At 45.5% G+C, this 72089-nt stretch overlaps 1 protein-coding gene across 1 annotated transcript; it reads right to left on the reverse strand.

Moving 5' to 3' along the window:
• Positions 1–25330: 25330 nt before the first annotated feature.
• On the reverse strand, positions 25331–34545 carry LOC147689354 (glutamine amidotransferase-like class 1 domain-containing protein 3, mitochondrial). The gene is made up of 4 exons (XM_086942160.1): positions 34285–34545; positions 29477–29648; positions 28626–28827; positions 25331–26058 (listed from the first exon to the last, which is right to left on the reverse strand). The coding sequence occupies exons 1-4, from the start codon at positions 34390–34392 to the stop codon at positions 25866–25868; spliced, it is 675 nt and encodes a 224-aa protein (XP_086798286.1). The 5' UTR covers positions 34393–34545; the 3' UTR covers positions 25331–25865.
• Between the last annotated feature and the right edge of the window lie 37544 nt (positions 34546–72089).

Consider the following 72089-nt stretch of genomic DNA (forward strand, 5'->3'; position numbering starts at 1 on the left):
GTCTGGTCCTGCCTTTTTCCATTATGGGTATCCCGAATATTATAGCATGATGGTCAGACCAGTCGCATGGGGTTATGGAGAGGATAGTTGTATCTTTGTTCCTAGAGATAATCCAGTCTAATGTCGCTCCTTTCGAGTGTGTGGGTTGTGTGCATATTTGGGTGAGGTTTAGTTCGACGAGGAAATCTTTAAGCGTGTTGACCAGTTTATCGTTGTCGTCCTCCCAGTGTAGGTTGAAATCGCCTAGGAATATGTTTTTGGTTTCTTTGTTAGAGTTGGCCGTTATGATCTCCATTAATTCCTCTGTGAACTTTGCATTGTCCCCTGGTGGGTGGTAAAACGTATGTATGTTGCATCTTTGATTGTTAGTATATTTTATCTTAAGACCCAGGTATTCGCTTGCTTCTAGAGGGTCTGCTTGAATTTGTTTGACCTCCATATCAGATCGATAAATGCAAGCTATACCTCCCCCTATCTTTATAGGTCTATCCAGTCTCAAGATGTTATATTGAGGTGGTACTAAGAGGTCCAAGGTTGGGGATGAAGATTCCGTAAGCCATGTTTCTGTGAGGACTGCTAGATCAATGTCCTTGTTAATGATGAGGTCTGCTAAGTCCGATGCATGTTTGGTAGCCGACCGACAATTGAGTAGAAGACATGTCAGCGGGTTTTCTTTGTTACTAACGTTCATATTTTCGGATTCAGTTGTTGTTAGCTGTATGTGTTGTAAATTGTGAGGGTTAGATGCTCTATCCTTCTTTCTTGATGTTCTGTTGTTGTCGAGTGGTACTGTTTCAATTCTTTCTTCGTCCATGTGGTTCAGTGGTTCATATGTTCGGATTAACGCCAGCGTTTCCTCCTTTGACAAAGATTTTGTCCTGTCTGGACGGTTATCTCTATTTTTTGCAAGCATGTTAGTCTCATTACTGATTCTTTGTGAGGAGAGTCCGAGGTTTTGAATATGCTCGATCTTTGAGAGAATGCTCTCCGTCATTGTCCCTATTTTTTCAATCACCTGTAAGGTATTAATAGTGACTTGTGTGAGCTTGCTCATTTGTTTCTGAAGGTCCTTTATATCTCTCTTGTTCTGGATAGATTTCTTAGGTGTGTTTGATCTGTTTATCCTGCCTTTGTATCCTGTTCGTCTTTGTTTTGGATCTGTTCGGATTTCCGCAGCCCTTTTCTTTGAATCCTTTGTTTGATTAACGGTTTTCATTCTATTGGAGGTGTCGTCTGTGCTAGCTGTGTTACGTGTTGTCGGGAGCGCGTTTGCGGAAGAGGATCCGTTCACCGCTAGTATTGTACTAGAGAGAGGTATAGGACGATTGGTATCTTCTGCCTCCTCCAATTTCTGGTTATCATAGGGTATTATATTCGTGGCCGGTGTAAGCACTACGTTGGAAGTCTCATGTACCTACAGCATGGCCCTATATGAGAGTCAAATAATACCAAAGCCAACTTGAGGACTAGAAAAGGCTCTTTTAAAGAGGTCAGTGATAGTAGCCCTCCATGGCAACTCTCTACCAGGCCTCTCCAAAAACGCAAGTAAGCAGAGGGCTTTGACATTTTTTGCCTGCCTGTCTCTTTAAGGAAAACATCGACGCCAAGGATTCCACAGTGACTCTGAACGGTGCCACCTAGTGTGTGCTGGTGCTGTAAGGCCTCAAGTGTGAATCTACACCTTCATCTCCCCTATAAGGATGTCAGTGATCCTGAGGCCTCAAGTGTGGCTCTATACCTCCCCTCCCTATAAGGATGTCAGTGATCCTGAGGCCTCAAGTGTGACTCTATACCTGCCCCTCCCCTATAAGGATGTCAGTGATCCTGAGGCCTTAAGTGTGACTCTATACCTGCCCCTCCCCTATAAGGATGTCAGTGATCCTGAGGCCTTAAGTGTGACTCTATACCTGCCCCTCCCCTATAAGGATGTCAGTGATCCTGAGGCCTCAAGTGTGACTCTATACCTCCCCTCCCTATAAGGATGTCAGTGATCCTGAGGCCTCCAGTGTGACTCTATACCTGCCCCTCCCCTATAAGGATGTCAGTGATCCTGAGGCCTTAAGTGTGCCTCTATACCTCTCCCTCCCCTTAAGGATGTCAGTGATCCTGAGGCCTCTAGTGTGACTCTATACCTGCCTCTCCCTATAAGGATGTCAGTGACCCTGAGGCCTCCAGTGTGACTCTATACCTGCCCCTCCCTATAAGGATGTCAGTGATCCTGAGGCCTCAAGTGTGACTCTATACCTGCCCCTCCCCTATAGGGATGTCAGTGATCGTGAGGCCTCCATGACGACTCTATACCTGCCCCTCCCCTATAAGGATGTCAGTGACCCTGAGGCCTCCATGATGACTCTATACCTGCCCCTCCTTATAAGGATGTCAGTGATCCTGAGGCCTCAAGTGTGACTCTATACCTCTCCCTCCCTTATAAGGATGTCAGTGATCCTGAGGCCTCAAGTGTGACGCTATACCTGCCCCTCCCTATAAGGATGTCAGTGATCCTGAGGCCGCCATGATGACTCTATACCTGCCCCTCACCTATAAGGATGTCAGTGACCCTGAGGCCTCCAGTGTGACTCTATACCTGCCCATACCCTATAAGAATGTCAGTGATCCTGAGGCCTCAAGTGTGACTCTGTACCTGTCCCTCCCCTATAAGGATGTCAGTGATCCTGAGGCCTCAAGTGTGACTCTATACCTGCCCCTCCCCTATAAGGATGTCAGTGATCCTGAGGCCTCCATGATGACTCTATACCTGCCCCTCCCTATAAGGATGTCAGTGATCCTAAGGCCTCAAGTGTGACTCTGTACCTGTCCCTCCCCTATAAGGATGTCAGTGATCCTGAGGCCTCAAGTGGGACTCTATACCTGCCCCTCCCCTATAAGGATGTCAGTGATCCTGAGGCCTCAAGTGTGACTCTATACCTGCCCCTCCCTATAAGGATGTCAGTGATCCTGAGGCCTCAAGTGTGACTCTATACCTGCCCCTCCCTATAAGGATGTCAGTGATCCTGAGGCCTCAAGTGTGACTCTATACCTGCCCCTCCCTATAAGGATGTCAGTGATCCTGAGGCCTCAAGTGTGACTCTTTACCTGCCCCTCCCTATAAGGATGTCAGTGATCCTGAGGCCTCAAGTGTGACTCTATACCTGCCCCTCCCTATAAGGATGTCAGTGATCCTGCGGCCTCCATGATGACTCTATACCTGCCCCTCCCTATAAGGATGTCAGTGATCCTGAGGCCTCCATGATGACTCTATACCTGCCCCTCCCTATAAGGATGTCAGTGATCCTGAGGCCTCAAGTGTGACTCTATACCTGCCCCTCCCCTATAAGGATGTCAGTGATCCTGAGGCCGCCATGATGACTCTATACCTGCCCCTCCCCTATAAGGATGTCAGTGACCCTGAGGCCTCCAGTGTGACTCTATACCTGCCCCTCCCTATAAGGATGTCAGTGATCCTGAGGCCTCAAGTGTGACTCTATACCTGCCCCTCCCCTATAAGGATGTCAGTGATCCTGAGGCCTCAAGTGTGACTCTATACCTGCCCCTCCCTATAAGGATGTCAGTGATCCTGAGGCCTCCATGATGACTCTATACCTGCCCCTCCCTATAAGGATGTCAGTGATCCTGAGGCCTCAAGTGTGACTCTATACCTGCCCCTCCCTATAAGGATGTCAGTGATCCTGAGGCCTCAAGTGTGACTCTATACCTGCCCCTCCCTATAAGGATGTCAGTGATCCTGAGGCCTCAAGTGTGACTCTATACCTGCCCCTCCCTATAAGGATGCCAGTGATACTGAGGCCTCAAGTGTGACTCTATACCTGCCCCTCCCCTATAAGGATGTCAGTGATCCTGAGGCCGCCATGATGACTCTATACCTGCCCCTCCCCTATAAGGATGTTGTAGTAAATGAAGATGCACAGTCCACTGTGTATGTAGGATTCTTTATTAGTATGTTCCTTCCAAGATATTAAAGTACAGAAGTAGATAAGTAGAACCCCACCAGGAGCTAGCTCTCATCAGCTCAGCCTGAGTAGATCAACTGACGTTAAGAGCCAGAGAGTCACCCCAGGCATTCTATGATGTCATCAACATTCTAATCAGTAGAGCACCACAGAGAAGTAGTTTACTACACATCCTCTCTCCTTAGTGAATGAGGAAAGAAAGAAGAAAACACAGACAAAGATACCTCAAGTGTGACATTTGCATAAAAGTACAAGTGAAGTACGCCAATAAATAAAGTACAACAAGTACTACATGAGGTATGATTAGCATGAACAGAAATACTATAATCATAAGTATGAGCAGGAATAGAACAACATGCTAAATTCTAGATGGAAAGAAACTACTAAATGCTACTATGTGCCACATTCCCTTCCCTTAGAGTAAAAACATGGCATGGATGAATAAAGAGCAGAGTAGCAAAGAAAAATGGTCACGCTGCCAACTGGATACACCAGAGAGAAAACCCCCTGAAAAAAACAAAGGCAAGCGTAGACACAGACCCTTTACAAGCTCCCCTAACAAAACAATCTGACAGAGAAAAATGAAACTTCTCACCCAAAGCCCCACCGACATGAAACCCTTGGCCACGAATCTCAGGCAGGTAGACTTTGACGAAAGCAGAGTGTCAAAAAACAACGATGTTAAACAATCTCCACCAAAAATAGGGAACACAGGGCACTAATACTTAAAAATCACAACCTCCCCAAAGTAGGGTACACCACAGGAAAGACAACCTGGAACTGAAATAGGGCATTGACTACCCACAAATCAACAACCTCCCCTCAAAAGGGTACTCCGCAGGGTAGAAAACCTGGGAACTGAAATGGGCATTGACTACCCTAAAATCCACAACATCCCCCGCAGGGTAGAAACCTGGGAACTGAAATGGGCATTGACTACCCTAAAATCCACAACATCCCCTAAGTAGGGTACACCGCAGGGTAGAAAACCTGGGAACTGAAATGGGCATTGACTACCCTAAAATCCACAACATCCCCTAGGTAGGGCATGGACGCACAGACCACTACCTCAACAAACTAAAATAAATGGGCATTGGCTACCCTAAAATCCACAACATCCCCTAAGTAGGGTACACCGCAGGGTAGAAAACCAGGGAACTGAAATGGGCATTGACTACCCTAAAATTCACAACCTCCCCTAAGACACAGACCCCTAAAATAACACCTAGACTAATAAAAAAAACAGCTTCACTGACCTCCCTCACAAGTGTCAACAACAAAACGACCACCCGCACACACCACTACATCAGAAAACTAAAAGAAATGGGCATTGACTACCTCCCACAACCTCCCAAAATTAACGGGTACACACTGTAAGTGAAGACAAAATAAGGACACAAACCAATTGACAGTACACTGCAGGCACGAGCAGAGCAGAACACTCACTGTCACTCAACCCACATGGATTAAAAGGGAGAGAGTACACACCCACAACTTCACAAAAGTGTACATTAAGTTAACTGCTGTGCCAGCACACAAAATTAAACACTGAGGTCCTTTCTGTGTGTAAGCTCACCCACAACATGCACTGAGAAGCTAAACATTTTGATGAATAAATCAACAAACAAAAGACTTTAGCTCCGGTGAGCGGTCTCTCACCCGGGTATCCCGCACACAGCTCCTCGAAGTCAGGGCTGAAACTTGCCACCAAAAGTAAAGCGTGAGGCAGACTGAAATGTCCGAAGTGAAGACAAAAGTTGTGGTGCTGCGCTTCTTGTCCAACCAAAACATCTCGTGACCGATGAGTTGCCCTAACTCACAGCAACTTGAAAACGTGGCACCGAACATGCAGGCAAAAAGTTCTAATAGTTCGGGAAGCAAAACGAAACACCACGTCTTGCGCGACATTCGCCACACTGAGGTACAAAAGAACATAAGCCACAGCACCAAACACGCTTGTAGACATTACCGGAACAGCACTGAGACAATCCAAGATGGCGGCCCGCTGTTACGCTTGCGCCGGATGGCTCACGGCGAAGACGTCCAGAGCAAAGCGTCCACCAGGAAGAGGCAGCGTGATGACGCGCTTAACGCATCTTTGCCGGAAAACGTCACAAGAAGGAATTGGAACATGAAGATCGTCGCTTACTCCCTTGAGCATAGCAAAGACGTCATCATTAGGATGGCAGCAGAGGGAGGCAGAAGAACACAGCGGACCAACGGTCAGCCAACGGTCAACGGCGTACACTGAGGTAGGAAAGTGAACGCCGCAACTGCGCTGCAAACACGACAAACCAGCGCAATAGGCAGTCCACCACAGAAAGCCAGCCAACCTCTGCACACCACAGAACAGCCCACAAGGGGAGCGTGTCAGAGATGCCACAACAGTGAGCTCACCTTCAGAGCGATATGCTGAAAGACGTGGCAAATACCAGAGATGATTCCTATAGAAGGTTGAAAAGACGTAGAGAGGCAGCAAGGTGATCAGGCTAGCTGGAACTCCGACGCCTTTATGCTGGAAGCAGTCAAACACTTTTGTGCCTTGAAGCTGTCCAAAACACAGTAGAAGACACCTCATTACTTCGCAGCTCCTTGACAAATAAACGCAGGTTGCAGGCTGTTCAGAGTCCCTTTAAGCACAGACGATTGAACACTGTGACAGGCACTTTCCTCAGAAGACTTGCTGATGGGCTAAGACAATTCCCACACAGGTTGAAGTATGTTGCATTAACCCTCACAACATTCACCAGATACAGCAGAGTATTGGAAAATGAAACCACAAACGCCCTAGATGCAGGCTCAACAGGTAACATGCACCCAGATTGCAGGCTGTCCAGTTGGTGGAACGGACACTGGTGGGGTTGGCTGGGGTGTTACCTTTGGGTTTCAATTTGAGTTTGAGAGTCCATAAAGTCTTTAGTTCCTTGTCTTTAAGTTCCTTAGTTGTCCTTTGTCCTTAGTTCACGCGTAGGTTCATCCTTTCAAGAAACGTCGCCAAACTGTAGTAAATGAAGATGCACAGTCCACTGTGTATGTAGGATTCTTTATTAGTATGTTCCTTCCAAGATATTAAAGTACAGAAGTAGATAAGTAGAACCCCACCAGGAGCTAGCTCTCATCAGCTCAGCCTGAGTAGATCAACTGGCGTTAAGAGCCAGAGAGTCACCCCAGGCATTCTATGATGTCATCAACATTCTAATCAGTAGAGCACCACAGAGAAGTAGTTTACTACAGATGTCAGTGACCCTGAGGCCTCCATGATGACTCTATACCTGCCCCTCCCCTATAGGGATGTCAGTGATCCTGAGGCCTCAAGTGTGACTCTATACCTGCCCCTCCCCTATAGGGATGTCAGTGATCCTGAGGCCTCCATGTTGACTCTGGACAAGGATATTCTATCAAATGCAGTTGTTGGAAGTTGTCAATCATGAGCCTGAACCAGCCCCTCCACAATTATTGTATTAGGCTCAAAGGTAAAGAAGGCTGGACTGACAACTCTGGACTAGACTTACCCTAGGGATGCTGGGTACTGGAGGGCCATTCATAGGTTACAAACTATTATTAACGGTACGGCTTTCAACCACCACAAAACGTATCTTTTAATGCAGCTGAAGAAGAGCTGCAGACCTGAAGCAGCTCAGTCATGGATGCTATTTCAGGCAGCCAGGGCTGGAACTTGCCATCACTGGCTTGTCCTTTAGACCCTTTGGCACTGCCCTTGGTACCCCTGGTCTCTCTCAAACAAGGGCATTGAGGTTAGTGGCACAAATCAATAAAGTAAACAGGGCTCTTAGAATCACGGATACTGAGTCGTTTTCAACTGAATATCTTGGTCCTACTCCCTTGCAGCACATTGGATGCTGCTGAGGGCCTAAGGGTGGGGCAAGAAGTCAATCTTCTTGGGACCTGGGTTTAACATCCCTAGGTGGCATCTTCTGGCCTCGTAAATGTTAGGTCACAGTTGGCAAATCCCTTTATGACTATTGGTTGTGTCTACATTCCATTTGTGGTGATAACACCAATTCTTTCCTTTTGTATATTCCTTCTTCCTTCTTCCTTCGATGACAGTTCTTTGTAGGAAGAGGTGTCCTGTCATGACCAAATGTTGTCTTTACTACTTCCCTGGACGCAGAGAGGCTTGTTTTATTTGCCTTTAACCATTGACTTGTGACCCCATTGATGGATCTGCACATAATGTGGCATTCATTTGATGTAGCCAGCTAAGGTCTGGCATGCCAACTTTCTCGCAGATCCATGCCGGAGAAAAAAGTTAAAAGTGGGGTGGACCCTTCCATGCTCATGACGAACTGAGCTCGTCATGACCACACCCGTTTCTAGTGACCTTCAGCACAGCAGTCCAATATCCAAAGCAGTCAAGCTGTTAAGGAAGATATGTTTTCCCATTTTAGCTTCTATGGGACATTTTGCTGCCCCTACAGCTAAAACTGCTGAACAGATTTACACCAAACTTGGCATTACAGAATAACTTTTTTCAGAAACCGTGCTTTCCTTGGCTTGCTGCAAATTCATCCAGTCGCTTTTTTTTTTTACATATAAGCATTTAAAAAAGGTGATGGTTGTTTTCTTAAAGGGGTAGCACTTTTTTTTACATATCTGCCATTTAAAATGATGTTTTAGTGCTACGCAACCTCTGTCAATCACATTTGAATCTTTTGACAAATGTGATTGGCTGCACAGGGGTTCTGTAGATTTGTTTTCCTTCTACCTTGAATTTGATTCCTGATGTTTGTGCTGTAGAAATAAAGGGAGGTCTGGGGGGAACCCCGAGGCATGGAAATGACCACATCAGTCAAATCAAGCATTGCCAAAGCCAATAGGTCTTACCTCTGGGAGAGCTATTGGCTTTGTCAATTTCTTTTAGCTATGTTGAACAGCAGCGTGGATGCTGTGCAGCAGGGTTAAAAGTTAGAAAAAGAGGGGTGTGATGTGGTCAGCTTGGAACGTGAGGGGTTGTGATCCATTTTCTTAGTGTGCTCAGAATTCTCTGCCTTCACAAAATAAAAACTGTTCAATTATCTTACTTCTAAGAAGACATTCACAGTGATGGTCCGCATGAGGACAGCGGCAAAAGAGCACAGGGACAAAGGTGACTTGAGGTTTTGGGGTGGGTAGAGGTAAAAGGAGGTAACTTGAGGGTTCAGGCATCGGTAGAGGTAAATGGAAGTGAGGGTGACCTGAGGGTTCAAGGGTGGGCAGTCGAAAAGGGTGGCGAGAGTGGCTGGTGAGGGTGACATGAGGGTTCGAGGGTGGGCAGAGGAAAAGGGAGGTGAGAGTGGCTGGTGAGAGTGACTTAAGGGTTCAAGGGTGGGCAGAGTAAAAGGGTGGTGAGAGTGGCTGGTGAGGGTGACGTGAGGGTTCGAGGGCGGCTAGAAGTACATGGATGTGTGGGTGACTTGAGAGTTTGATGTGGGTAGAGGTAAATGGAGGTGGAGTTGAATTGAGGACTCAGGGGTGGGTTGAGGTAAAAGGAGGAAGAGGTTCAGGGGTGCCTAGAGATAAAAAAAAAAAGTGAGGGTGACTTGAGGGTAGAGTTAAAGTGAGGTCTTGATGAAATTCTGGTTTATTTATTTATTTAGTTAATGCAGTTTTATATAGCACAAACTTTACCCAAAGGTGTCAGAGCGCTTTACAAAAGAACCAGGTATGTTACAAAAGGTACACAAGGTAGACCAAACATGCTAACAAGTTACATATATACAGTTACCAGACCACAAGATAGGCTGTTCACGCTAAAAAATGACATATATGCAGGTACAACGCAACAAGTTGCATATTTATATTGTAAAAATATAAAATGTGTCAGGTTTAGGTTAGAACAGGATTAAAATACATAATGACAAAGTTGACCTCATATGAGCGCCAGGTATATTACAAAACGTACACAAGATAGACTAAAAACGCAAAAAATGTATATTTATATATATATATACAGTTACAGGTACACAAGATAGGCTGATCACGCTAACAAGTGACATATATGCAGATACAACGCAGACAGGTTGTTGGAAAAAATATGAAAGGTGGCAGTGTTATGTTGAAACAGAAGTAAAATACATATTTACAAAGTTGACCTCATGTGAGTTCTAGATGGTCGTAATGGACAAGAAATAGGGTGGGTTATTCCAGGAAGTGTCTTTGGAGGAAGAGAGTTTTAAGGTCTGTTTTGAAGGTCCGGAAAGAGGTGGTGGTTCAGAGGACTGGAAGAAGTGAGTTCCAGATCCTGGTCACATTACTAGAGAAGGATTGAGCCATACATCCTTCCCTTTTGAAGGTAGGAAGTTTGAGCAGTAAGTTTTCTGCATTGCGTGAAGGTCTAGAGTCTCCTGAGATTTTGAGTTTATTAGCCAGATAGCATGGGTGGAGGTGTGCAAGGCTTTTTGGGTGATACAGGCAGTCTTCTAAATAGACCGTGCTTCGATAGGAAGCCAGCGAAGAGACAGCGGTATGGGTGTGAGGAGATTATTTTTTTTAGCCCCATTTCTTTTAGTCCCATATACGAAACAAGCTGCTGAGTGAAGGATGGATAGGTTCAGGTGTTGGTAGAGGAAGGTAAAGGTGACTTTGGCGATTAAGGGTCAGTAGAGGTATAGGGAGCTATGGGTGAATTTATGGTTCAGGGGTGGGTATAGGTAAAGCGAGGTAAATTTGACTTCAGTGCTTGCAGGTGGGTAGAGGTAAAGGGAGGTAAGGATTAATTTAGGGTTCAGAGGTGAGTAGAGTAAAAGGAAGGTAAGGGTGAAATTATGGTTAAGGGGTTGGTAGCTACAACAGGAGGTAAGTATTCATTTAGGGGTGAGGAGTGGCTAGAGGTAAAGGTGAAACATAAATCTTTTGAAATTACTGCACGTTTGAAAATAAATAAAAGAACCAATAAATAATTAAATGTGACAGAAATACAGAGCTAGAGAAAGAAAGAGGCAGAGAAAAAAGACAGGGAGGGACATGCCAGAGCCTGTGGAAAGTAGAAAGTGTGTGCTCTGGTTGGGGTGCAGGGCCTGGCCAGTTAAAGGCTGTGCATATTTGGGGTTGGGTGGTTTAGAGCATTAGATGAAGCCAAGAACTGGATGCAGAGGTGGCTTCTTCTTTTCCAGATGTGACTGCCAGAAGAAAGGGCAACTCCTTCCAGTAACGACAATGGCGGTGACACTTAGCGCCAGACAAAAAGTGCGTCCATGAATAAATGACAAAACTCCTCCAAGGTGGTGATGATAAACACGGACAGTTCCTTGGAAGTGAGCTGATTAAGGGCTAAAGCAGGCGATATCCAGAAATCCTAGAAGAAAAACATCTAAAGAAGAATTGGATGAGACAAAAATGAGCACAAGGTATCAATGCATATGAGGAAAAGTACTTTGTAAGATGCACTGAGGCACAGAGAAGATCCAGCTGAAATCTCTTTGTAAAGGTAATTAAATCAGTAGTTATCCTGGCATTCCCTGAATTCTCCATCTCAGATTGGGATTAGCAGATCAAGAATTACTTGAAATCAGCCTCGGATTGGGAAAGGTATATAGAAGCTCCTCCCCCAATACTGGCGTCCTGTGACGTACTCTAGGAAGAAGAAGAGAGTGGCTGCCGAGGAATCAGGGCAGATCCTCATTGTAAATGATGCCACTTGAAGTAATTGCGCCACAAAGAATCCGAAATCCACAGCAGTCGGTTAACAATCCATGTCACCGCTGCACACATCATGAAAAGGCAAGTGACACCAGACCGAGGCGTTGGCTGGTGCAGAGAGAAAGGCATCCTGCTGCTGCCATGCCCAAGACCTCTGAGGCATAAACTGTACGCAACTGGAGCTGCATGCTTGGGAGCAATCTCAACCATTCCGGTCTAACAGATGCAGGGCCTGACTGTTGCCAATCCCTCCCGTGCACAGCCGAAGACCGTGTGTGGTGGGAGTTGTCACCGTCAGCCAGCGGTGGGTCAGATGCAGGGCCTGCCTGTTGCCAATCCCTCCCGTGCACAGCCAAAGGCCATGTTTGGTTGGAGTTGTGTGCCAACGGTGGGTCAGATGCAGGGCCTGACTGTTGCCAATCCCTCCCGTGCACAGCCAAAGGCCATGTTTGGTTGGAGTTGTGTGCCAACGGTGGGTCAGATGCAGGGCCTGGCTGTTGCCAATCCCTCCCGTGCACAGCCAAAGGCCATGTTTGGTTGGAGTTGTGTGCCAACGGTGGGTCAGATGCAGGGCCTGGCTGTTGCCAATCCCTCCCGTGCACAGCCGAAGACCGTGTGTGGTGGGAGTTGTGTGCCAACGGTGGATCAGAAGCAGGGCCTGGCTGCAGCAAGCTGTAGTAATAAATTGCATTATAAAAAGTCCTTGAAATGCAGTGAATAACCACAGCTTAAAACTGGCTTAATCTCGTGAAATCATTGAAATTCACCACAATGCCCCCCATAACTAACATCGCCCACCATGCTCAGCACAACCATTTGTGAATGGCACTAACAACAAATGCAGTCTATTAAGATGAAGACATGTGGGCAGCATTAGTTATGGCATTGCTAGTGTGCACCCTCAACCTTATTGATTGCCACCCATCTGTTTCCTTCACTCTGATTGCCTCCACACTCTTTCACTCTGCTTGCCTCCACTCTCTTTCACTCTGATTGCCTCCACACTCTTTCACTCTGACTGCCTCCACTCTCTTTCACTCTGCTTCCCTCCACTCTCTTTCACTCTGACTGCCTCCACTCTCTTTCACTCTGACTGCCTCCACTCTCTTTCACTCTGTTTGCCTCCACTCTCTTTCACTCTGCTTGCCTCCACACTCTTTCACTCTGACTGCCTCCACTCTCTTTCACTCTGACTGCCTCCACTCTCTTTCACTCTGTTTGCCTCCACTCTCTTTCACTCTGCTTGCCTCCACTCTCTTTCACTCTGCTTGCCTCCACTCTCTTTCACTCTGCTTGCCTCCACTCTCTTTCACTCTGCTTGCCTCCACTCTCTTTCACTCTGCTTGCCTCCACTCTCTTTCTCTCTGATTGCCTCCACTCTCTTTCACTCTGATTGTGCCACTCTCTTTCACTCTGATTGCCTCCACTCTTTCACTCTGCTTGCCTCCACTCTCTTTCACTCTGATTGCATCCACTCTTTCACTCTGCTTGCCTCCACTCTCTTTCACTCTGATTGCCTCCACTCTCTTTCACTCTGCTTGCCTCCACTCTCTTTCACTCTGACGGCCTCCACTCTCTTTCACTCTGATTGCCTCCACTCTCTTTCACTCTGCTTGCCTCCACTCTCTTTCACTCTGATTGCCTCCACTCTCTTTCACTCTGACTGCATCCACTCTCTTTCACTCTGACTGCCTCCACTCTCTATCACTCTGACTGCCTCCACTCTTTGACTCTGCTTGCCTCCACTCTTTCACTCTGCTTGCCTCCACTCTCCTTCACTCTGATTGCCTCCACTCTCTTTCACTCTGATTGCGCCACTCTCTTTCACTCTGATTGCCTCCACTCTCTTTCACTCTGCTTGCCTCCACTCTCTTTCACTCTGCTTGCCTCCACTCTCTTTCACTCTGATTGCCTCCACTCTCTTTCACTCTGACTGTCTCCACTCTCTTTCACTCTGCTTGCCTCCACTCTCTTTCATTCTGCTTGCCTCCACTCTCTTTCATTCTGACTGCCTCCACTCTCTTTCACTCTGCTTGCACCCTCTCTTCATTCTTGCCTGTCTCAGGCATTTGTTGTTGATGTGTTTTGATAACACACAAAGGCAGGGTCAGACTGGGACGATAATAGGTATATTTATGATATGGGAAGTAAATTAAAGTAACCCATATTTGTAAATCAAGCAAAAGTGTGCTTTTTAAGACATGCTGTCTGGGTAGTCTCTGAAGGAACTGTACGGATTTGTGCTGTGGGCAATGTGTGTGGTAATTTCGAGAAATACAGCAGTGAATTCCACTATGATCCTTCCCAATCAATTTTTTTTTAAATGACCCATCTCTGCTCTTCTACCCACAAAATGCGATTGGTCCATCAAGCCATAAATTAACACCATCCACAATGCTGCTTGCCACTGCAGCCTGTTCACTAACCAAGGATGTTAACAAGACCAGCCCACACACAGCCACAAGACTGGCCCACCTCAGCACAGAACCGGCCACACACAGCCACAAAACCATCTGGCACCCCCGGAGTGCCCTGTGAGCCAGTCAGACCCGCACAAATGCATGACATACAGAGATGGCTTTACCTATGATCACAGATTCCATCCAATGCAAGCAATACTGATTAAAAGATGTGCAACTGAAAATAAAGGGCCTGAACCACAATGTACTTTCTATTTATTTCATTCTATTTGTCTGTCTCTTTTTTATTCTAACTTTCTCTTTGTCTCTTCAGTGCTACTGGCCTCCTGTGCTCCTCTTTCACCCCACTTACCTCCAGGCTCCATCCTCTGTTTGCCTCAGTCCATCTCTTTCACTCTGCCTGCCCAGTGTTTTGTTTGGGCCGGTGGTTGCCGGTGCGGCCACTTGCACTGATTTTGGGGGACCCGGCACTTATTTTTCCACATCAGACCTTTACCGAGAACAAGACAGGAAAAAACACACAAAGTTGAAATCTCACAAAGGGTGAAAGTAGGAAGCTGCAAGAGTGAGACAAAGGGCAGGGAGTGTCTGGTAGTACAAACAGGAACATGATGTCCTGATATTTGGCGTGCCAACATTTAAAAAGTACTAGCCCTGGGCTTCGAGGTACATCTGTGGCCTCCGGCACTTAATCTTTTATAAATCAAGCACTGTAAGCTCACCACCTGGGTCACTCATCCATTCTACTTGCCTCAGTCTGCCTCTTTCACTCTGTTTACAGGACCGTAATACAGCTGCACATGCGGACTCTGGGGTCGGATACTAGGTCTTGGGCCAGGTGAAGACCCATGACGACTGTGTGACTACTGGGCACCCTATCCAAATCAACAGAAGAGTGACTAAAAACGAAAAAACACACATAAGAAGGTGGAGGTAAAGACATTCAATTACTGCCACCGAAACATGAGTTCAAGAAAAAGAAAGAGCAACAAGGTAGGTTTTGCAGACTCAGTGCAGAAAAAGAACCCTCAGGCACCAACTGAAAGTCGGTTGCCAGTTGTCTTCATTGGGTTCTTGTTTTGAATACGTGAAGTAGTACCCAACAGTGGTGAAAAGTGAGTCAAAAGGAGTGTGGACTACTCCCCAAACTAGAATGATTCATTTAATAAAGGGGTAGTTCTAACTCCATTAAAAACATAAGTGAGAGGCGGACATAAAATTGGTTGTGTTAATTTGAACCAAAAAGTCCTATACATAAAAATACAAAGGTCGACATGTTTCTGCTATGGTGAGCCACTAGTCAGCTCAGCATTCGTCAGGACCATACAAATCCTCGCCTCGTGGGTAGCGCACGCTAAGGCGCCAAATCCACCTGGGGCGGGAAGGACATAAAGATTACAAACTTGTGTGTAACCAGTGCACAGGAACTTCCTCGTGCAACCCCTCCAGTGCGTGAGGGATGATGAATTCAAAAGTATCAGGAGCAGTTCCCCATGGGGTCGTGGCAGGGGAAAATCTTCACGCCCTGAACATTTCTTTCCCGGCGACTGCCCTCCAAGGAACCTAATCTGTTTCCATCTACGGCCCGGAAATTGGGCACCCTACCCTCCAGAGACCCCTATAGGCATCAGGCATCTTATAAATAAGTGGACCTACTTCTATGAACTGTTTTACAGTAGGGTGGGTGGGTGTGTGTGTATGTATGTGTGTGTGTGTCATGGTATGAATGATAACTAGATAACCAGCCACCCCTTCCCAAAGGGTATTAATGGGAACTTATAGATCCTGATGAAAACCTTTGTATTTGGGCTAGGTGGCAGACATCAGTTAATCAAATTTAGGGCTAAGGGGTGATAGTTACTCCATTTAACCCCTCCTCAGTTCTTAATCTTGCCAGACAGTCCCCGGATTAAACACTGACGTGGGCACCACCTAGACAATTTTAATCATCACTTCAGATAGATGCCACACAATTTTTCCTTAAAAAGTGCTCCTTTGCAAGGAAAAAGTTTGTACCGTGCCCTGATCCTCAGTGGATCGGGAAGAACTTGATGATGAAGCATGTCACTGAATGACATATAGTGAGTGATAGTTCATTTTCAGAAAAAGGTGTTTTCCCTAGAACGAGTGGCCCCTTCACATGATCCTAGGTTGACACTTGATTGCTACGTTGTATCGTGGCTACCAAATGCGGCGTTGGATGGATTAAAAATAGCTGAATATGCCCGTATTGTTGTAATCAGTCCTTATTTAATATGAGGTTCGTAGACACGACAGAAGTCTAGGTTTGCAGATCAGTTGCAATCTACTGAGTCGTAGTCAAAGGATCAACGCCGCATCGTTTCACGCTCTGGGAATTGTGAAACACCAAAGAGCATTAAACGATGCGGCGTTGATCCTTTGACATTTAATAATAAGGTTATTGAGCCTTCTATTGATTACAACAATACGGGCATATTCAGCTATTTTTAATCCATCCAACGCCGCATTTGGTAGCCACTTATAGCAAATACAGTCACTATTAAGACTATACCATTTTCTCCACACTAATCCTCTGGGCACAATGGTTCCTTGCAATTGAAGGCTATTAGGTTTACAACAGACATGCGAATGTGTCCTGCATTAAAGCGCCCGGCGTCTTATGTGCTCTGACTACTGCGCCCTTCGAATTTAATCGATAGGTCATTACAAATAAAATTGTCATCAGTCCTGAAGATGGTCTCAAAGATTAACACTTAGGAGACCGAAACGTCGACCAGCGCCTTTCTCCTTTTTCATCCATCCAATTGATAATCAGGAGAGGTGTCATCTGGACCTGCAGAGTCATATTTGCTTATGATTATTGTACCTGTAGTCTGTTTTATATATATATATTTGTATCGTAAATTGATTACCTTTTAAATTGAAAGATAAATTCAACATTTTTCTATACACCTGCTTAGTGTAGGTTTGTTTCATGTTGTATAACTGTGTGTGTGCTCCACCTAATGAGTAGAAAGATCCATGCAGGATTTATTCCATTATAGGACCATTGAATTGTCCTTCTAATTCTATTTCAATTATTTTCAAAAGTTATTTTCTCAAGCAAATTCCCTTGAAGGCACCTCATACCTTTTCATATATTCACTCAAGCCCTCAAGGGTATTTTGGGTCGCTCACTGATAATAACCTAGCACCAATGGCGGTACTGTTGCGTCATGATGCAAAGGTGCCTGCGTTGTAGGCAGGATCGTTTTTGTGCTGGAAGGAAGACTTGAGAGTAAGCCTGGGCAGGCAGCTACGCTCCGTGCACGGAGTGTGCGTAGTGTCGGCTTCTACGCATTTTGCGTAGAATTCGGCACTACGCACGCTCCGCAGACGGTGCGTAGCTGGCCGCCACCCGCCTCCCTCCCGCCCTCCCTAAATACTTTAATTTAAATGTTAGAAAGCATTAAAAGGCACTTACCTTGCCCGCCGCGTCCCTGGGGCTCCCTCTCTTCATCGCTGCCGTCTTGGGTACTAATCCGCATGCGCGGCCGGCCGGGCATGCGCATTTCTCACGAGAAATGCGCATGCACAGCTGCCCGCGCATGCGCATTAGTACCCAAGACGGCAGCGATGAAGAGAGGGAGCCCCGGGGACGCGGCGGGCAAGGTAAGTGCCTTTCAATGCTTTCTAACATTTAAATTAAAGTATTTAGGGAGGGAGGGAGGCCTGCGGTGCGTAGTGGGGCTACGCGGAGTGCGGAGGTGGGCGTAGTTTCTCGCCCACTTCACGTAGCTCCGCGAAGCCCCACTACGCCCAGGGTTACTTGAGAGGCATTTTCCTCTTTCTATGTGTGTTGCCAAGCACCGCCCACCAGACCAGGATTATACTCTCAATCTGGCAGGAAGTGTGTGGACGACTTTGGCGGTCTTGCAGCAGGGTGCTGGCATCGCAGCCCGCTGCGAGACCACCAAAGACAATCATGCCCTAAATCAGTCCCAGAATATCAATCATGTTTGTGATGGAGTGCCCCATCCTCTGAACTATAAATCAGGCCCTTCGTTTTTATTTTTTTAAAGCTATTTGCCTTCTGTGTCATGGGAGAAGATTCCCGGAGTAAGACACTCTTCAAGCCACAGTTGCTAATGAGCTTTCCAATTCCCTCCCCTGGGGACAAGTAGCTTAACACATTAGGGATTACAAGTACACTGTGGATACAAGCACGTGCCATGGGTGTGTGGCTTGAGTGATTGAGATGAATGTGTGCTTCTCCCAACAAACTGTCATCCGTAGAAATATGAATACAAAATAAATCCTGCAAATAGGCAGCGAGTAGTAGGGAACTAACATCCTGAAGCCACTAACCTACTAAGGCTTAAAAGGTTAGCTGAAACATGTCGATGACTGAAGGATGCTGGAGAATTTGCAGCACGCTGCATCCGCCAAAAATTTGTATCCTTTCAGGAGATTAATCTCACAGACAAATTTAAATTTCTATTCCATTTCCCTAAGTAAATAAACCAGAGAATTTTAGCCCACCCTGGATTGCCATCACTGGGGTGAGATAAGACCCAGTGGTGGAGCATGCCACAAATTGTGTGCGAGGCACCTTTTATTTGAATAGAGGGATTTCTCTCCCCCTCTATGGCCTTCTTAATGACCCTCAAATTTGGAGTTTAAATCAGTCTGGTAGATTGGCTCGGGGAGAATATCTTTATGGACCTCCGTTCTCCTTTCATTCCGCGCGCAGCATCTCAGATTTACACCGTCCTTCCTCTCCCAATACTTGGAGCACCTCAAACTTACACCATCTGTCTTATGCTGATGTCTAGAACATTTCAGATTCACCCCATTCCTTTTACAATGATGCCTGAAGCATCTCAGCTTCAGACTCTGTCTCGTACCATACTCACCAACTCTAGGACTAGAGATACATGGAGCATCTCAGCTTCAGACTGTCTCGTACCAGACTCACCAACTCTAGGACTAGAGATACATGGAGCATCTCAGCTTCAGACTGTCTCGTACCATACTCACCAACTCTAGGACTAGAGATACATGGAGCGTCTCAGCTTCAGACTGTCTCGTACCAGACTCACCAACTCTAGGACTAGAGATACACGGAGCATCTCAGCTTCAGACTCTGTCTCGTACCATACTCACCAACTCTAGGACTAGAGATACATGGAGCATCTCAGCTTCAGACTCTGTCTCGTACCAGACTCACCAACTCTATGACTAGAGATACATGGAGCATCTCAGCTTCAGACTCTGTCTCGTACCATACTCACCAACTCTAGGACTAGAGATACATGGAGCGTCTCAGCTTCAGACTCTCTGTCTCGTACCAGACTCACCAACTCTAGGACTAGAGATACATGGAGCATCTCAGCTTTACAACACCCTTCTTATCACAAAGACCTGTGCTGGAGATTCCTGGAGCATACTAGAGTTACACCATCGGTCATCTGATACCTGGATCATCCTATATTTACTCTATCCGTCTTATAATGCATTCAGAAAGACTTTCAAATGTCTCCTGGAGCCGCTGCCCAGGTTTCTCACATTCCGAAGTACATACATTCAGAGTTGCTATGCCGCAGGCAGAGATTGGTGCATTGCATAATCCAGGAAATAATAAATGCTGTACTGTGTTTTTAAATATGTTAAGGCTAAGTGTTTAGGCTGTGGAATTGTGGTCTCTCTCGGATGAGGGTGGGCGCTGCTTTTATCTTTAATTTGATATATGTGTTATTTGTGTGTGGTTTTCGATCATTTCCTAATTAGTCTATAGAAAAGGCTATAAGTGTTATTTTATTATTCTACTAATCATTTCCTGAAAATAAATAGTACAAAGACCAAACCTATGGAGTTTGCACAGCACCATAAAAAATATTAAGCGCAGGTAGCGGCTCCAGTCTGAGTCCCACAGACGGGTAAAAAGCGATACCTACTAAGGGATGGTCTTGGCAGAGAACCTCTCATGTAAGAATTGTGGGAGGTAGAGGTGTCTTCCATGCATCTGGTTTGAGGACTCTCTACCAATGAACATGGAGAAACCTTTCCAAGACTCTAAATGTTAATACCACTGAAGTACCTTCTGTAGTCTTACATAGAATAGAATGTTATCTTAGGATGTGTATCTGCCCCACAACTATCCTTTCTAAATAGGACTGAGAGAAAGATCCAGAGATCCCAAATTTCTTTCTGAGGTAGACTTTCCATCAAGCAATGAGGTTTGAATTTGGACTCACAAGTTCTTATGCGCAAACCTTTTGGGCTTAAATTCCTCAGGCTATCACATAATATATATATATAAAGATCTTTATTCGGCTTATTCACAATGGAAAACCCATAAAAGAAACAGATATCGTACATTACATAATTGCATGGTAAAAAAAATACACATATTACATAACATTTCATATAAAATTCATTTAACAGTTAAAAGAGGTTAATCAAAATATGTAGGACACCGCTCAAAGTGGGCTTGATGAGGACTTTTAGAGATTCTTTCTATGTTTCATAATGCATTTTAAAAAATTACTAACAAAATAACAGACATTTTCCGTTTCCAGCATTTGGAGTCTTAAGAGGGCGGGTCTGCATTGTCTCAACCCCCAAGATCTTAGTATTGGTAGTAGCCAGATCTTTCTGTGGGCTTGATGAAATTTACAGAGCATGATCACATGCAGGTTAGACTGTGTTGATAAGCCGTCACACGGGCAGGGCGGGAGTGTAGCATTCCAACAGTTTTTTAGCGGAAAAGTGACCATTCTAAAAAAAGTGTTTAGCCTAAATCTTGTAATTAGCATTCTTTCGTAAGTTGATGTTTGCAGTGCCAAGTACGGATGAATGCCATGGGCTATTTGGATCATGTTCGCATGTATAACTGCCGTTTTTGATGAGTTGGATGCAAGTCTTAAAGATTCCAAATGTCTTAATGCTTCCTGTTTAAGGTCTTTTTTAGAGATGTCTGTTATGGATACTGGGTCCAGGTAATAGTTCTCAGATCCTAGGTCATTAAAAAAATTTCTAACGTAAAGGAGCCACTTTATTTTTGATGAATTGTCCAGGTTCATTGAATCAGCAATGATGGATTGAGTCAGTGCGTTTTTATCTGATTTCCAGATACGACGCCACAACATCAATGGTTCTATTTTGATTAGGTCCTCTATGTAGGGTATACCTAGTTCTAAATGCATTGCATAAGTTGAGGTACCTTTGGGAGTGGCTAATAAGAATCTCAAGAAGGCATTTTCTGCCTTCTGAATAGAGCTGGTGTCAGTGTAGCCCCAGACTCCCGCGCCATATGTTGCGATTGCCTGGAATTTAGCATTGTAAATTTTTAGTAGCTCCACTGGAGGCCTTTTTCCTAGTCTCTGAGAAAAGCTCGTTAGAGCAGCAATTGATCTCTTAAATAAGTGTGCCCTTGTGTTCACTGCTGGCTTCCAAGTCAATTGGTCATCTATCATAACCCCCAAATAGGGATATTGAGTGGTAGCTTCAAGCTTTTGGTTGTCAAGCTGAATGGGTTTTATTCTTTTCTGACCCCTACCAGCCGTCATTACGAACGTTTTCTTCACGTTCACCTTTAAATCAAGGTTGGCCATAAAGGTTGTGTACCTATTCAATGATTTCTGGAGCTCACGAGGAGTTTGTGCGAGGATGACAGCGTCATCCGCATAGAGCAGGGCTGGAATCAGGCGTCGGTTTATGCGTGGGAGGTCCTGAGCCCCCCTCAACATCTCCCCCTCCAGACCATTAGTATAGAGTGAGAAGAGGAAGGGGGCCAGGACGCATCCCTGCCTGACTCCACGCTCTACACTAAACGGGGACGTCAGCTCTCCGTTTAGGCCAAAACGCACTCTGGCCGATGCCCCGGTATAGAGCTCTCTTAGGAAGTCCAAAAGGGGGAGGTCTACTCCCAGTTGGGCTAGGACCTTCCACAGCTTTGCGTGCGAGACACAGTCAAAGGCTGCGGATAGGTCGACAAAGACCATATAGATCTTAGTTGGTGTGGCCTGGGTATATTTGCCCATTATTAGGGTAAGGTTAAGGACCTGCTCTAATGTACCGAAGCCCTCGCGAAAGCCAAATTGAATGTCGGTGATAATGCCTTGGTCCTCACTCCACTGCTGAAGACGCTCTAGGATGACTCTCCCCACTACTTTCCCAAGCGAATCCAGCAGTGAAATTGGCCGGTAACATTTTGCATCTTGGCGGTCCCCCTTTTTAAAAATGGGGACCATTATTGATTTAGTCCAAGAGCTTAGGATTCCCTCATTTGCGGCCGCTGTACAGACTCTCGTTAGAATGGGGGCCCAGAGGTCTAGGTTACTTTTAAAGAAGTCCACTGGGACCCCATCGGGACCTGGTGCCTTGCCTGGTTTACTGTTCTGCAAAGCCCCCAAGAGGTCTGGGATGTCAAAGGGAAGCAGGATGGGGTACTGGGCTTTTAAGGGCAATGGGTCTGTAAGTGAGGTGTTTTTAAAGATCTCCGCAAAATGTGTAACCCAAGTGTTTATCGATGGCGACTTCTATTTTTGGGATACCAGTTTCTGAGAGATATGGAGTTCTAACTGTGCGCCAAAAAAGCTCACTATTTTTTGAGACGGCGCCCTTATGGAGGTCGTCCCAAAGTTTTTGCTTGAGTTGGGCAGTTCTCAGTTTTCGTTCCCCTATATATTGACGCCTTAAGAGTTGAATTTGGGCTGCGTCACGCGGTTTGTTGTGGAGTGCTGATTTTAATTTTGTTAATGCGACTGTGCAATTATGATTAAACCATTTCTGTTTTACGGTACGGTTTACTTTAGGTTTTGTGGTAAGTAAGTCCTTTGTGGAATCTAAAATTTGTTTAAAGTTTATTAGGACTTCCTTGTGACTTGATGCAAGGTCTAGACATTTTACAATATTTGGATAGGTCCGAGTTATTAATTTTTTTGTTACTTCAGTAGGATTAATTTTTGCCCATTTAATTGTGAATCCATTATGTTTACCGACCTCTATTTTATTCTGTGTGAGGGTGGTCACTATGTCTGATTTGTGGAAGGTGTTTACTGGCATATATAGCTTGATCGTTAAGGCTGAGTGATCACTAAGAGGATTAACAATGACCCCGAAATCCTTAACTATGTTCATCAGGCCGGGGGAAAGAAATATAAAATCAACTGTAGTTTGATGGCCTCTGCCCACGTAAGTCGGACTGAATTTGTTAGTGTCTGCATCGTGATGATTAACAATATGCAGATCCAAATCCGAAAGGACAGCGTTAAGGGTATTTCCCAATTTGTTGTGTACAAAGTGTGCTAACGGGGCACCGAGTTCGTCCACCATCCCACAACACAGTGGGTTAGTCGTTGAACAGGGATGGAGGTTGAAATCTCCTCCCCAGATTAAGTGGGTTACCTCTTTGCCAGATCTCCATTGGTAAAATGGTTTTAATTTATCGTGTAGGCTTGTGAGGAGTTATGAACCAGGATACCTCACACACAAATTAAGAACGATTAAAACAGATTTGGGTATTATTAATCAGCCAAAATATTGACGTTCTGTTGAAAATTCTAAATTTAGATATTAGTATTCATGGAATTTAAATTCTTAATAAGGTAAAAACACCTTTAAAATTGGGGGCAACACCTAAGATTGTCTCTCAAAATAAGTCACTGTCCACCTATAAATAGCCTGCGTGTAGTTGTTGATTGTGCAGTGCCTAATCAAATGCAACATTACTTGATAATGTTGAGGTAACTCCTTGTGCAAATTCTTCTACACTTTATGAGATCTGTCTCTGCTTTGAATTAGTTTTAGAAAATGATATGGGTACAATATTGGTGGCCATAATTGCCTGTACTGTAGATCTCATCTCCAGGATTTATCAAACGTAATGTAATCAGTTCCACTATCTGTTCTTACAAAGTATGTTCCTGAAATAAACTGGCGTTAGCAGCCCACAGGAAGCTCTGAAATGTATATCTGCCCCTCCCACAAGACAAGGCTGTTGTATGATGTATACAGATTTTCATGCTTTTATGACTATTTTTAAACAAATTAAAATATAACCTATAATAGTTCATACTTTATACAGTGGATTATTTTAACTGATTCATAGAATATTGTTCTGATCAGTGTTATTGCGGTTTGAATATAAGTGTTATATTAGAATGAGATTGTTTAGTTGGCCTCGAGAGGTTTATTTTAATCAAAACAAAAAAAAATTCGATAAGTGTGATTATATGGTTTTAATTTTCATTTTATACTTGAATATTTTGTCCTTTTATGTTATTTGTGCGCAGTAAACCTGCTAGTACTCAATGCAATGCATAGAATTAGCTTTACTAGTCAAATCCTCCTAATCTGACGCAGAACCTGCTTTGGAGACAGACGTCAGGGCCGGACTAGGGATCCAAGAGGAGCCCTGGTAAAAAAGGCTCAAACCAGACCCGTTGCCCTCATACCTTCACTCTCTTTTCATCTATCCTTTCTCTCCTTCTCACCACCCTCTCTTCTCTCTCTGATCTCTTGTCCTCTCCCCATCCTTCTCTCGAAACCCCCCTGTGCCTGCTGCAGTTAAACTCGGGGACCTGGGGAAAGAGACAGATTCATCAGCAGTGGCCCTGAACCTTCAGAACTCCAGTCCACCTGGGAAATGTGCCCTATTGAATAACAAGCCAACCAGGCCTTTATTGGAGTTAATGGCCCTGCAGGCTTCCAACCTTTTGCTTACCGGGAAGAAATGTATGGACAGAATAAGAGGGAAGGAATGGGGTGGACGGATGGAGGAAAGAAGATGGCAGGGAACTTGGAAAGGCAACAAGAGAGGACAAATTACATTTATTATAAGTGTCCATGGGAAGAGGACACCAGTTATGTAGATGCTAGGGAGTAGTTGTATTGGTTGCGGTGGTAGAGGCGACAGTACTTTGGAGTGGTTTTAGTTATAACAGGCATTGGCCATGCCAATAGGTTTGGCAATGTCAAGCCAGACCTAAAAACCCATGAACGATAATGACTGCACTCCTTCCATCTGTGCTGCTGCCAGAGAAGAACCATGAATGATCTAGTTATCAAAAGACTGTTTCATAGCATTACAATTGTGTGTCCCTGAAATTTGAAGCTCGGGCAGCTCTATAAATAAAATAATCACAGCTGTGGGGAAGGCAAGCACTTTCTTTGTGGAAGCACACAACCTCTGCCCATTCCAAACATGTGCTCCTGGCTCCCAACATATGGGCGGAGCCAAAGCCACTCTCCTGGTGGTTCTCACATAACTGTCTGGTTACAGCTGCACTGCCAAGCCACACCATAAAAACAAGATAAAAACACATGCTTATGAGTATAAATGTAAATACATTAATTTTATTCAATACAAAAATACATCAGTGCAGGATTCAGCAGTGCCTTGGACTACACCCCTGGATTAGTGCGCTGTAGTAGTGTGCACTGGGTGTGGCAGGAGAGGGAACTCTGTCCTCCATATTGTGTGCTGCTGTGGAGGCGGCCCTGGTCTCCGTAGTGTATGTGTGGCAGTAGAAGGGACTCTCCTAATCTTCATATTGGGTGTAGTCGTAAAATGCACTCTGGTCTCCATATTGGGTGTGGCCCTGAAATATCAGTCTCTGTTGAAGTGTTTGATAGTTCACGATTCAGTGGGACTTGAGACGCCATGTTGGGTGTGGTAGCAGAGCTGACCGGGGTCCCGCTGTTGGTCGGTTGGTTTGGTGGTACATGGGAGTTTTTCCTGTGTTGAATTTGGGAGCAGGGGTAACTGGTTTCTGCAGTGGGTCTGGTGGTGGTACAGCGGAGTAGGGGGGGGGGGGGGGTCTCTCCATTGGATGTGGTACCGTACAAATGTTGCACGTCATCCTCACTCCGCTCACGCGAGCTTCAGCACTTCCTTCACCATCTCACCAACGCCGTCGAAGACCTGATGGATGGGGGCCTTACACATGAAGGCGCTGGTCGTCACCAGCTTGTTCTTGGCGTCCACGTGCACCTCGTGCACGTCTTTGTTCACGTGCTTGCAGCCCATGCTCTTGATGCCTTGCGCGGTCTGGGCAAAGGGCCACCTGAGGATGAGAAGAGACGTCACTGAATACTGCCTGGAGAGGTACAGGTTGTGCAGACACATCAATGAATATAATCAGATATTACAGCAGTTAGACACACCCAGAAATAAAGGTTACAACACCGGAGGAGGCGGGAAATGGGTCATATCTGTCTTGTGCAGGCAGTTACCAAATGTGGCCCTATCATGAAAGCGTGCAGGTGCAAAGGTCCCAGTGGTGCATTGGTTTTATGAGATTCGACTGTCTAAAGTGCATACATTTAACTTTCAATTTTTCCAGAATTATGGCATGAACTGCAGGCAGCCGAGCCTGGAAACAGAGAGGCAACCACTGCTGACTGTTTCCAAGCCGTGCTGGCTACAGCTCAAAATGCATACGTTACCGGCTGTGGAGGTGCAGAGAAACAGAGCTCCCCTCTGCTCCGGGCCAGTCATTAAGAGGCCGCTGGTCCCAACTGGAGGAAACTGCTGGCAGTGGGGCCTGACTTTGGTCTCATATGCAGACGACACTCAGCTGGCGGTTACGCTCAGCGGGGATGCGGAACAAGATGCCCCCAGGTTTCAGAATGGACTGAAGGCGGTGGCAAGCTGGTTGACGGCAAACTGTCTCCAGCTTAATGCCACCAAGACAGAGATTATGATTGTCGGTAAGAGAGTGGAACTTTGGGGTGACCAATGGTGGCCGTCAGAGTTGGGACCGAATCCGGTGTCGGAACTAAAAAACCTGGGAGTCTGGTTGGATGCTGGTCTTACTTTCGTTGGCCATACCAAGAAAACAGCAGCCTGCTGTTTTGGCCTCCTTTGGGGCTTAAGACCCGTCCTTAAATTCTTCGATGCCCCAACCAGGCAGCTGGTGATTCAGGCCAATGTCATCTCTCGCCTGGATTACGCCAGCTCCCTCCTGGCGGGGGCCAATCTGGCAGAAATTACCCGCTTACAACGGGTACAAAATGCTGCGGCTAGAGCGATAGTCGGCCTGCCCAGATTTTGTCCTGTCTCAAATGTCATTCGCTCCTTGCATTGGCTTCCAGTGAGGAAGCGAATCCACTTTAAGGTCCTTTGTTTGACCTTTAAAATTTTGAAGGGAATAGGTCCCCAGATTATGTCTAGCTTCCTGTCTTTTATGTTCCTACACGCGCTCTGCGTTCCCAGGGCCAGGCTCTCGCCGTGGTCCCTAGATACAGGCTCTGTCGTTCGGGTGGACGCTCCTTTGGTGTTAAAGCTGCAACCATCTGGAATTCCCTCCCGGTTGAAATTCGCCTGCTGGAGGATCTTCTGCTTTTTCGGAAAGCTATTAATACATTCTTGTTTTAGTCATTCTTTTGCGCTGTTTTCTCTGTTCTGTTTCCTGTTATGCTATGTCCTACCTTGCCATTGCGCCAGGACGCTCCTTCGCTGGAGCAGCTGTGCGCATAACAAATACCGATAACATAACAACTGTGTGCAGTGAGAGCAGTAACTAGCACATAAGAAGCGGCAAAACCATTGTATGCACATTATTCCCCATTTTTCCACAGTTATAATCAGGTGGAATATCAAGCCAATAACGATCAAAACTATGGCCTTCATTTATGGGATTTTTGTGTAGGGCAGCACAGTAAGGCACGTTGTTGCGCTGCCATACGACAAAATCCATGGGTGTTGTATAGGAAAACCCACTGCAAAGCCCATAGAACGCCTTCCGGGCACAGAGTAAGGCGACATCGATTTGCACTACATACGCGTACTCAAGATTTATGAAGCCACTCAAAGCCATGCAGTGTGGCTTCATCAATCAAATGGAGAGCCTTATGAGGTGCAAGAGTGATGCAGGCCGCTCAACAAGCCCTTACTGTCATCACCACCCACTTCAAAGTGATGTGTTAGTGTTTGAAAGACAGTAGGGAAGGATGGTTGCATGACCATGTATTATAAGAAATAACACAACCCGATGTGTACGTCATAAGCTCTGTAAAGGAACTTTGTTCTTTCCGTGGAAGTGTTCTGTGACTGCCAATAGCCTACATAATGTATAGATTGCTTGATATAGAGACTGTACAACATCCACCAAGACAGTGTCCATCACATTCTATTAAACGACCCAATCGGACCAGTTTGAGGGTGAGCAAAATGACTTACAGGCCCAAAAATTGTATTCTTACACTATTGGCTGAATGGGTAATACAGTCACTAACATCAGCTAGACATGTGTGCCACCCCATACCCCTTGACCTGTGATGACATCACATGATTGACCCTTTGCCCTACCTCCCACCCCTCAACACCTTAATTACACCAGGGGGCCTTGAGATTAGTTAAAGTGTGTAACCTACAAGAGGTTAATCTGGTGCTTAAAGCCCTGGTTACCTTCTTTGCTGCCGCGGCCTTTATGGACCCTGACAAACGGGGCAGCCATGGCAGTGCCCGGGACACCAAAGAGAAGCAAGGTATAGACTGTCACCCCTGGAGGCCCCTAATGGACATCCCTGGGATGAGCTGTAAGCACCGAGCCCTTGTCATGGACCTCCAGAGGTCACTCTGGGGCCCCCACACCTGCTATGTCATTCTAGGCTCATGACTATCACTCACTCGTCACACTCTGCGTCCTGGCCCACAGTGACCTCACAGCCGGGCAGGATCTTTGCCGCCAACACCGGGGAGATGCAGCAGAGGCCGATGGGTTTCTTGGCGGCGTGGAAGGCCCTGATGGTGTCCTCCACCGCTTGGTTGACAGTGCAGTCCTTCCCGTTCACGGCCCAGGAGCACAGGTTCTTCGCCACCCCGAAGCCACCTGCAAACACAAGCCCTGTTAGAGTGATCTGAAGGGTTGGACAGATGGAGGGAGGAAACAGGAAGTACGTCAACACTTAACATCAGAGAGAGCTCCAGGGTGAGTAGGAGACTGACTGAGATAAGACCCCCAGGTCTCTGGATCCCCCCCTTGCAGAATCTAATCCAATCATCCTGCGGCAGCATCACAGATGGCCTTCAAAAAATGCTCCCACCATCAAAGGTGACCTTTCACCCTCCCTGAACACCTTCAGGAAGGCCCTCAAGATCTGGCTCTTCGGCTAATTGAGTTGCAAACCCCTGCCCTCCTCAGCGCCTTGAGACCCTCAAGGGTGAGTAGCACACTCAACAAATCCCTGATTGATTGACCTGGGCTTTCACAGACTGCTAAAATCACAGATGCCCCACACCAGACAGTTTCTCCACTCGCCATTTGCCCTGCCCTTTATGCACACATACGGGAGTCCCCTGGGAGACCCCTCATTTATCAGGATCAAGAGCTCACTTTACACAGTGACATCTCCCTGGCAACCCCTCATCTATGAGGATCAAGAGAACTCTTCACACATACCACCATCCCCTGGTGACCCCTCACCTAGGAGGATGAAGGCATCCCTTCACACATCGCCATCTGCTGGCAGACCTCTCACCTGGCACAATCAGCGCATCTAGCTCGCTGACACTCAGCAAGGACAGGTCTTTGACGTTGCCCCTGGCGATGCGCCCGCTCTCCACCAGCACGTTGCGTTTCTCTTCTGTGGGCTGCCCGGTCACGTGGTCCACCACGTGCATCTGTTCAATGTTGGGGGCATAGAGTTCTTCCTAAGGAACAGGGCACACAGTGAAGCAGGAAGATTAGTAGCCATACACTCCTTTGTATATATAAATTAATTGTATGTATTTATATTTTCTATAACGTTCTAATGACCAAGCGCTTTACACTGCATGTTCTCAGACTTACACTAGCCCAAAAAGGTGACAAGTGCATGCACATGAAATTTTGGTAAATGCAAGAATCAGCAATGGAGCAGTGCTCAAAAGTGGAAGTGTTCAAATGGGTACAATAAGAAACACCCCCCCACCCAACAGTTCATAAATTCCAATATAGTTTTTAATTATTCCAATAATTTTAGTAGGACAGCCCTGTGATATTGTCGACGTTTCAACCCGACCATTGAATCACAAGGGTACTTCTCCAGGGCAAGTACCATCTGTCACATAACCCCTTTCATGTATTTAATTCTGATCCATACAGGGAAGCGGACCGGTGATGCTAGATTGTGTGGTTTGTCCCACCTAAAGAAAAATCACTACATACCCTGATCTGACCAGTAGCGTAGCAAGACTGCAATGCACCCCGGTGCAAACAGGAAAATGGCCCATTCACCGCTGTGGAGGTAGTAAAATACAGCAATTATCTGGGCCCTGTACCCTCAAGGCTCTGTACCCTGGTGCACCTCACCGGATGGACCATTAGTGGCTTCGCCCCTGGATCTGAAACAAAATTGTTCAGATCCAGGGGCGTTCGTCTAAACCATCAATAGGTCTGTTTTGAATGAATCCTCGGGGACCTGTGGTCAGTCTTTGTATAAACAGAAGCACATAAAAGGCTCAGGACAACAGCCTCTGGACGGGTGTCCTTATGGTGGCAAACATTGTGCTGCAATGCTACACTGCCGACCTTGCAGTGCCCGAGACTGACATCACAGCCCCTGCCACTTACTGATCAGATCTTCTGGGAGTAACCTGGGAGACCATGGGAATGGGGTCACGTCACAGTCCGTTGCACGTCAATAACAGTAATAAGCGTCAGTGGTGTCACTAGGGTTGGTGTCACCCGGTGCGGGTAACTCATGGTGTCACCCCCTCACGGCTTACCACATGGACCTCCTCCGCTCCGAGTCCGCCAGTGGACACAGTTGGCAAATAACGGAAAGCAATATACACTTCTCCCTGCAACCAAGAATTTATTTCTGGTGCCTCCACTAAGGATTTTTGCTAATGGGCATTGATTCTACATCCAGTGTAGCATCTACATCCTGCCACGCAAGACCACTCATAGCGGAAAGGTGCATAAAAAAGTATGGGAACTGGGATTGTGAGTACGATGGGGCAGATCAGCGAGTGTGGGCAGGGGGTCCAGGCAGGTAACTAAAAAGAACAAAATATTCTATAGCTAAAATGTGGTCTTTAACCTACATGTAACTGTATATTAAATGTAATGCAGACACCTTAACCGAACAAGCATTGACAAAACCAATAGGTCTCAAAATAAAATGTGTGTACTCAGTACCTGAGAGTACCGGCACATTGAAAAGACTGATTATGATTATAACTACTTCAGTCCCATGAACAAGCGGGAATAAATCCGCCACAAAAACATCATACAGTGATGGAGAACGGGAAGTATGACGGATATTATATTGGGAGGGAGGAGTGGACTGTGGGACAGAAGTTAGCCTGGAGATCTAGTTACAATTGGTAAAGGATTGATCCATTCAGGGTGCCAGGGAAAATGTAATTAGGTCGTTTTCTACTATGTGGGTGGCTGGGAGCACAATTTCTTTTTTAGCCAGTAGAGGAGTAACTGTTATTGCTAAAAACACTGTTTTGTTGAGAATGAAAATATATTTTCTTTTAAAATTCAGGCATATTTTCACACTGGGGAGATATATACATATATATCCAGCTTTTGAACTGCGGACAAGTCCAGAAGACCTGCACATGGAAGGCAGAGGTGTACCACAGAGGTACCAGACAACTGGCACATGAAGGGCAAGAAGTCCCACCCACCCAACACATAAAGGAACTAAACTATGATTGTAATTTAAAGTAATACCACAAGACACTGCATCCTCTCATTTAGTTGTTATGTGAATATGTATAGATGGTTGATCTTTTTAACACATAAGATTTTAATTGTTTCTTTGAATTTTCAGTGTATATATATTCCTAAGTGTATTTAATAAAGCACCGTTAAAAACGTAATGATTCTGAAAATGCATTAACCACTGACTACTTACTTAGTAACGCACATAATGCATGCCATAACTTATAATGTCACCATGCTAAAAAGAACATAAAGACACAGCATCAACGGAAGTCTAGCCTCAATGGGGTCCACTTTCACTGCAATGACCTTTGTGTGGTAAGTGTGTTAGCCGGAAACCCTGTGCCCAGCCCTCAGCAGGGGTTTTCACAGGCATTAGCCTGCGGCCAGACTCTGTCCATCCCAGAATGGGCGGTCAGCCTTCGGTTAAAGCAGTGATTGTTCTTAGGCGGTGGCATGCAGCAAGGCCCTGCACCTACTGACTGTGGGAAATGCGTGTACGCTTATTAGCAGGAAGCTCTTCTATTTATTTTGTGGTAGTGGATTTAAAAAGAACCTTTGAGTGTAGTTTACATTTTTATAAATACATTGTTGGCCCCTCCAGGCCCATAATCTTTTCTACCCTCTGAAAGAAACTGAACGAAATTTGCACCCTGGACCTTAGTTGAATCCGCTAATAGATTTCGAAATTTTGTTCACATGCATCAATGGTGTCAAAACGGTATCGGCAAATCGAAAAATGGGCTTTAAGTTGAAGGTGCTGCTGAACCATATTTGCACAAATGGCAGCTAAAGATATATATACGATCATGTATAGATGGAAATATATCACCCATGTCTTTTCTTATTCTTATAATATTTCCTTTCTGACCACTAGTGAAAATGCGTGCTTCTGCAACCCTGTGCACGCCCTACTCACAAACAGTGTGCTCCGAGTCATTGTGACTTGTGTAGTACTCATGGCATACTTCTGAATTTCACAAGTGAGCTAGGAATACTCCTGGCTCCTTAAATTCAAGAGAAAGTCATGAGCACTACAAGGGTAAGTGACAAAAAATATTCGTTAGTCGTGCTTCTTGTTTACATTATGCTATATGTATAACATCTATAAGTAATTCTTGGGTATGGCCGCTCAAAGACTGTAGAATGCAACTCATTTGGAGCACTTGTGCTCACCGCTTCCTCCCTGCGTAGGGGGCACGCAGCCGCCCTCCTCTGTGCCAGCCTCCGAGTAATGCCAGCAGGAACCAATGCCCAGGACGGAGGGGGAAGGGGGGGGGGGGGGGGGGGGGTTGCTGCGTAGAATCTCGAGACCCGCCCGTGGTTAGCGTTTACATCACCATGATCTCCGTTTCGGAAGCATTCTTGGAAACGTCAAAAACCTAACCCCTTGCCCTTTTAAAGTTCCTGCCTTTGGCCCGAGCCCTGAACTTTGAAAATCACACCAACTATCGCCCCACTAACCTTTTACTTAGACTCGGCTGTGGTTGTGGCTGGGCCCCTCTGGTAGGGGTTCTGTGAGTCGCCCAGGAGCACTCCCCGGACAAGACTGTCTCCCTGACTCAGTGGGGCGCGTGTGTCAGAGGAGCACAGCGCGGAGGCTGGAAAATATGCTTGTAAGCAGGTGCGCCGATTGGTGTGGCCCCCATGTGAAGGTGTCACCCGGTGCGGTCCACACCCCCTCCCCTCCTCCTCCTCTCCCCTCGACCCGCCCTCCCTAGTGACGCCACTGTTAAGCGTGATGTCACAGGCTCTGGTACTCATACCAGTGTCTGCGCGTAATGCCACGGTACCTGGTGCTGACATCCAGGCGCGCAACACCCGTTGGACACAAAGGGCTTCAGCGCCCCCCACACGTGTGTGTCAGCCGGGCTGAGACACCGACAGCTTCCTCGCACCGAAGCACTCCACGGGTCTTTAAAAGACCCTTTGCATGTTAATTGCGGTTGTTTCGACCCCGTCTTAGAGCCCCTGCAGCTCCCTTCTGCATATTGCCTAAAGATTCAGCCCCCGCCCCCCTTCCTAAATTTTCTTAGCCCCCCACCCCCAACACTTCACCCCCCTCCCCGAAATGTGGCTCTAGTTGCGCCTCAACTGGCATCACAGATCCTGGAAATGACGTCACAGTCTCGTGTAATGACACCACAGTAGCTAGTTGTGATTTCAAAATTCCCGGGCAACTGTCAGCATCCCTCGCAGTGACGCGAACGTGTCTGTCACAGCTCGCGGAAGCGACGCGCGGTCCAAAGGCAGGGACAGTGCGGTACCCTGTAGTGATGTCAACGGCCAGGGGACTTTGTCTGCACCCTTCCCAGTGATGGTGACAGTACAGATCTGATACCTCAAGCTCTGAGAGACTGAGACCCCTACTGTCCCGACGGGACAGACCCGGTTCTGAGAGGTGAGAGCCGCGGTCACAGTAAATAGAAGTTATCCAATTGCATTTTTGCAACTTAAAGATTGCAAAGGTACCATTAGGAACTGTTCGTAGGCAGGTGGGGGCAGCGGAAGAGCCAGGAAGGATGGACGGCAGATTCCAGCTGCCACGGATTCGGACAAGCCCAGGTACAGAGTGGACCAACACCCCCACATGCATGTAACATGTATATCCACAGTGCGCAGCCTTACCTGCGCCCCGGCTCTGCTGAGATGGACCAAAACCGCCGAAGCCTCGTGGATTTCGCTGCCGTCGTACACGCCGCAGCCGGCCAGGATGACGGCCACCTTCTTCACCATGGTGTGGGTGTGCGCACAGCAGGCACAGTCAGACAGACGGACGGACGCAGGGTCAGATGGACGCAGTGTCGGCGAGGGCTCCGGAGGCAGGACAGGCTCAGGTGAGGGGAGCGAGGGCTGGTGTCTGCTGCAGGCGCCTCCGCGGCTCTTATAGGCACAGGAAGGGCGGAGGAGGAAGTGATGGGGCGGTGCTGCGTGGAAGTGCCATAAACCACACCCCCTGTGTGCAATCAGCAAGCACTTATGCCACCTGGGGGTTCCCCTGCAGACGCCTCACCCAGGCTGCTGAGTCACCCACGCTTTGCGGAAATGCGAGAAGCAGGTATTCACCACCTGCCTGTAACAGGAGCAGGTGGATGCAACACAACACAAGAGTTTCGTCTGCACACACAGTTCTGCCCAGTGGTCGAAGTGGGGAAAAAAAGTAGGGGAACTGTGGGTGGAGAATCAGGGGGCGGGAATACCCGAAGATTGAATCAGTGGGCGGAGTCAGGGGCGTGGCTAGAAATAGCAAAACATACACATTTTTAGTACATTTAGCATTTCACTGACCAGTTACAGCTTATAACGTTATTAAATTAAAACAATGGATAAACATGTTTTTTTGAGGTTTAATTCAGGAAAAAGCAAGCACTCCTAGGGAATGCAGGTTTATGTAAAGCTTGTGAATTATAAGCCGGAACAACATGTTACCTTAATGCTTTTACTCTCATTGTTCAGAAATCCATGATTATTTTTTGTCTTAAACATTGAGGTCATGAATACAGGGCTCCTCCTGTACACGTGTTAAGCAGGGCTCAGAAGAGAAAGGGACTCTTCAGGAGAATCTAGACTCATGGAAACCCACAAAGGTTCCTTCATATTCATGTCAGCCAGCTAGCTGCTCAACCATAATATATCAAAAAGAACAACTGGTGGACAGAATGCAGAACAATATCATACATTCACCCCAGTACAGAGATCTGGGCCTAAATCCATTGTTTCTTTGCTCACCATGCCATTCCAGTTTGGACCCAGCCATATGCAAATCAGTCTTGATCCTGCACCCAATGGGAACAGTCCAGTCTGAACTGCCAGGCCAGGTCCTCCCTGGACTGGAATCAAGCATCCTAGGACCAGTCAGTCAGTCAAAATATCTTTATTAGGCTTATTTAAAAACCATACAAAGAGAAGAAGAATAAAAAACATTTCATATAACATTTTTCATAATACACATGATATAGGATTTTAACAACAATTTTAAAATTAGTAATAAACAATTTTTGTTTGGCATAAATATCTAATCTTGACAGACAGCTTTCGCCCTTGAGGCGGCTACCAGAAATTTGGCAACACAAAAGGTAATGTGGGGATTAGGTAGTAATTGTAAGAAGAGCAAAGCCGGTCTCACCTGGGTGAAGCCGGCTACCTTGAGAATTGGCAACAAGAATTTTTTCCTTGGCTCTAAATACAACCCACAAAACATACCAAAATGCATTGTATCTTGCACTGAGAACTGGTCACAGCTACAGGGCGGCGCTAGTTCTGGCTTCTGCCAATTATTAAAAGAGCCTAAATAAAAATGCAGCAAATTAAATCTAAATTTGGTTAAAAGAAACCTGTGGAAGGGGAGTGTAACGAAGCCAAGATATGGCGCGAGTGATGGCGAACTAACCAACAGGCAATGATCCCTCACTGCCGGCTTTGCCAGTTCACGTTCTTCACGGCATATTTCCTTCCTTCCCATGAAAGACTTTTTGACAAAGTCGAGATCTTGAATCCTGATAATCTCTGGGGAGGTAAAAAGCTCCGGACGGCCTAAGTCAGAAAATGCCCTGGCCAAATTGGCCAGCCAAGGGATCTTGTTAGATTTATCGAGGGACAGGACATCGGTCATGATCTTATGGTTTAATGGGAGTTCTTCATTCATCCATATTTTTAGCCAAAGAATCAAAGGAGCCATGCTCAACTTATCTGAAAGAAACTGTAGGCCAACTTCTTTATGTATAGAATACGTTGGGGTCGACTGGGGTACAGAGAGTAGGGCTCTGATAAATCCATTCTCCGCTCTTTGAATTGGTTCCACATTTACGTATCCCCACAATGCGGAGCCATATAATGCAATGGCCACAGATTTGCTATTGTAGATTTTTAGAATGGCTTCCATAGGCCTGGCCCCTAGCCTACCAGCAAAACTCAGGAGTGCTGAAGATGATCGTATAACGGCTAGCCTCTTAGCTCTAACCTGTGGACCCCAGTACCCTTTCTGGTCAAACAGTATTCCTAGATAAGGAAATGTGGATACCCTAGAGACCAGGTCCCCCCTGCAAATAAATGTTTGGTTTCTCTTCCTGCGACACTCTAGGCCCACCACCATTGTGTGTGACTTGGCTACGTTTATTTTAAGGTCTAATTGCTCCATAAACGCGCTAAAGGCATTCAATAGGCGCTGGAGGCCAACTCCCGTACGGGCGATCAGCACAGCATCATCCGCGTATAGGAGCGCCGGGATCTTTGTTGCTCCTACACGCGGGACGTCGGCTTCCTGCCCCTCTAGGTGTGCGCCCAGGCCATTGATGTAGATGGTAAAGAGTAAGGGGGCTAAAATGCAGCCCTGCCGCACACCCCTCAATGATCTAAAGAGAGCAGTACGCCTGCCTTCGTTCGTCACACGTACACTCGAGAAGAGCCCTCATCAGCCAGGATAGCTTGATTCTAGTGGCATGGAGAGCACGGGACTCATGTCTGACCATACCTGTCCCACTGGGGGTGACCAATGCAAAAAGAACAATTGATGGACAGAATGCAGAACAATGTCATACATTCACCCCAGTTCAGAGATCTGGGCTTAAATCCATTGTTTTTTGCTCACCATGCCATTCCAGTTTGGACCCAGCCATATGCATATCAGTCTTGATCCTGCGCCCAATGTGAACAGTCCAGCCTGAAATGCCAGGCCATATGTATTCAAGTGTCCTTTCATTTGGGAAGTGAACACAAAGCAGTACCCACTGAACTATGCACAAAACATATTGCTCTTTGATATGCATGGTACATGTTCTTTGCAGCAGGCATATTACCCCTCTGCACTACCTTAGATGAGTAAAACAGCCACTAGACAAAACATGCTCCCATCTTTCTCCAGCAGGTACATTGATCACCAAAGTTATCTTGGCACTTGTATTGTTGACCAAAACCTGCTGAATATACAAAGAAATTTGCAGTGTTTTTAAAACTCCTGCACTTGTACAAAACCGGTCCCTCCAAACTAAACTGGCCCCCTACCCTTCCAGTCGCCCTGGGAAACGCCTGCTCCTGTCCTTTTGTTGTAGTTTGACAGCGATTAGATTAAGCATTAGCAGAAGACATCTCATGTTTAGCTATTATCGTGACATTTAGCGGACTGCATTTTGTATTCATGACAACCATTTTGTTTGCCACATGCTACCACGTGTCGACCATGTGCTTTGTCCTATCATCCTGTTAACGGCGCTTGAAATCTGCCCGGCAACAAGTTATATTTAGCATCCCCCACTTTTGCGCATGCCCAGTAGGGTCTACAGCTGTTAGTGATTAGTACCAGACAGGAATGTGTTTACCAGTTCCCAAAACCGTTAGCTCCTCCCACTGTTCGAGTGTGCCTTTCTATATTACCTTATATGTATATAAAACTTGCTTCTGTGTTTGTACCGCCTTCTTTTGAGGCCATGTGTGGGTATAAAGAGACCATGCTCTTTTAGTTCGGTGTGCTACTTCTTGCAATAACGGCGGGTTATGTCTGAACCGTAGCACCACCTTATGAGGTGTAATAAACAGTATCTTTTCTATTCCAGTTTCTGTGTCAACTTCTTCCTATTGGTCTGAGGACTTTGTGCAGAGAAGGGCGAACCCCTTGCACTGGTGGGCCTTGCTGAGGCTTGCTACTACACTTTCACTGCTCCTGTCCAGTCAGTACTTCTGCTCGATCAACACTGCTGCTTCGTCAATTCCCCTGCCCCCTCCCTTCTCCTGTCCTGTCACTTCTCCTGGTCTGTCACTTCTCCTGCCCTGTTACTTCTCCTGCCCTGTTACTTCTCCTGCCCGGTCACCTCTCCTGCCCTAGTACCTCTCCTTTCCTGTCGCCTCTTCTGTCTGGTCACTGCTCCTGCCCAGTTCACTCCATGTACAACATTGACAAATTACACAAGGTGTCAAGTTCCCCACAGTACTCTGGGGAAAGCCCTCTGTAATCACCAACTCTGATCTCACTGGCACTTGATATGCTAAAGGCAGTGGTTCCCAAACTTTTTTGATCTACGGCTCCCTTGACCTATTGGCCATTGGCCATGGCTCCCCATTATTTTACTTTTTTTGTGGGCGAAGGGATGTAAGCCTAGATTTGGGGCTACTTCCATTTTTCACCTTGAAAATAATTGGGATGAAGCAGATGAAGGTATTATAATCATAGATGTAACACATTAAAAATATGACAGCTGTTTAATAAAAAACTTGAATTTGTTAATTAAGCCAGAAACAATAATCTGAGGTCTGCATATGGAATTTTTTAGAACTATCTTTTGTTTAAAAAAATTGGCTCTAGAGGAGCTCATTCCAGGGAGCCGAGTGGAACAGGTGATGGATGGGGGACGACTTAAATATTTCTCATTTACACCTTTAGCAAGATTGATTTAATGTGCCAATGCATGCCAGCAGCAGTAGGGTGAATGTAGAGTAGTATAGTTAGCAAATTATTTGTCATCCAGTTCAATGCAAGCACTCAAGAGAACATGAACAAATCTACCCAAAAAGCCAATGGACAAACACTCCACTCGGCAGAGCCAAGACACAACATGATACATATGTGCAATGAACAAGGGCACTAAAGATCCCAAAATAGCATTATGTTAATAATGATGAAATGTTATGTTGTAAGAAAAAGATCACACTCCATAATTTGGACACAGGTCACTAGTCATCTAAATCAGTCAGATGTGGTACAGTACTCAGTGGTCTGTGTGAAGTGCACAAAAGCAAAAGTGGCAAAACTTGGCACTCTCAGAAGAGAGGGTAAGAGACTGAGCAAAAGAGCATTTGCCTCTCAAAAATCTATTTACTTTACAGGATGTTTAATTCCATTGGCTCCGCACAAAGCAATGTTTAAAAGCTACAAAAACCACAGCAAAGTTCACAAAGTGCCAAGAAGTAACTCAGTTCTGTGAGACTGCTGTACAGACTGCCCACTCAGAGTTACTAGCATCCACCTCAAGAGCTGTAGCTTTAAGCTCGCTGGCCCAATGCTGTTAAATTTCACACCAGCTGAAATTCGTTTTGGCAAACAGCCTTCTGACCAGTCCACTACACAGCTCCAGACCCTGCTGTTCATATACAATCCTTGGGACAATTAGGAGCTTAGCAGGGAAGTGTCTGTTCTTTTGTGCAGTTTATCATACCCAAATCCCCCTCAACATGCACAGCTACCAAATTAAACATTGGTACCATCTCTAGTGGTACGTGCATAACACCCCAAATTAGTGATACATGCTGAGACGTTTGCTGGAATCTCCCATCCACCCCCACCCACACCCTAGCCCTCCAAACGCCCCCCTTGGCCCACGAGGCCTGCATGCAACATTTAGTAGCTCGATTGGATCCTGTAAGACACAGCCCTCTACTGACTTTAGAAAGAAACACTTTTACTCAGCCATTAACAAAAATCAGGAATTTGAGTGCAGCTGGAGTTAAAATGACTAACAAACGGCATCAGTAATCTATGCGTGTGAGTGATGCAACCTACTGTCTATTGGTGTCTATTCAAGGCAATTGGTTTCATATTGTGTGGTAAAAAAACATAGCGTATATTTTGCAGTGAAATACTCCTTACGAATGTGCTGCAGCTTCTGCCTCAGAGTTCAAACAGCCTTTCACACTGATGCATTCGTTGGCATCTCGGGCTGATGAGAACTGAAATTTGAGCTAAAAGTTTACTCAAGACTTTGACTTAGAGGAGGTACATAATTAATAAATATAGCATCTGTTCGCGGCGCTCCTGTTTAGTTATAAAGGCACACCAGGGTGCCGCGGCACACAGATTGCAGATTGGGAACCCATGTGCTAAAGGCAAAGGGCAGGCGCATTGTCATTCGAAAGGGGATAATCGGCCTCAATCGGAATGACATTGCGCCTGCCCACCGTCTGTGAGAGCTCAGGGAGGGGCTGCTGCAGTCTCTGGAGTTCAACAGGGAAGTGCGAGCAGCCCCCGGAATCGGAATGAAAAAAAAAGTTTTTGTTTTTAAGTAGGACTATTCTTGCCGTCCCGGGATGCTTTGTGGAAAGCAAGAAGTAGGGGAACGGACTGAAATAATTTATAGAAGTAGGGGCACGCCGTGCCCTTCCGTTCCCGCCCACTTCTACCACTGGTCCTGCCCAAGGAACCCCATATGTGCACAACACCCCCCCTCCCTGTCGAAGGCAACCTTGTGTGTGCACACCCCACTCTGTCAAAGGCAACCTTGTGTGTGCACACACCTCCCTGCCCAAGCCAGTCCCATGCCTGTACACCAATGGTCCTGCCCAAGGCAGCCCACTGTGTGCACACCGCACCCTGCCCAGCCCCCTGTGTGCACACCCTTCTGTGTCCAAGGCATACCCTCAGCCCCCTGTCTGTACACCAACTGTTCTACCCAAGGCAGACCCCTGTCGGTGCACAAAGCGTCGTCTTTTCAAGACAAACCCTTGTGTGCACACCACTCCTGACCCAAGGCAGCTCTCTGTCTGTCCACAAACCGTCCTATCCAAGACAGCCCTCTGCATGTACACACCTCCCTGTCAAAGGCAGACCCCTCCCTGTACACCAACCATCCTGTCGAAGGCAGCCCCCTCTCCCTATGTGTACACCCCTCCCAGTAAGCATGAGCGAATTTTGCGGATCTCGCGTTCGCGAATTTTGCGGATTTGCGGATTCGCAATCCGCAAAATCTGCGAATTCCCGCGAATTTGCGGATTTTTTTTTTTTGTGTTCGCCCGTGTTTCTGCCAGTTTGCGAGGGTTTTGTACACTTTCGCAAATTGCGAACTTACCTGTCGGGTCGCAAGTTTCGCGAACTTGTTGGTTCTACGTGTCCAGCCTGTTTGGGACACTCTTCTTCATCACTGCCACTCTCTGTCACCACTGCCACTCTCTGACTACTCATGCCACCCTCTGGCCCTCCCATGCCACCCTCTGTTTCATCACCACACCCTCTGGTTGTCCAGTGTACATTATTTTCGGCAAAGCAAAGCACACCTTCCCTGCCTCAAGTGACCTGAATTAATTTGGGGCTGATTAATGTGTCACAGAATATTTTTTTAGCTGGCACCTGCTTCCTTAGTGCGCCCTGATTAGTGATCTTTTGCACTTGCTAAGTGCTTTCATTGTTGCAAAATTAGTTACAACACCTGCCCTGCCCCAACTGACAATAATGAATTAGTGGCTGATTAATGGATTTTAACTTCCAGCCTGGCTCCTGCTTGTCTCCCTTAGCTGTAATTCAGGACCTTTGTGGCATATGTGTAACTATTCTGAGGTTCAGAGCAGGGTCACATAATAGTTTCAACTGGCAACTGAACTCTGGAGGGGCCCCTCAGGAAGCACTACAGGAAATGGCTACTAATGATGAGCCTGAACTTTTGAACCTGGTAAGTAGTTACTTTCAGTTTTGCTAAGATCGTATTTCTGCAATTTTGCACTTATTCGCGGGGCGCGAACTCACGCGAACTCACGCGAACAGTGCGAGCAGTGCGAGCAAAATCCGCTGCTCGCGGATTTGCGGATTTTGCGGGAGATTCGCAAATCTCGCAGATTGCGGATTTCCCGAAAATCCGTAAAATCCGCGAGCGGAACGGATTTTCCGCCCATGCCTACCTCCCAGTCTAGGGTAGACTAGTGGCGTAAGAACACCTTAGCCCCCCCCTGCAAGGTATGCAAGGTATGCTTACCAATAAAGTTAATCCTAAGACCCATCCATCATAGACCTGTGATCACCCACGCAACATGCCTGAATTTATCAGCATGACTTTGAATGATATTTTTTTTACATTATTTTTTATTGAAAAGCAGCAGTATATACATAATAGTCAATTACACACACTCACATCTATATATAGCTATGTATAGACATATAGCTTATCACTGACACAATATCTTGCTAAACAATTATATAGTTGACAAAAATATTGTGTCAAAAATATTCTTTCCCATAATATTGTGCTCTTATACTCATAATAGTAACTAGAAAAATATTTGAAAAAAATTATTGCTAACCAGATCAGGGAGCATAGTGCCAATATCGGCCCACTCACCAGCCCTCTCGCAGCAACATGCATGTCACATAAATAAGCAGACAAGACAACTTTTTGTTGGAGAAAAATTGCTGCAGGTTTATTAGCATATACACATGCCAACATGGTGGGTTATCTTACAGGCGATCCAAAGGCAAGCCGCCCCTCGCGCCCTACCACCTGATGGGCCAATTTGCATCGCTGCCTTAGCCAATCGTTGCTTAGCAGTTGTGGTGTTGAGATAGCCCCTCCCACTTCCGGTGAACCATTGGTCCACCCTCTTGCTCACGCCCCCCCCCTACGAGGGTGGAGCGTTCAAGCGACCCCCGGTTGTACAGGTTTCCAACCGCCCGTAGGATAGCGGGGTGCCGTCGCACCCCAGGGTCCACCGCACAGACTTCCTGGGGATATTAGGCCTCAGCATCCTTTGTGCTCCTGAAGAGGGTACTCCTGGGTACCTTTCCGCCTCTGGATCGCCCTGTAACTCAGCCTGCAACACAAATAAAAAAAGATTAGAAGACATTTCCCCCCACCCTGAAAGCGCCGGGTATGCGTTAGGGAGGGAAACAGCGTCAGGGTGAAGGGACAACGGACAAAAAGTCCACCAGGTGGGCAGGGGAGGAATATATACTTCTCCCCCGCCCCCACCAGGCCGGGAGTGACGAGCAGGACCCTTACAGGGATCTCAGAGCACTGGGCTGCCCAGTGTGCCATCTTGTGGCACTATGGGGGCCGCCATCTGACGTGTGTCCCCTACGGGGACGTGTCGGTCGGCCTATATAGTGGCAATATCTGCCCACTCACTAGCCCTCTCGAAGCAACATGCATGTCGCATAAATAAGCAGACAAGACAACTTTTTGTCGGAGAAAAATTGCTGCAGGTTTATTAGCATATACACATGCCAACATGGTGGGTTATCTTACAGGCGATCCAAAGGCAAGCCGCCCCTCGCGGCCTACCACCTGATGGGCCAATTTGCATTGTGGCCTTAGCCAATCGTTGCTTAGCGGTTGTGGTGAGGAGATAACTGAAGAACCAGGTTATAGAACCCAGCGGCGCCAGGGGCACGCTCAAAGTCTTCGGGTTCACCTGTCTTAGAATACAGAGACACGGGATACTTCTCGGTGACGTCAAAGATCAAATTTATTGGCTGCAACCAGGAACAGAAGTCTACGAAGTACGACACAAGTAGGTTCGTCAGAGACTGCTCAATTTTTGTATGGCGAGACATCGTCTTTTATGCTAAAAATCAAATTCCCGACAAACACCCACTATTTACAATTTGTCCAATCATAGGTAACATTGCAAAAGGTATCGCATGACGACAAACCCACTTTTCAGTTGTCCAGCCCACCATCAATTACACGGGAAAGCCCAACATTCTTTCTCGAATAGGCCGGACAAACCCATAATAAAGGACCACAACCCATACCATAAATAGGCATTAAAAGAAGGAACAGAAACAGATGAGAAGTAGGATAATGTGTGTGTGTGTGCATACCGAACTTTACAATCTCCTGTGCTCTGATCCTTAATCTCGATCAGCTACCGGGCAAGGAACTGGCTTAACAAGGTCAGCTTGAGGCAACGGGGTCAGTTCACTCAGGTCATTCAAAAGTCAACTAACGTGTACGTGTACTAAAGACTCGTTCGGCCGTACTCATCGGCCTATGTGAGGGCAACCACAAAATGGCTGCCATACACAAAATGGAACCCACGTGTTTAGAACGAAATCCCTAAATACGTAGTGAATCCATCGGTCTAACATGGCGAAAACACTCGTACTTGCCGCACTCACTAGTTACGGTTCGCTATTATCAAATTCGTAACGAAACCATGACCTTTATGAAACGGGTTCAGAATTCAGGGAACCTCAGACCCTCCTTTTGCCCTTACATAGGCAATAACCTAAACTCACGTCAATCTAAATCCAGGTCTATATTCATCAGATCATCAAGATGTTGCTGTAGCATAATCCTATTACTTATTAACTCTCTCGGGACAGGTCTCCTTGCGCACGTAGTAGCACAAAGGCCACATATAGCAGGAGCACACTGTACACAAAGACAGAAGAGGAAAAGAATCGCTAAAACCATCCCAATGATCATCAGAATCTTCCATCCCCAGGTGGATAACAATCCCCGAAAACCATCCCATCAACGACCAATCTCCTTCATCCACATGTACAGACTCGGAGATCTTATGTAGTTTGGAAATGGCCTGATACACTGTAGGAGCTTTGTCTGGGATGAAAACGCAGCAGCTCGATTGAATCAATTTACATACCCCTCCTCTATCTGCAAGTATGACGTCTAACGCAACACGATTCTGCAACGTCATAAGACGATCCGATTGGAGCTCAGCAGTCAAATTACTAAGGGCACCGGCAGTCTCAACTATGGTGGACTCAACCACTCTCGTCAATTGCCGTATGTTCCTACTATTAACCATAGGTCCCCAAAACGGCAGGAAACCCTTAGGAAAATCTCCCAATTCTTGTCCTGCAGTATCTTCCTTACAGAAGACACCTCTAACTACTCTCGTTCTGTGGTAATCTGCGGCTGCAGTATACATAGGGGGCAACAGATACGAAACATAACATGTTCCCGAAAAATCAGGGGGCAACCATGTATATGCTCTATCATAGCAAACAAAATACGTACCCTTAGCTGCAAAAACGGTGGGGAAGTCTGGGATGCAAAAACATACGTCTCAGTACAAACACTCTTCCCTAACTGAGCTCCCGGATTCTTGCCACTACCTTGCAGACAAAAATGACCACGATGGGGTACGATCCAAATCAGAGATGACTTTTTCCGTCGCTGCTTCTCACTCAGACTAACACTATATCCAGTCACATTCCATCCAATATAAGCTAGGGTCTCATCTTTAGGAATAGTCTCATAGGAATCAATACCTCTAATCATATCCACTATTCCCTTCACTAGAGCACTATTACTCGGACTATCTTTCATAGAAAGCAGGGGGTAAACTTCATGGGCATAAATAAACATCGTCCTATATGCCCATGCAGACCCATTATAGCTAAATGGCAGAACCAAATAAGGAATACCCTTATCCATAGTATGAGGCATAAGACCACACACCCAGCAATTAATGGTGTTCACTACTAACTGATGCTGGTGCAGAAGTTGCACAAAGGAGTTATTAGCAAATTCCAATCTTCTAATGGATTCATGTTCAGGTAAAGGATGAAAAGAATGCGAAGAAGTAGTAGTAGGAAAAGACATAGGTTGTGTGGTGGGTGCAAACGTCACTTAGAAAGAAAGAACAAGATATCCCACCAAAAACATCGTCATGCTAAGTGACGTTAAAAGACACGTTATCAAAAAACATTTGCTACTCATTAGTTTACACAGTCTCGCCTTAAAGTTCATTTCTACAACAGCTCTCTCGATCTAAAAAAAAAAACTCCATTCTCTAACCGTGCTGTTCGCGGCAGGTGGTTCTCTTCGCTCAGGTGTACGTCTGTAAGTCCAGGGAATGCCCTAGAACAAACCAGAACCGTCGACCTTGTGTCTACACGGCTGAACACTCCAAGGTTTTATACCGCGACCCTACAGCTGAACCCGGATGGCGGTTTGAAAAAGAAAAATAGGTCAAAACAGCTTTTTGGATGAGAGAGAGCGTAGTTTTCAAAAGCAAAAAGGAATTAATTTTTTATTTGTCCATTGACTCTCGGTCATAGATTATAGCGGCCTTTACCAGGCAATGTTTGATCATGAACAACAAGTCAGGCTCAGTAGTGTCCAGTCTCAAAGAAGGAGGCACAGCTGCCTGCAAAATATCGTTGTCCTCACGCTCAGAGCTTGTCCCAACCAAACGCGCGTCACTGAATGGAACAAATCTTGGCACTGTATCAGTCTCTGAATCACCAACACCCTCCTGGACCCACTGGTCGTACGGCAGAGGTAAAGATACCCTCTTACAATGTACGCCGTGGATCCAGTTCTTCTTGCCGTGAACTCTCACTGCAGTACGCATTGACTGAAGGACCTGGAAAGGTCCAGTCGAGCGGTGCTGATCATTCTTTGTCCGCTGGAAGTTGCGTACAAGCACCCACGAACCAGGGTCAATGGCGTGTCCTGGATCTTCAGATGCTTGTGGAAGTGTATTGTAAGCCTGTTGATGTAAGACACGCAATTTAACCATCAAATCATACAAATAGTCGATCAGCACCGGATGTTCAATCTCGCTAAACTTTGTCGGCCTCAGCACTCCCCACACGTTTGCCGGGTGACCAAACACTATCTCGTATGGACTAAGGCCTGCTCGGGAATGTACTGTGGTTCTAGTTGACAAAAGTGCCAATGGCAAAGCATCGGGCCATTGGAGACCAGAGCTCGCCTGAATCTTTGCTAACTTCAGCTTCAGAGTGCCATTATAGCATTCAACTAAACCAGCTGATTGGGGATGATTTGCAGCATGGAAGTTCTGCCTAATGCCCAAACCTTCACACACTCTCTTCATAACTTGACCCACAAATTCACTTCCATTATCACTCCACACCATCCTTGGCAATCCAAATCTAGGGAAAAATTCCTTGAGTAGGGCTTTGGCTGTGGACAAGGCAGTATTATCTTTCAGGGGATATGCCTCTACCCATCTTGAAAAGGCACAAACATCTACAAGGACGTATTTTAAATTGTTGCATTTCTCCATGTGTATAAAATCCAATTGCAGCACCTCAAATGGATACGTCGGAGGCGCAAAGTGACCAGCTGGAGTTGGAGTTCTCTTGCCAGGATTATACATCAGACAAACCATATAATTCTTAACCAGATTCTCCGCACACTTAGGAATTCCAGCATTCTGCCACACTGGAGCCAACAACTTACAAATCCCTTTCGCACTAATGTGAGCCATTCCATGCGCCATCGTAACCACTGCAAGCACATACGCATCAGGTAACAACCATCGCTGATGTTCCGACAACTCAATCTAACAACCAGTCGATTCCAATTTTCCCCTACTCTCTCACCACACACTCAATTCTTTCTCCGTAGCTTCAGCCTGAATTGACTTCACACTCTCAATTGTATCGCACACATTCCTCTATCCAGAACCCATCTCGCTGGACCCGCAACATACATTCGACTCATCACATCTTTCGCAGCTTCTTTCGCAACTTCAACCGCAAACGCATTACCACGACCAACGTCATTGGTAACCTTCTTATGTGCACTGCATTTCACGATCGCAACTTGCGTCGGCAACGTAAGTGACTCAAGAAGCTCATTCACCAACTGTCCATGCTGGATCTTCGTACCATGAGAAGTAAGGAACAAACGCTCTTTCCACAAACGCCCGAAGCTATGGGCAACACCAAACACATACTGGCTATCAGTGTACACTCTCTTTCCTTTCGACAACACACAAGCTCTCGTCAGTGCAATCAACTCTGCTGCTTGAGTCGTATGCAAAGTCGTAACTGCATACGCTGCAGTCGTATCGCCATTCGGAAGCTTAAAGCATGAACCATCTACCCATAAAGTACCATCAGACTTCACAAGAGGAGTATCTTTCAAATCAATTCTACCCTTTGTTTCTTCCTCTGTCCTAAGAAAGCAATCAAGCTGTTCCTGAACATCCGTCTCTACAGAAATCGGCAACAACGTAGCTGGATTCAAAGTGTTTCATCGCTTTATATGCACATGACTCGCCAAAAGTGTCAACTGGTAACCTGACAATCGAGCACTAGTCAAGTGCTGTGTTTTAGTCCTGTTTAATAAAGTATCCACTGCATGTGGAACCATCATAATCAACGTATTATCCATCACCAAACCAGCAGACTGTCAAATAGAAACAGCCGCTGCCGCTGTAGCTCTCAAGCAACTCAGACACGCTCTAGCTAACGGATCCAAAGTCGACGAGAAATACGCACATGGATGCTGCTTATCGCCAAATTGCTGTGTCAGGACTGACAATGCACAACCCTCTCTCTCGTAAACATAGAGTGTAAAAGGCTTACTGTAGTCAGGAATACCCAACACCGGACCCGAACGCAAAGCATCACGCAATTCAGAAAAACTCTTCTGACATTCGTCGGACCAAGGAAGAGGATTCGGAGTATCCTTAAGAGTAAGTGCCAACAGAGGTTTCGCAAGTAACGAAAAATTCAGAATCCATTGTCTACAGTACGAGGTAATACCCAAGAAAGCACTTACTTCTCTCTGTGTAGTTGGCACAGTCATTTTTGCAATCGCTTGAATTCGTTCTGGGGTCAACCTTCTTCCCTCCTTCGATAAGAGATGACCTGAGTAGGTCACTTCTTGTCGACAATACTGCAACTTCGAAGGTGGCAAATGTCGCAACAAAGAAAGAGTAGCTTCTTTACAAGTCACCTCACCATCAGCAGCAAGTAACAGATCGTCTACATACTGAATAAGAGCAGCACCATCAGGTAAAACAATCGTATCAAGCTATGTTTTCAAAGCCTGACAGTAGATGGATGGACTTTCACAATAGCCTTGAGGAGCGCGCTTAAACCGGAAGCTTCGGCCTCCTAAAGAGAAGCCAAAAATATCTCTACTCTCCTCGGCAATCGGGATACTGAAGAAAGCATTCTTCAGATCGATAACCGAAAACCAGGCAGCTGAAGCAGGAATCATATTCAACAAAGCAGTAATGTCTGGAACAACAGGAAACTGTGGCACAACAATCTTATTCACGTCGCGAAGATCGATCACAAACCTATACACAGGCGGCTGAGAAGAATCAGTACATTTCAGAACAGGCAAAACCGGACTGTTGCACACATTACCTCTCGTCTCTTCTATCACATCTTTCTCAATCAGATCATAGATGATCGCTAAAAGCGCTCTTTCACCATCACTAGAGATCCTACATTGGGGAATACGTGGCAATCTTGCATTTGCTTTCAGCGTCACGACATATGGTGGAATCTCCAAAAGACCCACGTCATTAGGACCAGTTGCCCAAAGAGTATCAGGCAGAGAACGCAATTCCAATGGAAGCCAATCTTTAGACAAATACATCGGAGGGATCACTCTCTTACCCAATGTAAGCTGTACTCCCGAAGGAGAACAATGCAATGTCGCATACAATCTCTTCAACAAATCCAATCCCAACAGATTCTCACCACAACCTGTCGTTAGAATGAGGGGTGCTTACAATTCACAAGGTCCAACAGAAAGAGACAAAGGACTAGAAACTGGATTACGAACTGGGGCGCCAGAAAAACCTACCGAAACATTCGTCAAGCCAGACAAAGGTGCGTCAGGGAGTTTAGAGTGCATGATAGAACTCTTCGCCGCACCAGTATCCAACAGAAAAGGTTCTGACACACCTGATGCAATCACTTCAACATAAGGTCCACTCTGATCTACTGGAACTGACACTACTCCCTCTCTTTGTCTTTGGCTATCCTAGGAATCATTACTGTCAGCATTCTCACTCTCAACATAGTAATCGTCAGCATAGTACTGAGTCGACTGACCAGACCCAACATTCTGTTGATCAAAACAATTCATAGAATTCTGTGGAGGAAAGGAACGTGCATTCTGGGGGAACACACCACGTCCTCTACATCGGTAATTGCTGAACACCTCGACCTCTTACACCAGACACACCATTCGCACGCTGTAACAGAACCGGACAACTATTCTTGATTCTTGAAGTGGCCTTCTTCCTTACAATACGCACACTGATTGGGGCCAACAGGAACACGCTGCTGAAAAGACTCGGGCTTCTGCGATATTCTATGAAACTGCTGAGGCTGCTGAAACTCACGCTGATTAGAACGAGGCGGATACCCCTGTTGCAAAAGAACCTTCGTCTTTAAATCTTTAGTCTTTTTCTCTGCTTTATCTTTCTCATCCTTATCTCTATTCTCGTAATATTGTGCAGTAGCCAATATCTGGGCCGACGAAGAAACAGCCCATGAACTCTCTGAATCCTTCAACTTATTACACAACTCGGGAAGTAAATTATGAACAAACTTATCCACGAACAACCTTTGGCCACCTTCCGTACTCATATATTGACCACTGTGATCGATTAACGTCTCTTCAAACCTAGTGAAGAAGTCAGACACACTCACATCTTTCTTCTGCTTGCATGCAGACAACTTATCCCAATTCACTCGCATAGCAGGCATTAGAGTCTTCATATAATTAATAATCCTACCAGGGAGTTCCGCAACTAAAGCCTCAGGTTTAGCCCCTCCACCTTGAATACCATCCGCTAGAACAATATTTGCCCATGTATCACCTAACTCTTGCGCATGATACACATGACAAATCTTTCCCCACAAAGGTTGAGGAACCACATTACCAAACAACATGTCTATATCGGCTAAATTCATAATACACGCGTCAGCTGTCTGTGACAACTCTTTGTAGTACCCTGCAGGATTCTTACGGGGGTCAGGTAGAGTCTGTTTATGGGCCAAAACTTCAGCTCTCTTCCACGGAACATGTACCCAGACACGCTGAAAATGAGCTGGTACAGCCTGAATACCGTGATTAACATTAGCCACAACTGCCTCTTTCCATACCGGAGGAACCTCTCTCATAGGGTACTGTCTCGCTTTTCTCCTAACAGAAGGATCAGGCTCAAACAGCGACTGAGAAGGAAACACACTCCTAAACGCAAGCAACGTTACAACTGCTTTCTCAACATCGAAACCCACTATCGTCCCTTTCGCAAACTCTGACTGTATGTCGAGCAACTCCAAAGGGGTCTGACCCAACTCACTATCTTCCCATTCCTAACGGAGGAAAGTACACATGATATCGAAGACATACCTCTGCTTCGGTGCTACCCATTGACGGAAGACATCCATAACCGACTCTAAATCATATCTCAAAGAATTAGTAACCCATTTACGAGCCAAATGATCTAACACTGCCCGTTCTTCGGGACCAGGAAACTGGCTACGTAATTGCTTACGCGCAGAAACAGGGGTCACATTCAATGACCCAAAGAAAGGAGACAAAAGACCAGTAACAGTACTAGTCATTCTTTGCCGAACAGAAGGAGAAGTTGTCAGAAGGACAGGAGACAAAGCAGACTGAGATGAAACAAATGTAGGAGTAGTAGCAGAAGAAGTAGCAAGTACAGGAGAAAAAGTCGTAGGAGTTTGAGGAGGAACTGATAGCAAAGTCAACGGCCCCTGCGAAGGCTGCACCAGAGGAGGAGGAACCAGCTGAAGAGGAGCTGGCGGCTGAGCAACAACCAAAGGCTGGTCATTCAAAAGTCAACTAACGTGTATGTGTACTAAAGACTCGTTCGGCCGTAGTCATCGGCCTATGTGAGGGCAACCACAAAATGGCTGCCATACACAAAATGGAACCCAAGGGTTCAGAACGAAATCCCTAAATACTTAGTGAATCCATCGGTCTAACATGGCGAAAACACTCATATTTGCCTCACTCACTAGTTACGGTTCGCTATTATCAAATTCGTAACGAAACCATGACCTTTATGAAACGGGTTCAGAATTCACGGAACCTCATAGCCCCTCCCACTTCTGGTGAACCATTGGTCCACCCTCTCGCTCACGCCCCCCCTATGAGGGGCGGAGCGCTCAAGCGACCCCCGGTTGTACAGGTTTCCAACCGCCCGTAGGATAGCGGGGCACCGTCGCACCCCAGGGTCCACCGCAAAGACTTCCTGGGGTTATTAGGCCTCAGCATCCTTTGTGCTTCTGAAGAGGGTACCCCCGGGTACTTTTCCGCCTCTGGATCACCCTGTAACACCGCCACAGCCCTGGCGGTGGCGACCGTCGCAGCCAGGGCCCCCACCAAGGCCGGCATTCCTCCTTACTATTTCTAGCGCGTTATTTCTAGGGCCTCTCCACTAGCCAGCATGAACAGGTCCATGTTTAACTCGGGCAGGAGTGCCAAAATGTCCTCCCAAAGCCCCTTGCGATTGGCGTTAAGCCTCCCAAGTCTAATGACGCCCTGTCTCCTCTGCACCTTGAATTACACTCAGCGCAGGACTTCCTGCGCATTGGCTCCATCGCCTCCCCTGACGAGCGCCTTGCCTACAGAAATGGAGACATGTCTTACCACTGAAATTTACCTGTCCACCAATGGTGGCAAAATCAAACCTTATGTTCATCGTGGTCTATCTTTTCAGGTGCCATAAAATGTCGCAATGACCAGCGGAATACATAGTATAAAGATCCTTGGTGTACACACAAGGTGTCACGGTCAGGATTGGGGAATTAAGAATAAAGTGTCCGATCATAAGACACTGCAAAATTTTGCAAAGTGTCAACCTACACTGCTTGCTGAACCATAGACTGGTCACAGATGCCTGGACCCTGCTAACCGCTTGAGACCCTTAATATATACACCAGAATGGTGTCGACTATAAGATAGTGTGTCACAAGGTTCCCTATTTGGTGGATAAGGAGTATCCGCTGGAACCCGTCTGTGAAAGTGTAACTACAGTGACACGCACCTCAGTCCAGAATACCCTTGCCCGATCCTCAAAGGCACCTAGAGCCCGCTGCCCCCCGCAGCTCAGGCGAGGGAAAACTGGCCCAGAACCCCCAGACGGAGATTCGAACATTATCACCACCACAGGCTCTAGCTAAAGATTGGCTACCCCTGACCTAGCAAGGCCTGTCGGATGCCAACCCCTCCACCCCCCTTAGTTGACTACCCAGCCCAGGGGAAGGTGAACTTGCAGTAAAACCCGAAGGGGGGGTCAATGACCGAATAAATGCCTGATAAGAGAGCAGTGAGATGCCCAACAAGTCTACTTCCATCAAAATGTGCCAAACTAAGCCCCCCCCCCCATGCTCCCCTCAACATAATGCACCGCAACCAAACAAGACCGTTGGTCACGTTTGCCAAAACCTGTCTCACTGGGCGGGACTTGAAGACTGTCTAGGATGATCTAGAGGAACCATCTCTTGGTGCATGCCTGCAAACCTTAACATAATACTTTGGTTGGTCCTCCCACTGTCTGGGCGTTAACTTCTCTGACATGGGAGAAGGCCAGTGTGATATTTTTTGCCTAGACAACGCCCTGCTAACAATGAGCGCAGTGTCTCCTCGTGTTATCACATATGCTATTCATCCTCCTTTCACTGGCACTCATTGGACCTAAGCAGTTTAGGACAAGCAAACTTATAAAACTGTATAACCTGATAGAGCAACTTGGAGAACAGTTACTTGACCACTAATATTTCCTGGTGAGTGAAAACTGCAAAGCGAGACCTTGCTTAGTACATGAAAAACCCAAAATAAATTACTGTACAGGCGAAAGCTTACCAGTGGACTTAGCCAGTTGTCATCCACTGCATGTCAACCCAAGATTGTATAACGTTTAAGACTGTCACAAATAGCCTGTACACATCGGGACCCTCCCCGTAAACTCACTAATACAATCGCCAACATGCCCAAAACGCACCAACCCTTTGTCCAGAGAAATAAACAAGGAAGAGTCTTATAGGGTCAGCCAGACCCGGGGCGGAGCCAGCTGGGATGTCCTGGTGGGGACAGGCTGGAGGAAGTATGAGGGTCAAAACAGGAACCCAAACTGTGTAAATGGATCCCACATCCCCCTAGTGGTATTGGGCCTGGGAATAAGAGACTGGTGATGAAACGTATGTGAATGTTATTCGTGCGCCAAAATCGGCGCCCAACAGGAAGACTAAACTTTGACACAACCGTTGCTCCTGCCCACCTGGACAGGCCCTCTCCCCTGCTGTGTGTAACCCTAAAATGTGTCACAAGTGCAGACCTACAGATAACTACTGGGAAAGACCACAGAGCACCCTCCTAATGATTACCCTACCAGACTTCCGCCAGTCTACCCAAGTGGAAATCCCTCCTGTCGTCCACGAGTTGGGCCAGAATAGAATATGGTACATTATCATAACTGGGCTGAAGTGTAAGGAAGTCATGACACTAGCACAACCGTTACGCAAAAAATTGCTTCTCCCCTACAAGCAGTCTGAACCCGGTTGCCACCTTGCCCCCTAAGAGCACTTAACCCGGAACAGCGAATAGGCCCTAGGACCGGAGAGTGCCCTGGCAAAACCATTTTTTCCGTACACACCTGTCCTTATCAGAGGCCTGTGTACTTGGTCCGGTTGTCCTGAAAATAGCAAGATGTTACACTCCAGTCTTGGGTGTGCTGACCCAGAACCCACGCCCTGGCCCCAGTCTGTTCTTCCCCTGCATCCGCTCCAAGCCTTGTCAGGCCAGCCTGCCATGCGTTGTTATAAACAATATGGAACGAGCCCGTGCGTTTCTGGAAGAGAGAACAGATCAATGAAAACAGCCCCAAACAGCCTATACCTTACCGGTAAACAAATTGCTACCTCGAATCCCAGAATCTGAGCCCCTTGCATGCGCCCCAGATGCTGTACAGAGGGACCCATTCCAATATTGCACATGGGATGCAAGATGTGCCCAGACAGCCCAATTGTATACCAACAACGCATGTGAAATATCTCACCGTGGATCAAAGATATGCCCACACTTTGCCATTACTTACCGAGCGAACACCACCAATAGATTCCTAGCAACCAACAAACTGGCCAGACTGATAAGTTGTTTAAAAGGAGGAAACCACCCGTTATAGCACTGAAATCACCTGCTATGCTCAGCTTTACCAGTTGCTATCCAAGATGACTTCCCTGGGGCGTAACTTGCGCGCACCGCAGCAGGGACAATAAAACACCTGGGGAAAACCTGGGGTCCCAGACCCTAGCTTGCTGCCCCCCCCCCCCCAGTGTGCATTACCCTATACATGAAGATAGTCCATGTGGCCCCCGAGAGACGGGCAGATTCTCTAGCGCTGTTCCTGCATGTGAGACATCAACATACAATAGTAGCTCTGCCCCCCCCCAAAATACCAATATATATTCTCTGCAATGAGGTAGGGGCAAGAATGTACCAGGATACTCCCAAGGCAGAGCCTGATTATCAGGGGCAACAAATATCTTGTCCATATTACATTCTCATTTAGGGATGGATGACGCAAACACTTGTGTTGCGCCGGGGGCCGAGGAGTGGAGTTGTGTCTAAAAACTAATTCCAATCTGCAAAAGTTAAGTCTTAAGATTCCCAAAGCACTTAGTAGTGTGAGATGAGAATCGCCTAGATTCGTCCCTTAACCATACGACATAAGGAACGCCTCATCCTCCCAGGCCTACCGGCTACATCAAGGTTCTCCTTCTACAAATATAATTCAAGCCAAAAATGCCCTCACTAATATCTAAAATAAAGACCTATTAATAAAGAAAGTTCTATTCTCCTTGACAATAGAAGAGTCTATCCAGGGTGGTGTTGTTGTGTAAAGTGCCGTAGTGAGAGTCTGCCCTATATTGCAGTATTATCCTTCTACCTATAATAGGTACTCTGTCATACCATGCACACGTCATTTTTATCCAGTCACACAGATTGCTACCTCCTACTATGTGTTAGCTTCCTGTACTTGCGCAAGTGCCACCATTGCTTGGGTAACTTTAGATCTTGTGTTAGGCTGACTGCAGAGACTTGCAGTCAATTCCTCTATGTGTGCATAGTATGCATAAATAACTTCACTCAAGTCAATGATCCTCCTGAAAAGGACAGAAGCTACTTAAAGTGATCCTTGCCCACGTTTGTCACAGTGCTTCATGAGACTAAGCATTAGATTATGTTGGGCCGAAAATACCCATGTACCTCTGTAGCAGTCGGAGTACCTCAGCTGGACTGCTTGTCTTGCGCCCCCTCTTAGATAGTGCACTGCGCAATAATAGAGTTGTGACATTCTTTTTTTTAAAGATTGAGTTTATTGAAGACAAAAGAAAGGGGGAAGGGGGAAGAAAAGAAGAAACAGGAAGAGGGATATGAGAATAATTACAACTTAAGGGAAATTACAATAGCTTATTACAATAAAATCTCATAAAGGGGGAAAAATCACAATAGTTAATACAATAAAGTTCCATAAAAGGCAGGCAAAATGAGCATGAAATAACAAGGGCAAAAATATATAAGAAAAGCAAAATGTACTATATGATAATAAAGAGAGTAAAATTTAAGCAAAAGGTGAAGGAAATTCATGGTGGTTTGCGGACTTCAACAACATCAGGATCCATGGAGGAGCACACTGGAGCAGTGGAGGAAAGATAAGTTACCAAAAAAAGCCAGATAAGGTCCTGTTTAATGGCCAGGGAAACGGGAGATACAAAATTGGTGTCTAGTCGATGATGGAAACAAACTGCATTCCACCAAGAACGATAAGACACGTCTGTAGCTTGTTTCCAGTTAGACGTAATAGTGTGAAAAGCAACGGCTATTAAGAGGTCAAGGAGTTGGTAATGACTAGGAGATTGCGGGAGTTCAGGGGAAATGGAGCCTAGAAAAACAAGCGCTGGGGAGAAGGGGACCTTAAAATGGAAAATCTTTTGAATTTGGGCCCATACTGAATTCCAGAACTTAGTAATAGGTGAACAATCAAAAAGCATGTGTTTGAGGTCTGCTGAGGGAAAAGGGCAAGACCAACAGGTAGGGGACGTCTCCGTGGAGAAACGGGACAGGGGAAGTGGGGTAAACAAAACTCTGTTATAAATAAAGTATAAAGTTTGGGTTGTATTAGCAGCTCTAGAGGTTTTATGTAGTTTGGTCCAGATCTTATCCCAAAGAAGAACAGACCAGTCTTGAGAAAAATCAGACTCCCAAGCAATTTCAAGTTTAGATTTCACACAATCAACTGTATAGCGGAAGGAATTATAAAGGGAAGAAGCGGAGGGAGTAGAATCTAGTAAGGAAGAAGTGGTTTTACGGTCAGAAGGGATATCATTGGATACCGGCAAGGATTGGAGATAAGAGTTGAGAGCAGGTAAAAGCGAGTTATATTGTGAGTGGGCACTGGGGGGTAACTGAAAAGAGGACTGAAGTTCCGAGAAGGACAGAGGGACATTGTGGGAAAGTAATTGAGAAATCCAGCATAATCCTCTAGAATGCCATACCCTCCAATAAATAGTACGATTACGAATTTTAAGATGAGAATTAAACCAAATAGGTTGTTCATGGAAAGAAAGAAGGGAAGGGTATAAAGAAGATAAAAAGGGAAGAAGAAGAGCACGACAATGAGATATGATAGGGGTATGCAGATGAGCAGGGTAAGACGCGAAAGACATGAGTTCACGGAAAGTGAAGGGAGAAATAAAAGAAGTTTCCATAGTCAACCATACGGGAGGGTAAAAGGGAGGATCAGTCGAAAGCCATCGGGTTGTTTGTTTCATAGAAAAGGCGCAATGATATTCTCTAAAATCAGGGAAGCGCACACCAGCGTGAGTTTTATCTTTCCGAAGAGTAGCAATGGCTATCCTAGGGCGTTTGCCAAGCCAAAGGAATTTTAAAAGCATAGAATCAATTTTTTTGAAATAAGAGACCGGGATATGCAGTGGGAGCATAGAAAGTGTATAGAGAAGGAGGGGAGAGAGCATCACCTGTATAGAATTAAGTCGACCCCACCAGGATAAAAAGAGCGGGTGCCATTGTGTAATGGCCGCTTCCATCTTTTTAGAAATATACGTAAAATTCAACTTGAGAGTGTCAGATAGAGTAGGTGCGAACAAAACACCCAAATATTTAATTTTAGATGACTGCCAAGAGAAACCAGAATGAGCGAATTGATGTTGCTGACAGAGAGGATTCAAAGGAAGGACTTCACATTTATCGACATTTAGGCGATAACCAGAGACAGACGAAAAAGAGAAGACTTGTTGTAGAAAGGGAGCCAAAGAAGAAAGAGGATCGGAGCAATAAAAGAGGATGTCATCTGCATAGACCAAAAGCTTAACTTGATGGGAACCAAAATGAAACCCAGATATTTTATCATCCCGACAAATCTTAGTAAGAAAGGGTTCTAAAGCCAGAACAAATAATAGAGGGGAGAGTGGACAGCCTTGACGAACACCTCTGTGTAGGTAAAAATAATCTGAAGTCAACCCATTAACAAAAATAGAAGCTTGGGGGTTAGAATAGAGTAAAGAGATAAGAGAAGTACATTTAGAAGAGAAGCCAAACCAACGAAGAGCTTTAAACATAAAATCCCACCCAATCCTATCAAAAGCTTTTCCGGCATCTAAAGAGATAGCTGCAAAAGGGAGGTCTAACTGAGAATCTCTGCTGAGAATAATAAGAAAGACTCGCAAATTATCTGAGGAATGACGGCCCTTAACAAACCCGGACTGTTCAGGACCAATTAGATCTGGCAACAGGGGATCCAAACGCAGAGCTAGGATTTTAGCCAGTATCTTATAGTCAGTGTTGACCAGAGAAATCGGGCGGTAATTCTTGCAGAGAGAATGGTCTTTATCCTCCTTGGGAATTAAGCAGATTAAAGCCTGTTGGAAGGAACCGCTCGAAGACCCTGCGGTAATAAAGGATTGAAATAGAAGTAGAAGCTTAGGAAGAAGGAGATTAGCAAAATGACTATAGAATTCGATGGTGAAGCCATCGGGACCAGGAGCTTTCCCATGTCTTAATTTAGATACTGCAAGAGAGATCTCAGAAAGAGATATATCAAGATCCAAGGAATCTAAGGCAACATGGGACGATGGAGGAGATGGAAGGGATTGGAAGTAGGAAATAAGATCCAAGGAAGTGGGGATCAATTCAGTGTATACAGAGTATCATATAATTTGACAAATTCAGAGAGAATTTCCTTGTCTTTAAAGCAAGATTCACCTACGGAGGTCCGAATAGATTCAATCTTCGTACGCTCCCGTCGTATTTTTAAATAGTTAGCGAGGAGTTTTCCCATCTTGTTTTTGCCACCATAATATCGGGAGTTGCATTTTAATAGAAGATTAAAGGCTGCCTCAGTCGTACATTTATTGAAGGAGATTTTCGCTTCGATTAGTTTTTTAAGAGAGGTGTCCGAATTAGAGGAGTAATAATCGTGTTCTAGACGTTTAATCTCAGCCAGTATTTGAGCTGACATGGCTTCTCTACACTTTTTCCGTCATGCCACAAAATTGATAATAAAACCTCTAGAGGCTCTTTGAATGAGTCCCAAACCATGACAAACAAAGAATCAGGAGTGTGATTGATAAGGAAGAATTCCGTGGCAAAAGTAGAAAATTCGGAACAAAAAGTGGGATCTTGGAGCAGAGTATTATTGAACCTCCATCTACCTGAGGGAGGAGAGAATGGAAGGAGATCTAAATCTACAAAGACAGGGGCATGGTCAGAGAGTAGAATAGAACCTATTTCAGAATGAATGGCATGTTGGGAGAGGGATTTGCTAGGGAAAATATGATCAATACGAGATTGGATTTGGTGGGGGGGGGAGAACAAACTATACTCCCGAAGGTCTGGGTTGCATAATCTCCAGATATCCACCAGTGCATTATTCTGGGAAGTGTTGACAAATTGGGAATGCATCTTGGAGGGTACAAATCTGACTTTAGAATGGCAGTCGAGAAAGGGATCCATGATTTGATTACAGTCCCCACCGAACACAATGTAATCCCCGGAAAGGGAAGCTAGCTTGTCAGAGATAGAGGGCCAGAAGGATCTGTCAATTGCAGTAGGGGCGTATACATTAAGAAGAATAAGGGGGATATTATCTAAAGGCAAATTAACAATGACCCAGCGGTCGTTAACATCACATTCATGAGAAACAAAGGTCATATTTAACTTTTTATGTAACAAAATCACAACACCATTCTTCTTATCAACAGTGGGGGAGCAGAAAACATGACCCACCCAACAACGCTTAAGCTTTAAAGCCTCTGCCTCCGAAAGGTGAGATTCCTGAAGGAGGGCAACATCTGTGTGAAGTCTAGCAAGGTGTGATAATACCCTTTGCCTTTTAATGGGATTATTTAATCCCTTAATGTTCCATGTTGTGACTCGGAATGGAACAATACACAAAATCAATTATCAACAACATGCTCATTAAATGCAAAAATCTAGAAGAAACTGGTAAAGAGATGAAAGGGAGAGATGATGAAAATATTAGAGGAATAAAAAGTGAAGATAAATGAGACCAGAAATAACAGAAAAGAGAGATAGTAGAAAAGGAAAAGAAAAAAGATGGAAGGAGGGGATTGAAGGCGATAAAAGAATGAGAAGAGAAGAAAAAGGACAGGAACAAAACAGATCAAGAAGACAGTACACGTCCATAACGAACGACTGAAAGACATACTTACGAGAACGAAAAACGCAAACGAAGACGGGGGTGGAGGCGACGAAAAGATGACGGCAGCAACACCAAGAGCGGACGCCAGACCTCAAAAATCACAGGTTCAAAGGGTAGCGTACAAACAGAATGGGTACATCGGGAAGGAAAAGAAGAAGAAAACGGCAGTTGTAAATAGAAAAGAAGAAAACGGAGTAAATACATGAGGCATGAGGGAGACAAGAACTTGGCAGGAGTAAACAAGATATGACATAGAGGGGAAAATTGACAACAATAATAAGAATCATGAAGTACAAAGAAAGTTAGCAAAATGGAAAAGGCTACAAAATACAAGTCCATTCAAGGCGGTCTAGAGACGTCCATAACATCAGAGCTATGCTGACGGAGGAATTCTTGAAGGACGGCAGGGTCTTCATAGGTGGTAGTTTTGTCCTTGTAAGTAACCTTGAAAAGACATGGGTGAAGAATCGTGCATTGAGAACTCTGAGTTGCGGGCGCATATCAAATAACTTTTTCCGCATATCCGCAGTGGCCTTGGAGACATCCTGAGACAAAAATAGGCGGTGGCCTTCCCAAATGATTTGTTTTTTAGCTTTCGTGGCTGAGAGAACCTGCAGGAGATCAGTATACTGAAGGAACAGCATGATGACACCTCTAGGTTTAGAAGAGATTCTAGGGCCAAGGCGATGAGCTCTCTGGATGTTAATGGAGGCCAGGGCCGGAGCATCTAATATTTTTGAGAGGAAAGTTTGAAAGAAAGTAGTAGGATTGGACCCTTCCGTCAGTTCAGGAAGTCCGTAGAAGCGGAGGTTGTTCCTACGATTCCTATTTTCCAAATCCTCTGCCTGTTTCTTAAGCAGAAGAACCTCAGCAGGCCCGGACTGGCCGTTGCGGGCACCGGGCAATCCCCCGGTCGGCAGCACGGATGGGGGCCGGTTTTGGGCCCCAGGGGGCCATTTTTGTTAGAGGGCCGTTTGTTGCAGCATAGCTGCAAAAACGGCCCTGTAACAAAATCGGCGAAAACCGGCCCTGGCAATGAGCACGGTCGCACCCCAATCCACCCCCTGTGGGGAAGGGGGGAGGCCGGCCGAGCACTTTGCCAGGGCCGGTTTCGGTTCCCAGTCCGGCCGTGAACCTCAGCCTCCAATGAAGGAATGCGAGAACAGGAGGAGTGAAGAGTTTCGGAAGATTGCTCCAGGAGGAGAACACGGGAGTCCAGAGAGGTCCATTTGTCTTGCATAGCTTGCATGTTTTGAGTGGTAGCTTCCATGAAGGGCTTGAGAGCACGGATTTCCTCTAAGATGATATCCATGGGTGAAGGAGAGGTGCCATTGCCAGGGGAAGGTGGGTCTTTCTTAAGACGTTTGATAGAAGCTAAAGCGGAGGGTGTTTTCCCGCTATTTTGAAACTTAGGGAAGGCCCCATGGGTTGCGTCAGACTTTGACATTGTAGCTTCGTCCATATCCTGGAAGGGAGAATCAGAGTCAGAACCAGAGGGCAATTTGGTAATTGTAGCAAGCTTCAAGTTGCGGAGTTTCCCCATAGAAGAACTCCTCGCAGCAGGTGAAATGAAAGGGGGGCACCTGAGCAAGAGGACGAAGCAGGTTTATCAGCGGTGAACAAGCATAGGGCGAGCTGGATGAAAGAAGCCAGTGGAGTACCCACAAGGACAGAAATGCCTCAGCAAACAAAGAAAAAATATTCCAGAAGGACTTAGTGCTGCGAGGGATGTAGTCTAATTCAGAAGAGAACTTGAGGCGTGCAGGAAGACACAAAAGGGATTCACTACATCCAACTTGCGTTACCAAAAGGAAGATTGAAGATGAAAAGTCAAGATAAGTGGAGATACCCCAAGAACAATGGAGATAAATTGGCAATAGCAGCTGCAAACGTCCAAAAGGTAAAGAGCTACATGGATTAGAGTGAGGCAAAGAAAACAGTCAAAGGTATAAAGGCACATGTAGAGGCGAAAAACGATCTTCATTCATCATTTACCTGCTGAGATTAATGCATAAGCCAAGGCCAAGGAGAAAGGTGAGACCACTGCATTGCTGGAGGTAACAAGTGACAGTTCATCACAAAATGGCAGCTGAGAGAGCAGGTTCATAAACGGAGTTGAAAAAGGGGAAACTGAAGTAACAGCGGAAAGCTCACATCATGGCAGACCCACCACTGGAAGGAACGAGCAGATTCAGCTTTGCAGCATGGCCAGAAGCCGTTTGAAAAACCGCCGGTATTTCTGTGAGGAAAGTGCACGTTGCGCACAAAATGGCGGGCGGGACCTGATCGCCCGGTCAAAATGGCAAAAATCGCCAATATCGATTTAAAATCCAAAAGAGTGAGGGCGCTGGGCTCACCTCACATTCAGGGGCCTGGTAGAGTAGGCGGCAAGGTTGTGCGATTCCGGATGCCGCCGCAAGTCATGAAAAGGTGAAGGTCAGCTCCGGAGCTCCGGAATTACGCCGCCATCTTCAACGGCGCGCAAGCAACGCCCCCGAGTTGTGACATTCTAATACCCTAGTCTGATGATAATAACTAGTATACTAAAACCCCTACTTACTACCACTTCTCTCAAAGACCATCATGTCCTACTCTATTAAAATGGAGAAGGCAGTGCTGAATAAAATACAAATCCACACCAGACAGGGTAAGAAAAGAAGTCCGACCTGGCCAAACTAAGGAACCACTTCACCGGGAGAAAAGGGGCGTGACCAAGGGCCGCACCAGCCTCAGGCTCCCACACGCAGGAGGAGGGTTCCTCCGAGAGGTGCGCTGCTCACCGGATCTGAGGGCTCGATCCATACTATTGGTAAAGAAAGGAGGCAAACGAGAAAAGGTTAATGTCCATCCCAGCCTGTGTCCCTGAATAAGCGGGAAAGAGGGAATCTGCCGCTTAACATAAGGAGAGCCTACCCAGTTCGCAAGCCAAGCCGTACAATAAAACCTTGATCCCCGCTACGAAAGCAAAGGGGGGCGCAAACCATGGAGTGCGTGAACTTACAGACGCTGCATGCACCGCAAGTAAAGCCGAAGGGGATATTGCCCAGTGAGCGAAGTCAAAGGAAGCGGCACGTGAAAACCAACCCAAAGTTAAAAGGCCTGCACTTACTCACGAGAGCAAAAGTATCTCTCTCCGCACCTGGTGCTGACCGTGTAGCGCGGCCCACAAGGCCGGTCGGCGCACACCAAGGGGACTGTAAAATGCCCTTGAGGGTGGCCAAAGGTAAAACAGACACGCTTAACCCCTCTAATAGCAGACTGAATGAGGCAGCTCCGCAAGTCTGAAACACCTGCACTCCAATTTCCAAAATAAAAGGCCGCCGTGCATGTTCCCCACGAAAAGCAACAAAACGAAGCATAATGGCGGAAACACGGGCACCGTAACCCCCTACATCGGACAACCAGCAGGAGCTGCCCATGAAAATGACTGCTCCGGGCCCCGTACCCACAATCGCCGGTCATCAACAAATAGTGCCCCTAAAATTGCCACACCCAGACGCCATTCACCACGTGCATCGTACAAGAGATAAAAGCTGCCCCTGAAAATGGCCGCACTGGGCGCCATTACCCCTATGCGCCGGACCTCACACAATAGTGCCCTAAAAAATGGCCGCCCCCGGACGCCATTACCCACGTGTGCCTGACATAAAATAGTATTAGAACAGAGCCACCCAATAATCCCACCGGGACTGGGTAATGTAAATCATATAAGCTAAGTGTCCAAGTAGGAATCATTCACAATATAAATTTTACATTCAACAGTGTCATAACAATGATCACTAAATTGACGAGGGTAACCAAAGGGTTTCAGCAACAGCAAACAGTAAATAGTATCAAAAATATATATTTATTTTTTGCTTTTCAATTATAAACTTTTTTGTTTTACAGTTTTTCAAGAATCAAAAAGTCCGGCAACATTAAACCACCAAAACCATATCTCACGAACCATATGGTGGCATATAAACACCTTTACCACATAGTGTGGACACACTAAAGGACCACATGCACGTTATTATATATGCAGCCTAATTCACAAATTGTAATTTCAAGTGAATTATACAGTATGGTTGTATAAAAGGTGTTAGGCGTCGACGTTTCGGTCCAAGTAGGCTATAAAGATCCGGAGGACCATCTTCAGGACAAAAGAGGTTGCACAGGGGTATCTAATACAAACATAACAACATCAAAAATCAGTGAAACCCTAGGGTACACAGAGATTTTTTCAGCTCAATATAAAGAACAAAATGACAAAGCACTAGTGATAAAACACTTAACTTAAGACATAATTAGGTGTGGCATGCACCTATAAACAACCACCAAGTGTACGTAAAACCAACACAAATGTGCCAAAAAACAACCACCAAGTGTACGTCAAACCAACACGAATGTGCCAAAAGGGGTGGACGACCAAGTGCCTGTGGGACCTTATTACTACCATGCCAGGAAAATACAGAGCGATAATCCATTAATACAAAATGTACCTGTGTATTAAATCGTGCTTGCAAAGCCAACAAAAACGCCTCACAGGTCGTTCTGCAAACCAATCAATGACTGAGTCAATTACACTGCGTGAGCTAGAATGCCGTTTTAAAAATAAAGCATGCAGATAATGTAACTTACATCTGGCAGCCGCCAAAAGTTCTGAAAAAATAGGCAAGTATCAGAAAACATGTCTATGCCGAGACTCACTTAAATACACCGCTAACCTGCCTTACACTTACCAAAAGACGCCGGCTCTCAAGAGTCCGTGTGTCTTCTCCGTGAATGAACGCGGAAGTCTTCCATTTCCGCGTCTGACGTATATAACGTTAGGCGCCAGGACGTCAGTTCAATGGGTTAACGTGGCGGCCATCTTAAAGTGTACTAAATGGGGCTTTTCAGTGTTATTACGATAAACAATAGTTGCTGACATACTATTGAGAATACAAATGTGAATATGCAGGACAGATGCCCAAACGCACTATAATCAGAAAGTTACTCGCACATTGCCGTATTGGAGTGACAAAAGAGGTATTGTTTATTCGATTATCACAAGACAATAAACACTCCTACAGTGGCACAATAACAACAGACTACAAAACTAACAAGTATAACCCAAATGTCCTATGTTACAGTAAAAAGCAACATCCAGCTAGGTAATTCTATCTCACATACAGCCGTATGTGACAATCCAGATTCAAAAGACCTTTAATAAAGGGTGGCCAATGAATGCCATTCTACAAGAGTGTTCAGCCCATTATCTACTGTATCACAAAGCCAAATCAGTTTGTTCTCTCTTTGAGCAAGAAGTTTTTCCACATTGGGACGTCTCCTTGTACCCTTTACACACTCAATAACAAACCATTTCATATCCGTGGGAGCATGTGACGTGTTGATGAAATGTTCTACTAAAGGCGCCGTTTGAATTTTGCATCTAATGCGTGATTGATGTTGTGTTATCCGTTTCCTTATTTCTTGTGTTGTTTTTCCTAGGTAGTTGAGTCCACAAGGGCACTGGATACAATAAATCACATTTTTGGTCAAGCAATTAGAGTGTTGTTTCAGCGTCAACTGTCTCCCATTAATGCAGCAGGTTTTTGTTATTTGTGTGGTCGCACAAGCTGTGCATCCACCGCATGGATAGTGTCCGACAATGGGTGCCATGCCCCACATACTACTTAGGGTATTGATCTTGGGTTCCCTGTAGGCTTTGACCAAATGGTCTCGTAGATTCTTACCTCTTTTGAAGGCAAATCTAGGAATGGCTAACTGGGGTTCAACCTTTTGGATCAAATGCCAATTGCGTTTGATGATCTTCTTTATTTGTGTGGATTCAGTACCAAAAGTCAGGACACAAGTTGGGGGTACTGTGTCTGATATGGTATTAGAGTTTGTGAGTTGCTTTGTTTGTAGGAGGGCCTGACGGTCATAAAACCATGCACGCTTCATAGCATGTTTTACCAGCCGGTATGGATATGACCGGGTCACAAGTTTTTCTTGCAGAACTTTTGCTTCCCTAAAATAATCTTCCCTCTTAGTACAATTCCTCCTGATACGGAGGAACTGACCAAAAGGGAGATTATCCCGTAGGTTACGGGGGTGGTGACTATTATACCTCAAAAGGGTATTACGTGCCGTGGGCTTAGTATATAGACTCACGGCAAGTGTCCCTTCTACGTTTAAGATTTTCAGGTCAAGAAAATTCAAGGATTCACAACTACTTTCAAGGGTGAATTGCAGGTTCACATCCTTTGTGTTGAGCCAACGGTGGAATTCTTCCAGTCTATCTTTACTTCCCTCCCAGACTATACAGACATCATCGATGTATCTTAAATAATGCACCAAATTAGTTGCAAAGGGATTATTGTTGTAGATAACTTTTTCTTCAAAGTCTGCTACAAACAGATTCGCTATTGTGGGAGCGAAAACTGCTCCCATTGCCACCCCCTTTAGTTGTGCAAAAAAGTCATTGTTAAAGAGAAAATAATTCTCATTTAGAGCAAGTCTTGCACATTCAGTGATAAACCAGGTCGGAACCTGGTGGGGCCGAGTACGAGTTTCCAGAGTGTTATAAATTACTTGCAGTGCCTCAGCCTGGTGAATGTTAGTGTATAGACTTTCTATGTCCATTGTAGCCAAGATGTTGTGATTAGGGCTAAAATGGGCACCTTCTAATTTAACAATTGCATCTCTACTGTCTTGAGTGAATGATCTGGTGGTGGTAACAAATGGTTTTAGGAAATAATCCACATATTCAGCCAAAGGTTAAAGAATAGATTGACAACCAGCCACGATAGGTCTTCCCGGTGGTAATTGACTGTTCTTGTGGATTTTTGGTAGCGTATAAAACGCAGGAATACTGAAATCATCCTTGTTAAGGTAATCGAATTCCTTTTTGCTCAGCCAGAGTCCTTCTTGGCCTTTAGTAGTCAATGTGAGGATCAGTTTACGGATCCTAGCCGTAGGGTCACCAGAAAGTTTCTTATAGTGTTCTTGGTTACTCAGTTGTCTAAGGGCCTCCTGATCATATGCACAAGAAACAACACAAGAAATAAGGAAACGGATAACACAACATCAATCACGCATTAGATGCAAAATTCAAACGGCGCCTTTAGTAGAACATTTCATCAACACGTCACATGCTCCCACGGATATGAAATGGTTTGTTATTGAGTGTGTAAAGGGTACAAGGAGACGTCCCAATGTGGAAAAACTTCTTGCTCAAAGAGAGAACAAACTGATTTGGCTTTGTGATACAGTAGATAATGGGCTGAACACTCTTGTAGAATGGCATTCATTGGCCACCCTTTATTAAAGGTCTTTTGAATCTGGATTGTCACATACGGCTGTATGTGAGATAGAATTACCTAGCTGGATGTTGCTTTTTACTGTAACATAGGACATTTGGGTATACTTGTTAGTTTTGTAGTCTGTTGTTATTGTGCCACTGTAGGAGTGTTTATTGTCTTGTGATAATCGAATAAACAATACCTCTCTTGTCACTCCAATACGGCAATGTGCGAGTAACTTTCTGATTATAGTGCGTTTGGGCATCTGTCCTGCATATTCACATTTGTATTCTCAATAGTATGTCAGCAACTATTGTTTATCGTAATAACACTGAAAAGCCCCATTTAGTACACTTTAAGATGGCCGCCACGTTAACCCATTAAACTGACGTCCTGGCGCCTAACGTTATATACGTCAGACGCGGAAATGGAAGACTTCCGCGTTCATTCACGGAGAAGACACACGGACTCTTGAGAGCCGGCGTCTTTTGGTAAGTGTAAGGCAGGTTAGCGGTGTATTTAAGTTAGTCTCGGCATAGACATGTTTTCTGATACTTGCCTATTTTTTCAGAACTTTTGGCGGCTGCCAGATGTAAGTTACATTATCTGCATGCTTTATTTTTAAAACGGCATTCTAGCTCACGCAGTGTAATTGACTCAGTCATTGATTGGTTTGCAGAACGACCTGTGAGGCGTTTTTGTTGGCTTTGCAAGCACGATTTAATACACAGGTACATTTTGTATTAATGGATTATCGCTCTGTATTTTCCTGGCATGGTAGTAATAAGGTCCCACAGGCACTTGGTCGTCCACCCCTTTTGGCACATTCGTGTTGGTTTGACGTACACTTGGTGGTTGTTTTTTGGCACATTTGTGTTGGTTTTACGTACACTTGGTGGTTGTTTATAGGTGCATGCCACACCTAATTATGTCTTAAGTTAAGTGTTTTATCACTAGTGCTTTGTCATTTTGTTCTTTATATTGAGCTGAAAAAATCTCCGTGTACCCTAGGGTTTCACTGATTTTTGATGTTGTTATGTTTGTATTAGATACCCCTGTGCAACCTCTTTTGTCCTGAAGATGGTCCTCCGGATCTTTATGGCCTACTTGGACCGAAACGTCGACGCCTAACACCTTTTATACAACCATACTGTATAATTCACTTGAAATTACAATTTGTGAATTAGGCTGCATATATAATAACGTGCATGTGGTCCTTTAGTGTGTCCACACTATGTGGTAAAGGTGTTTATATGCCACCATATGATTCGTGAGATATGGTTTTGGTGGTTTAATGTTGCCGGACTTTTTGATTCTTGAAAAACTGTAAAACAAAAAAGTTTATAATTGAAAAGCAAAAAATAAATATATATTTTTGATACTATTTACTGTTTGCTGTTGCTGAAACCCTTTGGTTACCCTCGTCAATTTAGTGATCATTGTTATGACACTGTTGAATGTAAAATTTATATTGTGAATGATTCCTACTTGGACACTTAGCTTATATGATTTACATTACCCAGTCCCGGTGGGATTATTGGGTGGCTCTGTTCTAATACTATTGTGAAGCGCAGACGCTGTCTGCAAGGGCCCTTTTTCAAGTGGTTTGTCCTATTTGTTAGAGTATATGTGTCAGCTCTTTCATGTTGTAATTTTTCTATGATTTGTTTTATGTTTTGATTACTGTGCCATACATATTTGTCTGTTTAACGATATATGTTGAAATACCCAAATGTCTGAACTCGAAACCATCACTTATACAGATGATTATATCAAAACTATTGCAGGTGGACCCTCACTTTTAGGTCCTCAATCGAATGCTAGTAATCTAAATTCCCCACAGAGTACTCTACGCAACAATTTGGAAAGACTCCATAAAAAATTGATTAGAACAGAATTGCATGCAAAGTTTTTAAGGGATTGCCTCTCTAATAATATCATTCCGATAGGCTTACAAGTGCGGAACATACCTTGCATCTTTGTAGAGGACGAGGAATACAAGACCGGATTTAGTTTTGTATCCAACAAGTGTTCCAGAAGTTGGATGGTGCTTAGTATAGAGACAGCTGCACATCTAATTGATAAAATCAAGGCAGAAATTGCAGATCTGGAAAAACAAATACGTGAAGATCCTGCAATTTCTGATGCGAATGAGTTTTTAAGTAAACTTGACGTGACCATAGCTGAGTTCCAACGTACTAACATTTCGAAAAAAACTGAAAAACTACAGAAAGATCTTAGGAACTACAACCGTGAACGCTCCTATCATACCTGAAAAAAGATTTTTTCCAACAAACAGGAAATCAGGACAATCCGGCACCCAAGCACACAACTTTTTCTGACTCTGGTTCTTCAAGCTCTGACGACAATCATAATAGAGCAGCCTCCATATATAGGTCTAACAGAGGAAATAGTTCCACACCTTTTTTAGGGAGAGGCCAAACGCCACACAGGGGACGATCTCGGAATCCGAGACGAGGTTGGTTCAGGAACCAATATACCCCGGGATTCAGACAGACTCGCAACAACTATTACGAGTGGTAACCACACATTCTAGTGACAATACAGCTATGTTCACCACCAACCACCCGAATATGGAAGTTGTACCAATCTTTAATCTGTCTTCATACCAATTAAATTCCAGGGAGATAGAAGTCCTCAGTCATGGGCTATCATTCGTCCCCACCAATAGGAATGATCTGTTCCCAGTTCTAGTAGAGGCTCATCGATTTTTCAGAACCCTAAGATTGAAACACTACTTTCACAAAACCACCACTAGCATGCCCATCAACATCAGTGGCCTAAAATGTCCATCGACATTCTTCCCAGCTAACAATCTAATACCCAAAGAGATGGTCACATTCGAAAATGTGGTACTTACTGAAATCGAACAGCTTTTCCAAAACAGAAAGTTTGTGAGATTTAATCTCTCAAAAGATGATATGTCGATCATTAAGACTTTATCAGAACGGGAAGATCTAGTAGTCAAACCGGCTGATAAAGGGGGAGGAATCATTTTACAGGACAAAACTGCATATGATCAGGAGGCCCTTAGACAACTGAGTAACCAAGAACACTATAAGAAACTTTCTGGTGACCCTACGGCTAGGATCCGTAAACTGATCCTCACATTGACTACTAAAGGCCAAGAAGGACTCTGGCTGAGCAAAAAGGAATTTGATTACCTTAACAAGGATGATTTCAGTATTCCTGCGTTTTATACGCTACCAAAAATCCACAAGAACAGTCAATTACCACCGGGAAGACCTATCGTGGCTGGTTGTCAATCTATTCTTCAACCTTTGGCTGAATATGTGGATTATTTCCTAAAACCATTTGTTACCACCACCAGATCATTCACTCAAGACAGTAGAGATGCAATTGTTAAATTAGAAGGTGTCCATTTTAGCCCTAATCACAACATCTTGGCTACAATGGACATAGAAAGTCTATACACTAACATTCACCAGGCTGAGGCACTGCAAGTAATTTATAACACTCTGGAAACTCGTACTCGGCCCCACCAGGTTCCGACCTGGTTTATCACTGAATGTGCAAGACTTGCTCTAAATGAGAATTATTTTCTCTTTAACAATGACTTTTTTGCACAACTAAAGGGGGTGGCAATGGGAGCAGTTTTCGCTCCCACAATAGCGAATCTGTTTGTAGCAGACTTTGAAGAAAAAGTTATCTACAACAATAATCCCTTTGCAACTAATTTGGTGCATTATTTAAGATACATCGATGATGTCTGTATAGTCTGGGAGGGAAGTAAAGATAGACTGGAAGAATTCCAGCGTTGGCTCAACACAAAGGATGTGAACCTGCAATTCACCCTTGAAAGTAGTTGTGAATCCTTGAATTTTCTTGACCTGAAAATCTTAAACGTAGAAGGGACACTTGCCATGAGTCTATATACTAAGCCCACGGCACGTAATACCCTTTTGAGGTATAATAGTCACCACCCCGTAACCTACGGGATAATCTCCCTTTTGGTCAGTTCCTCCG

Source organism: Lissotriton vulgaris, chromosome 10 (assembly GCF_964263255.1).
Source record: "Lissotriton vulgaris chromosome 10, aLisVul1.2, whole genome shotgun sequence".
NCBI lineage: Eukaryota > Metazoa > Chordata > Amphibia > Caudata > Salamandridae > Lissotriton > Lissotriton vulgaris.

What these genes read in the sequence shown, in the direction of transcription:
- LOC147689354 (XM_086942160.1), bottom strand. Translation starts at nt 34,392, where the DNA reads ATGGTGAAGAAGGTGGCCGTCATCCTGGCCGGCTGCGGCGTGTACGAC. An exon ending in TCAGCAGAGCCGGGGCGCAG is followed by an intron (nt 29,649 to 34,284) that starts GTAAGGCTGCGC and finishes CCTGTTCCTTAG; the next exon opens with GAAGAACTCTATGCCCCCAA. An exon ending in CAGGACGCAGAGTGTGACGA is followed by an intron (nt 26,059 to 28,625) that starts GTGAGTGATAGT and finishes TCTCATCCTCAG; the next exon opens with GTGGCCCTTTGCCCAGACCG.